Source organism: Pelodiscus sinensis, unplaced genomic scaffold (genome assembly GCF_049634645.1).
Source record: "Pelodiscus sinensis isolate JC-2024 unplaced genomic scaffold, ASM4963464v1 ctg124, whole genome shotgun sequence".
NCBI classification, from domain to species: Eukaryota; Metazoa; Chordata; order Testudines; family Trionychidae; genus Pelodiscus; species Pelodiscus sinensis.
In genome coordinates, this window is record NW_027466050.1 from 226,774 (window position 1) to 292,223 (window position 65,450).

General features: G+C 72.3%; 4 protein-coding genes across 5 annotated transcripts in view; all 4 read left to right on the top strand.

Annotated features, from left to right (window-relative positions):
- Nucleotides 1–4,888: 4,888 nt before the first annotated feature.
- FAM193B (family with sequence similarity 193 member B) lies at nt 4,889–17,437 on the top strand. 2 transcript variants are annotated; one of them, XM_075918705.1, is made up of 10 exons: nt 4,889–5,068; nt 10,853–11,077; nt 11,254–11,476; nt 11,592–11,819; nt 13,110–13,371; nt 13,688–13,883; nt 14,027–14,263; nt 14,557–15,487; nt 15,572–15,647; nt 17,057–17,437. In XM_075918705.1, exons 1-10 carry the CDS (start codon nt 4,904–4,906, stop codon nt 17,151–17,153), a joined length of 2,640 nt encoding a protein of 879 aa, XP_075774820.1. In that variant the 5' UTR covers nt 4,889–4,903; the 3' UTR covers nt 17,154–17,437. The 2 variants fall into 2 exon arrangements, with proteins under 2 accessions (XP_075774820.1, XP_075774821.1); XM_075918706.1 differs by lacking the exon at nt 11,592–11,819.
- Nucleotides 17,438–20,700: 3,263 nt separating this feature from the next.
- On the top strand, nt 20,701–33,970 carry DDX41 (DEAD-box helicase 41). Its single transcript, XM_075918728.1, has 17 exons — nt 20,701–20,853; nt 20,930–21,043; nt 22,729–22,888; nt 22,966–23,040; nt 23,360–23,420; nt 24,707–24,843; nt 25,051–25,123; nt 25,237–25,390; nt 25,466–25,602; nt 28,080–28,242; nt 28,647–28,778; nt 28,889–28,960; nt 29,037–29,133; nt 32,296–32,445; nt 32,514–32,585; nt 33,304–33,414; nt 33,508–33,970. Exons 1-17 carry the CDS (start codon nt 20,830–20,832, stop codon nt 33,642–33,644), a joined length of 1,869 nt encoding a protein of 622 aa, XP_075774843.1. The 5' UTR covers nt 20,701–20,829; the 3' UTR covers nt 33,645–33,970.
- DOK3 (docking protein 3) lies at nt 33,926–43,948 on the top strand. Its single transcript, XM_075918729.1, has 5 exons — nt 33,926–34,059; nt 38,700–38,993; nt 39,239–39,332; nt 41,971–42,143; nt 42,223–43,948. The coding sequence occupies exons 1-5, from the start codon at nt 34,003–34,005 to the stop codon at nt 43,009–43,011; spliced, it is 1,407 nt and encodes a 468-aa protein (XP_075774844.1). The 5' UTR covers nt 33,926–34,002; the 3' UTR covers nt 43,012–43,948.
- A 14,964-nt stretch (nt 43,949–58,912) lies between these two features.
- PDLIM7 (PDZ and LIM domain 7) overlaps nt 58,913–65,450 on the top strand; it is a gene marked incomplete at its 3' end in the record, with an annotated part of 8,698 nt that continues 2,160 nt past the window's right edge. Inside the window, exons 1-2 of the mRNA XM_075918708.1 lie at nt 58,913–59,037; nt 59,236–59,342. Of these exons, the coding sequence (XP_075774823.1) occupies nt 59,034–59,037; nt 59,236–59,342 (111 nt within the window). The remainder of the gene's footprint in view (nt 59,038–59,235; nt 59,343–65,450) is intronic.

The window sequence follows — 65,450 nt, forward strand, 5'->3', positions numbered from 1 at the left end:
GGTGCAGGGCCCACTCTGCCTCAGTTTCCCCAAGGTTCACAGGGTCACTCCGCATCCCTGGCGGGGTGGATGGGGCTGGCTGTGGGTGCACCTGCCACGCTGAGGTGAAAGAGCCCTGAGAAAGCGACCTGTGTGCTTGGGGTAGTGAGGGCTAGTGGTCAGCCACCCTGCTCTGGGATGCGTCCCTTAAGGCCTGGGTCTCGTGCAGAGGGTGCAGACCAAGGGAGACGGGCCTGGAGGGTCACTGAGATGGGGGGGAGGGAGCCCAGCCCTGGGAGCAGCAGCTGGCAGGGTGGCTAGGAGCAAGCGTGTCACATGGCCACACGTGGCTGCTGGGTGCCGCAGTGACACGCCCCCGGGGCCACGCAGCAAGTGTGCGCCGGGCCAGAGGCAAACCCAGGGGGGTCTGAGGAGCCCAGCACCCTGCGGTGAGCCGGCCCCCGGGAAGGGGCAGCGCTCCCCCAGGCGGAGCTCCCCTTGGACCGACCGGGCAGCAAGAGCGCCCCGGGGGCCTGGAGAAGGGGGGCAGAGCCCTGGAGAGTGGGGGGTCAAGCCCCCGGCAGCTCTTCCCTTTGCCCCAGAGCCGGCCCTGCCCTCGGGAATGCCCCCGGCTGCCCAGCCGCCCACGTGGCCTGGCAGCTCACGGGGCTGCCCAAAGCCCCACCTCTCTCCGGCCCCTCTGCTGCCAGGAGCAGCCGTGCCCCAGGCCCTGGGGACACCCCCAGCTCGGCTCTGCCCCTCGTCCTTCCCCTGGCACTGGGGCTCCCACCCGCCGGGCCCCAGGCCCAAGACTAGGCTCCGCCTCCCCGGGCCTTGCTCGGCACCGTTCTGGTCTAGAGAAGGGGAGCCCCAGTCTCTGCCAGCCCCCCCCGGGGGGAAGAGGGGTCCTGGGGTCTTGGCCAAACCCCCCCCGGAGCAGGGGGGGTTCCAGGGTCTCTGCCACCATCCCGGGGCAAGTAGGGTCCCGGGGTCTCTGCCACCCCCCCGGGGTAGGGGGAGTCCCGCGCTCTCTGCTCTCACCTTGGGCCAGCACAGCCACACTCTGACGCGGCGGGCAGCATGGCGAGAGCGCGGCGGACCCGACTCAGCCGCCCGCTCCCACGGGGTGGTGCCTGCCCGGAACAGCGCGATCCCCTCTGCCCGCCCCACGCAGCCGGGCCACAACCTCCCGCTCTGACCACTAGCCCCTCCTGCCCCACGGCCAGCGCTAGCAACCTGCGCTGCCTGTAACCACTAGCCCCGCTGGCCCAGCTGCTTCCGGAGCGCACCAGGCAGGTACCAGCATGTGCCCACCTGCCAAGGCACTGAGCCAGGGGTGGGCCGTGGGGCTGGGAGCGGGACACGGGGACCCCTTCCCGGGCCCATGCTGTGCCTGGGGAGCTGGAGACGGGGGTGGGACAGGCTCCCCAACGCCCTGAGGCACAGGCTGCCTCTTTTGGGTGCAGGAGCAAGCGGGTGGCTCCAAGCTGCCGTCCGTCCATTGGCAGCTGTGCCCGCAGCCCGCCATGTGCTGCCTCGCCCTTCCTCCGGCTCCGGCAGGGTCTCCCCGGGGCTGTGAGTGGGACCATGGGGCAGGGCTGGGTGCTGCAATGGGCTGGCTGCGGCCCAGGCTCCTGTGGTTTGCTGAGGTGTGGCAGGACCTGGTGAAGCACTTTGGGCCGCGCCGAGTCAGGCTGCCCAGCCGGTGGCTCCGGGAGCCATGCAAGGTGCAGAGCCGCAGAGTCCGGCACGCGGGGGGCAGGGGCTCGCCCGGGAGTCCAGTGTCAGAGCTGGGCAGGACTGGGCCCTGCAGACCCCTCCATGCAGCCCGGGGCAGGGGAGAACATGAGACCGGAAGCCCAGGAGCCTGCCAGTGCCAGGGGCAGCAGGCAGCACGGGCATAGGCCACGTGGGCAGGAGCTGTGGGGGCGGTGGCAGGACCCGCCTCCCTGCCAGCCTGGCTGAGGGGCCTGTCCCCACATCTCCTTTCGGCCTTCGCAGCCCCCTGCGGGGAGCGCCACGGGCTGCCTGGCTGTGGGCGAGGGGCAGCCCCTGCGTTTCCTTAGGGGACCCGGGGGACAGCACTGCCCTGGTCCCGCGTTTGGAGCCCCACTCCGGCTGGACAGGCCCGTCTGCTTGACCTCTCCTGGGCCTCGGACCCCAGCTGCTCCACCCCCAAGCATTCCTGTGGCCCCCCTGGGCCGCCTCCCCTGCACGCCAGGAAGCGCCGGCTTGCCAGAGCCGGTTAGCGCCCGGGGGAGACTGAGGCAGGGACTGCGCTGAAGCTTATGGGGAGGAAGGGCTGTGGGCATGAGCCCCAGGGTGCCCAAGGGGAGAGGAGAGAGGGGGCAGGGCTGGGGGGACCCAATGGGCCTGGCAGGTGTAGTCCTGAGGGCAGCCTTGTGTGCTTGCTGAGGGGCCCAGGGGAGGCCAGCAAATAGACCCCTCGACTGTCAGGACACTGGAGCTGGGAGGGACCTCGGGTCCAGTCCCCTGCCCTCCCGGCCGGGCCGAGCCCCGTCTAGACCAGCCCTGACGGGGGTGTCCAGCCGGCTCTAGGAGGTAGCTGCAGGGACTGATGAGCCCTAGGACCTGCCACGCCAGGGAGACGGGGCCCTTGGCTCCGCGTCAGCCCCATCTGCTGCTCCAGAGCAAGGGGAAGCCCTTTTGCCTGTGGGGCTTCCTGAGCTAAGGGGGCCTGGCCCCTACTAGTCTGTGGCAGATGTTCCTCAGAAGGGCCCGGCACAGCCCTTTGCCTGGCCGTAAGTTGTGGCAGGGCCCCCACCCGTGCCAAGGCTGGGAGGGCCCACGCAGCGGGGCAGGAGCGTGGATCCCCACTGCCCAGACGGACCAGAGGGGTCAGGACCAAAGCAGCCCCCTCGGGAGCGGGGCTGGAGACTCCTCCGGCCTCCCCCGGGCTCCCTCCCTCCTCTGGGAATGCTGCCAAGTGGGCATGCCCCGTGGCCAGCCGCCACGCCAGCCCCGGGGCAGTGGAGCTAGACAGTGGCAGGAGCTTGGGCTGGTGCCTGAGCAGCCCTGGCCCTCTCTGGTCCCTCTCGGCTGGGCCCCGGCCTTCGCTGGCACTTCCCGGCAGGCTCTGCCCATTCCGCTGCCGCCCGGGCCACACTCCCGCAAGCCTGCAGGACGGGCCGGGGGGCCCTTGCTTGTGTCTCCCGTGGCCTGGCAGGACTGGGCGAGGGAGGGGGCCCTTCCCCGCGGGACCCGCCGCCGGTCAGCGCAGGCCCCTGGGAGAAAGCTCTACGGTGTCGCCAGCGCCCGGCTCCGTCAGTCGGCCTCTGCCTGGCCCGGGGGCAGCGGGGGCGCTGGGCCGTGTCTCCTGCCCCCAGCACAGGAGCCTGGTGCCGGGGTGGAAACAGAGACGTGCAAAGGCCCAGCGGGCGCTGCCCCCGGCTGGCACCACAGCGCCCCTGCCCTGGGAAGTTCCTGCCCGTGGGACCGAGAGCCGCCCAGCCGGCCCCTCCCGGCAGCAGTCTGTGGGCAGGGGGTGGGTAGGGCAAAGTGTGGGGGCAGCTGGGCCTCTCAACGGGGCCCTGCCCACATCCCCCCCGGATCCCCCCACTGGCCTGCAAGCTCTCCTCCTGCCCCCAGCTCCCTCCTGCCCCCCAACCTCCTTCCTCCCTCCTGCCCCCAGCTTCCTCCTGCCCCCAACCTCCTTCCTCCCTCCTGCCCCCAACCTCCTTCCTCCCTCCTGCCCCCAGCTCCCTCCTGCCCCCCAACCTCCTTCCTCCCTCCTGCCCCCAGCTTCCTCCTGCCCCCAACCTCCTTCCTCCCTCCTGCCCCCCAGCTTCCTCCTGCCCCCAACCTCCTTCCTCCCTCCTGCCCCCAGCTTCCTCCTGCCCCCCAACCTCCTTCCTCCCTCCTGCCCCCAGCTTCCTCCTGCCCCCAACCTCCTTCCTCCCTCCTGCCCCCAGCTTCCTCCTGCCCCCCAACCTCCTTCCTCCCTCCTGCCCCCCAGCTCCCTCCTGCCCCCAACCTCCTTTCTCCCTCCTGCCCCCAGCTTCCTCCTGCCCCCCAACCTCCTTCCTCCCTCCTGCCCCCAGCTTCCTCCTGCCCCCCAACCTCCTTCCTCCCTCCTGCCCCCAGCTTCCTCCTGCCCCCAACCTCCTTCCTCCCTCCTGCCCCAGCTTCCTCCTGCCCCCCAACCTCCTTCCTCCCTCCTGCCCCCCAGCTTCCTCCTGCCCCCCAACCTCCTTCCTCCCTCCTGCCCCCAACCTCCTTCCTCCCTCCTGCCCCCAGCTCCCTCCTGCCCCCCAACCTCCTTCCTCCCTCCTGCCCCCAGCTTCCTCCTGCCCCCAACCTCCTTCCTCCCTCCTGCCCCCAGCTTCCTCCTGCCCCCCAACCTCCTTCCTCCCTCCTGCCCCCAGCTTCCTCCTGCCCCCAACCTCCTTCCTCCCTCCTGCCCCCAGCTTCCTCCTGCCCCCCAACCTCCTTCCTCCCTCCTGCCCCCAGCTTCCTCCTGCCCCCAACCTCCTTCCTCCCTCCTGCCCCCAGCTTCCTCCTGCCCCCCAACCTCCTTCCTCCCTCCTGCCCCCCAGCTTCCTCCTGCCCCCCAACCTCCTTCCTCCCTCCTGCCCCCCAGCTCCCTCCTGCCCCCAACCTCCTTCCTCCCTGCTGCCCCCAGCTTCCTCCTGCCCCCAACCTCCTTCCTCCCTCCTGCCCCCAGCTTCCTCCTGCCCCCCAACCTCCTTCCTCCCTCCTGCCCCCCAGCTTCCTCCTGCCCCCAACCTCCTTCCTCCCTCCTGCCCCCCAGCTTCCTCCTGCCCCCCAACCTCCTTCCTCCCTCCTGGCACCCCGACCCCCCCGCGCTGCCCCCGCCGCCCGCGGGGGGCGCTGTGGGGCAGCGCGGGCCCGGGGGGGCGCCGCCATATTGCCCGTTGTGCGGAGCGGCGCGGCCGGGCCGGGCATGACTCGCAGGCGGAACAAGGCGGCGGCCGCGGCCGGGGCGCGTCGGGAGCGGGCGGGGGGAGCCGCCCCCCCCGGGCCGCCCGCGCCCCCCCCGGGGCCCGGCCCCGCCCCGCCCCCCGAGGCGCCTCCGGGGAGCAGCGCGGAGCCGGGCAGAGCCCCCCAGGTACCGCCCCCTGCCCCCCGCTCCCACCTTGCACCCCAATTCCTGCCCCCCGCCCCCCGCTCCCACCTTGCACCCCGAGTCCTGCCCCCCGCCCCCTGCCCCCCGCTCCCACCTTGCATCCCGAGTCCTGCCCCCCGCCCCCTGCCCCCCGCTCCCACCTTGCACCCCGAGTCCTGCCCCCACCTTGCACCCCGCTCCCACCTTGCACCCCGAGTCCTGCCCCCCGCCCCCTGCCCCCCGCTCCCACCTTGCACCCCGAGTCCTGCCCCCACCCTGCACCCCGCTCCCACCTTGCACCCCAATTCCTGCCCCCCGCCCCCTGCCCCCCGCTCCCACCTTGCACCCCGAGTCCTGCCCCCACCCTGCACCCCGCTCCCACCTTGCACCCCGAGTCCTGCCCCCACCCTGCACCCCGCTCCCACCTTGCACCCCGAGTCCTGCCCCCACCCTGCCCCCCGCTCCCACCTTGCACCCCGAGTCCTGCCCCCACCCTGCACCCCGCTCCCACCTTGCACCCCGAGTCCTGCCCCCACCCTGCCCCCCGCTCCCACCTTGCACCCCGAGTCCTGCCCCCACCCTGCACCCCGCTCCCACCTTGCACCCCGAGTCCTGCCCCCACCCTGCACCCCGCTCCCACCTTGCACCCCGAGTCCTGCCCCCCGCCCCCTGCCCCCCGCTCCCACCTTGCATCCCGAGTCCTGCCCCCACCCTGCACCCCGCTCCCACCTTGCACCCCAATTCCTGCCCCCTGCCCCCCGCTTCCTGCCCCCCGCTCCCACCTTGCACCCCGCTCCCTGCCCCCCGCTTCCTGCCCCCGCTCCCATCTTGCACCGCAGCACCCCGAGTCCTGCCCCCGCCCTGCACCCCGCTTCCTGCCCCCCGCTCCCACCTTGCACCGCAGCACCCCGGGTCCTGCCCCTGCCCAGCACCCACCTGCCCCCGCCGCCCCTGGCGCCCCAATTCCTGCCCCCCGCTCCCACCTTGCACCCCAAGTCCTGCCCCTGCCCTGCCCCCCGCTCCCACCTTGCACCCCAAGTCCTGCCCCTGCCCTGCACCCCGCTTCCGGCCCCCCGCTCCCACCTTGCACCGCAGCACCCCAATTCCTGCCCCCGCCCTGCACCCCGCTTCCGGCCCCCCGCTCCCACCTTGCACCGCAGCACCCCAATTCCTGCCCCCGCCCTGCTCCTACCTGCCCCCGCCTTGCACCCTGCTTCCTGCACCCCGCTCCCACCTTGCACCGCAGCACCCCAATTCCTGCCCCCGCCCTGCTCCTATCTGCCCCCGCCTTGCACCCCGCTCCCACCTTGCACCGCAGCACCCCAATTCCTGCTCCCACCTTGCACCTCGCTCCCACCTTGCACCCCAATTCCTGCTCCCACCTTGCACCCCGCTCCCACCTTGCACCCCAATTCCTGCTCCCAGCTTGCACCCTGCTCCCACCTTGCACCCCAATTCCTGCTCCCACCTTGCACCGCGCTCCCACCTTGCACCCCAATTCCTGCCCCCGCACCCTCTGCACCCGCCCTGATCCCCTGGCTGCATCCCCCATCACCTGCCCCATTGCTGTGCCCTGATGTCTCAGCCCCCCACCCCTGCACCCTCCACATTGCCGCATCCTGTTCCCCTGCACTGCCCCAGCCCCTCCACTTCCCCCCATCCCCCGATCCATTCCACCTGGGCACAGTGCCCACCCCAGCTCCCTCTGCACCTCCTGTGCCCACCCGCGGCCCTCCCTGCCTGCAGTCCCAGCCAGCCCCGTCCCAGTCCTGCCCGGCACTTGGCTGTGCCTGGGGTCCCCCAGCTGGGGAGGGAGCAGCCAGCACCCCGGTGAAGCCCAGAACGCTGGTCGGCTGCAGGCTCTTCCCATCCCAGCCCTGCAGCACCCCCCGCGGGGGGGCAGGGTAGCCAGTCGCCTCCGGAGCCGGGCAGGACGGTCGGCTCCTCCCCCCTTGCCCCACGCCCCGTGAACGGCCATTACCCGCCAGCGTTTGCTGCTGCCTGGGGCTGCGGAGACCCGGGAGCTGGAGGGGCGCGGTGCCCGAATCCCCGCGGAAGGCAGCAGGCCCAGAGACAGGCTTGGCCCTCTAGCAGCTCCCCCGCCTCTCTGTGCATGGGCCCTGCCCGTGCCCAGGGCTCCCCGTACGCCGAGCCAGCGCCCCACCCCCGGCCTCTCGCCTCCTAGACGTCTGCACGTGGCTGGGACCTCAACCCCGCTCTGGCTGCAGAGCCACGCGCCGCAGGCCTGCCTCCGGGACCCGGCCTGCCTGCCAGCCTGGCCATGCCCCTCGCCGTGGGCGGACACCCCACAGGGCCTCAGGCCCTGGCCCTCGCGGCTCTGGGAGGCAGCTGGGGGCAGTGGGTTGGCTCCACTCCGAGCAGAGGCAGCTTTGGGGGTCAAAGGCCATTGCACCCCTTGCTGGGGGGCCTCCCTGGGCCTGGTGCAGGGTGCGGTCGGCGGGCGAGGAAGCTCTTCCCTCCACACTCAGCCCGGCCGGGTCGGTCGGGAGCTGGGTGGGGGCTTCACAGGGCTGGCCAAGCCTGCTGCCTTCCGCGGGGATTCGGGCACCGCGGGGCCGAGGGAGCCTTTCCCGGGTCTCCGCAGCCCCAGGCCGAAGCAAACGCGCTGGCGGGTAATGGCCGTTCACAGGGCGTGGGGCAAGGGGGGGGAGCCGACCGACCAGCCTGGCCTCGGCGCTCGCTGCCCGGCTCCGGAGGCGACTGGCCAACTCCCCTTTGTCCTGCCTCTGCCCCCAAGGGAGGGCTGGCGGGGTGCCCTGGCGCTGTCCTGGGGTGCCAGGAGAGGCGAGCGCAGGGTCATTGGGCTGCTGTAAGGGAGCGGGGTGGGGTGGGCGCTCAGGCCGGCTTGTGTGGGGAGCAGGGAGCAGGGAGCAGGTGGGCGGTGGAGCCCGGGAGGAGAGGCCCGTTACACTTGGACGGGGGGCGACCCGCCGCGTGAGTGGGGCTCCCGGGCACTGCCAGGGTGGGTGCTGCTGGCCTCGTGCATCTCCTGGCTGGCTCTGCGCCAGGCCACGGCTGCTTGTGAGCCAGCAGCAGCGCTAGCTGCCTGCGCCTTGCCTGGCTGGTGCTTCGCCGTGTGGGATTGTTACCCCGTCACCGCGGGGGCGCTGGGCTGGAGCCGCCCTGGGCGGTTAAGTGTCCAGCTCCGTGCCCGTCCCTCGGGGGCGCCGCGGCTCGGGTTCTGGCGTGCGAAGGCGACGGGGCCGCGCGCCGTCCCCAGCGTGCGAAGGCGACGGGGCCACGCGCCGTCCCCGGGGGACCAAGGCTCGGGTTCCGGCGTGCGAAGGCGACGGGGCCACGCGCCGTCCCCGGGGGACCAAGGCTCAGGTTCCGGCCTGCGAAGGCGACGGGGCCGCGCGCCGTCCCCGGGGGACCAAGGCTCGGGTTCCGGCCTGCGAAGGCGGCGGGGCCACGTGCCGTCCCCGGTGTGCGAAGGCGACGGGGCCACGCGCCGTCCCCGGGGGACCAAGGCTCGGGTTCCGGCGTGCGAAGGCGACGGGGCCGCGCGCCGTCCCCGGGGGACCAAGGCTCGGGTTCCGGCCTGCGAAGGCGGCGGGGCCACGTGCCGTCCCCGGTGTGCGAAGGCGACGGGGCCACGCGCCGTCCCCGGGGGACCAAGGCTCGGGTTCCGGCGTGCGAAGGCGACGGGGCCGCGCGCCGTCCCCGGGGGACCAAGGCTTGGGTTCCGGCGTGCGAAGGCGACGGGGCCACGCGCTATCCCCGGGGGACCAAGGCTCGGGTTCCGGCGTGTGAAGGCGGCGGGGCCGCGTGCTGTCCCCGGGGGACCAGGGCTTGGGTTCCGGCGTGCGAAGGCGACGGGGCCGCGCGCCGTCCCCGGGGGACCAGGGCTTGGGTTCCGGCGTGCGAAGGCGACGGGGCCGCGCGCCGTCCCCGGGGGACCAAGGCTCGGGTTCCGGCGTGCGAAGGCGACGGGGCCACGCGCCGTCCCCGGGGGACCAGGGCTCGGGTTCCGGCGTGCGAAGGCGACGGGGCCACGTGCCGTCCCCGGGGGACCAAGGCTCGGGTTCCGGCGTGCGAAGGCGACGGGGCTGCGTGCTGTCCCCGGGGGACCAAGGCTCGGGTTCCGGCGTGCGAAGGCGACGGGGCCGCGCGCCGTCCCCGGGGGACCAAGGCTCGGGTTCCGGCGTGCGAAGGCGACGGGGCCACGCGCCGTCCCCGGGGGACCAGGGCTCGGGTTCCGGCGTGCGAAGGCGACGGGGCCACGTGCCGTCCCCGGGGGACCAAGGCTCGGGTTCCGGCGTGCGAAGGCGACGGGGCCGCGCGCCGTCCCCGGGGGACCAAGGCTCGGGTTCCGGCGTGCGAAGGCGACGGGGCCACGCGCCGTCCCCGGGGGACCAAGGCTCGGGTTCCGGCGTGCGAAGGCGACGGGGCCACGTGCCGTCCCCGGGGGACCAAGGCTCGGGTTCCGGCGTGCGAAGGCGACGGGGCCACGCGCCGTCCCCGGGGGACCAGGGCTCGGGTTCCGGCGTGCGAAGGCGACGGGACCAGGGCTCGGGTTCCGGCGTGCGAAGGCGGCGGGGCCGCGCGCCGTCCCCGCCGCCGGGGGACCAAGGCTCAGCTGGCGCCCAGGTCACAGCTGCTCAGGGTGGATTCTAGCTGCTGACTTGGCAGGAGCAACCCCCGGGTGGGCAGGCGGGGCCCCGCCCTGGCCGCGAGCACCGGCTTGGGAGGTGGGCGCTCCCGGCGCTGCCTTGGGGCTAGCTGGAGGAGATCAGCCTCCGAAACGTCCCCCGAGCTCTCCCTGGCCCCTTGCCGTGCAGGCTGGCCACGCCGCTCTCCCACGCCAGTCGCCTGCTCGGGGGCGCCGCGCCGCCACCCTCCCCGCTCCCAATCCGAGAGCCTGGCGCTGGCTGAGGCTGCTCCCGTTGCGGGTCGCGAGGCCTGGGCCTCGTGCTCAGCGTTTGCCCAGGCGTGCGGCAGTGATCCGGGGAGCCTGCCCCATTGCGCAGACCGGGACCTGAGGCACAGAGAGCCCAGGCCTGGGCCACACGCCACCCCCAGCCCCTACGGCTCGCTGGCAGGCTGCGAGTCCCACTGCCCCTCGCGACCGCCGTCCTGCCCAGAGGCGCCCCTGGGCCCGGAGGCCTGTCTGCCCCTTGGTCCCCTCGCCCCCCCCCGGCCCTTTGTCCCCTCGCCCCCCCCCAGTCCTTTGTCCCCTCGCCCCCCCCAGTCCTTTGTCCCCTCGCCCCCCCCCCGGCCCTTGGTCCCCTCGCCCCCCCCCCCCAGCCCTTTGTCCTGCGGCCCTTTGTCCCTTCACCCTCCCTGGGCCTCTGTCCCCTCGCCCCCCCGGCCCTTTGTCCCTTTGTCCCCTCGTTCCCCCCCCCCGGCCCTTTGTCCCTTTGTCCCCTCGTCCCCCCCCCCCGGCCCTTTGTCCCCTCGTCCCCCCCCCGGCCCTTTGTCCCCTGGCCCTTTGTCCCCTCTTCCCCCCCGGCCCCTTGTCCCCTCACCCCCCCAGCCCTTTGTCCCTGCGCCCCACTGCTTCACCTTGAGCCGCCGGCACCAGCAGGGTGCAGCAGCCGTTCAGTGCGTGGCCCTGCTGCAGCAAGACGAGGGACCCGGCGCAGCAAGAGCCTCCCTCTGCACCCGGCCGAGGCCCGTGGGGCCAGGGCATCCAGAAAGCAGGGTGCTGGTCTCCTCTCCCTGCCCCGCCGGCCTGGCACCAGCGTTTCCTGGGAGCCCAAGGCGGGTGGGACGGTCGTTGGCACTGCCGGCCCTCGCAGTGACTCTGCCCCTGTCCTGGTGCAGGTGCTGCCCACTGCCAGCCAGGCCGTGCAGACGTGCTGCCTGCTGTGCCACCGCGAGCGCAAGGACTGGGGAGGGCCCTCTCCCGACGGGCTGGTCTCCCCGGGCGAGCGGCTGCCCGCGCTGGTGCAGAACCTGCTGGGAGAGATGCCGCTGTGGATCTGCCAGAGCTGCCGGAGGAGCGTGGAGGAGGAGGAGCGGCGGGCGGTGCAGGAGCAGGCCTTGGCGGTAGGGGCGGTGCTGGGGGCCCCTCCTTGGCTTGGTGGCCCAGCTCCCTGTAGGATTGGCCACTCGCGTGCCCTCCCGTGGCAGCGGCCCGACGCCAGCCCCTTGCCCCCAGCTGCGGGCGGGCACGTGGGCGCTGGGGGCTCGCCGCCTCGCTCATGCTGCGGCTTCCTTCCCAGGTCTCCTTGGCGCACACGTCCTGCAAGGCGCAGTCCTGCGGGGGCGGCTCCCACTCCTCCTCCTCCTCCTCCTCCTCGTCCTCCTCCTCGTGCCACGGGACCTCGGGGGACTGGGATCCCAGCTCCTTCCTGTCGGCCCACAAGCTGTCGGGCCTGTGGAACTCCCCGCACGCCGGCGGAGCCGCACAGGGCAGCCCCGGGGGGGGCCCCACTGCTGCTCTAGGTGAGTCCAGGCCGGGCGAGGGCCACGCGGCTACGCGGGGGGCTGGCTTCCCCTGCTGCGCCCCGGGGGAGCCCGCACGGGCCCGGGAGACGCCGCAGCACTGCCTCCCTTGCAGGTGACAAGCCCCCTGGCCTCCCGCTGGCCCCGGAGTGCGCCGGCCAGGCTCCTGCTGCGGCGCCCGGGCTGCAGGCCTGTCCCTACAGCCACGCAGCCCCCCCGGCTTCCAGTGGGGCCGCCCCCGGCTCGCCTCTGCCTCTGCCTCTGCCTCTGCCTACCTCACTCGACTTCTGCAAGACGCTGCCCAAGCAGCTGAAGAGCATGTGCCACAGGCCCACCCCGCCAGGTGCGTACGCGCGGCCCCGGCGCTGCTCCTGCCTCCCGGCCGGCGGCTCAGCCCTTCTCCCGGGGCGCGCTGTGCAGACGCAGCCCTGGACCGGCTCCCCGGCGGGGGGCAGAGGCTGGGCAGCGGAGCCGGCGCAGGAGGACCTGGGCTCTAGGGCAGTTTGTCACAGCACCCCTCTTCCGAACAAGAACATACAAGGGCCCCGGCCCCCCCGCTCGCGCCCAGTCCCCACCCCCGGAGCCAGGGCCCCCCCCCCCCGCTCTCGCCCAATCCCCTCCCCCACCCCCGGAGCCAGGCCCCCCCCCCACTCTCGCCCAATCCCCTCCCCCACCCCTGGAGCCAGGCCCCCCCCCGCTCTCGCCCAATCCCCTCCCCCACCCCCCGGAGCCAGGCCCCCCCCCCGCTCTCGCCCAATCCCCTCCCCCACCCCCCGGAGCCAGGCCCCCCCCCGCTCTCGCCCAATCCCCTCCCCCACCCCCGGAGCCAGGCCCCCCCCCGCTCTCGCCCAATCCCCTCCCCCACCCCCGGAGCCAGGCCCCCCCCCCCCGCTCTCGCCCAATCCCCTCCCCCACCCCCGGAGCCAGGCCCCCACCGCCCCCCGCTCTCGCCCAATCCCCTCCCCCACCCCCGGAGCCAGGCCCCCCCCCCCCGCTCTCGCCCAATCCCCTCCCCCACCTCTGGAGCCAGGCCCCCCCCCCCCCCGCTCTCGCCCAATCCCCTCCCCCACCTCTGGAGCCAGGCCCCCCCCCCCCGCCCAGTCCTCTCCCCCATAGCCCGGCACTGGCTGTATGGTAACCCTGTCTCTGAAGTGCCCTAACCCTAACCCGGCCCTGCCTCGGTGGCTTGTCTGCCGGGAGCAAGCGGGCCAGCGCCGGGCTCCCGTGTGGGGCTGGGCGCTCCCTGCCCGGTGCCCCCGCGCGGCCCCACTGACGCGGGGGCCCTTGGAGCACAGCAAGCAGCTCCTGGGGACGGGGCGATGGGATGGTCGGACGAGCTGCTGGCGGGGTGGGGGGATGGGCGTCTCCGGGGTCACCCCCCAGAGCACCCTGGGGAGGCTGCCGGAGGGGAACCCAACTCGGAGGGGCGGCCGGGGAAGTGATTGTTTTTCTCCCGCCCCCCAGTTTGGACCTGCCCCGGGTCTCACCGGAGCCACCAGCGCTGGGCGCGCGCCCCGCCCCTTCCATCCCCTTTGTTTTGCCAAATGTGGCTTCGGTGCCGCCCCGCTGGGTCCCAGGGGCTCCGCCTCCACGCTGGGCTGGCCAGGCGCCTGACTCCTCTGCCCCTCTCCAGGCGAGGCCTTCCACTCCTCGGACCATCACCCGGCCCTTGCTGCTCCTCCCAACAGCCCCACAGGACTCCCCTCGCCGCAGCCAGCGCCCGGCCCTGCAGCCCTTGGCCAGGCCGCCTGCAAGAGCCCTCACCTGCCCCCCGCCAACGTGCCGCTTCTGAAGATGCCGCCTCCGCTCTCGGGCTGTGCCCACCCTTGCAACGGGCACTGCAGCGGGTCCCTGGTGCCACCTGCTGCCCCGCACCAGCTGCCCAGCACTAACCGGTGAGAGGGGCTCTGCCTGCCTGGGCCTGGCGCTGGGGCAGCCCTTTGCCAAGGGCAGCCCTCGGGGGTAGCAGGGCTCTGCTCCTCGCCCCGGCGACGGTCTGACCCTCCTGCGGCCTGGGCCTGGCTCCCGGCAGGGGGAGCAGCACAGAGAGGTGGAACGGGGTCCCTGGTGGGCGGGGTGGGGTTTCCTGGCACGTCTGGGGAGCCTTTGGGGACCAGGCCGCTCGGTGTCAGGAGACCGCCCGGGGCTGCCTGCCCGGGGCCTTCCCCCGCAGCGCCCGGCCCCAGCGCCTCGCCTTCCTCCTTCCCCCAGGGAGCCAGCGTGTAAAGGACACAAGTTCCCCAACGGGGCCAGCTGCCACGCGCCGCAGCCCTGCGAGGCGGACGAGGGGCTTGGGGAGGACGAGGACAGCAGCTCCGAGCGCAGCTCCTGCACCTCCTCCTCCACCACCCAGAAGGACGGGAAATTCTGTGACTGCTGCTACTGTGAGTTCTTCGGGCACAACGCGGTAAGTGAGCCTGCCCTGCCGGAAGCAGCTGGGCCGTGGCTTCGCCCTCGGCTGCTCCCTGCCCCCAGGGCCCTGCGGCCACGGGAGGGGCTGGGGCGTGTGCCGTGCCCTCAGGCCAGTACCAGCCCCGGCTCTCTCTGCAGCCCCCGGCGGCCCCCACGAGCCGAAACTACGCCGAGATCCGGGAGAAGCTGCGCTCCCGGCTCACCAAGCGCAAGGAGGAGCTCCCGCAGAAGCTGGGCCACAGCAGCACCTCGGGGGAGCCAGCCGTGGACCACCGGGACGTGGACGAGCTCCTGGACTACATCAACAGCTCGGAGGCCAAGCCCCTGAACAGCGCCAAGGCTGCTAAGCGGGCCCGGCACAAGCAGAAGAAGAAGGTGAGGCTGGCGGAGGGGCTCAGAGCCGTTTCCCTGGGCCCCAGGCCGGAGCCCGGAAAGGCCCAGCGCCCGAACGGAGAGGCCAAAGCAGGTTGCCCCGCGCCCTTCTGCCTCCCCCAGGCGCTGTCGCTCCGCCGGGCCTGGCCCTTCTCCCGGGCGGTCTCCCCAGCTGCTTGTGGGTCCTGGGGCAGGCCAGGGCGCCCCGCTCCGGGAAGGGCATGGTGGTCTCCTCTGGCCAGGGCAGCGTGGGGGTGGGGAGGGTGCTAGGCCTGACGCTGGCCTGCCTGTTCCAGGAGAAGGAGAAAGCCCAGCTGGAGGCGGAGGCCCAGAAGCGGGTGGCCCACGGGGACAGGGACCTCCTGGAGTGGCCCCAGCTGGAGCTGGAGCGGGTGAACAGCTTCCTGAGCAGCCGGCTGCAGGAGATCAAGAACACCATCAAGGACTCCATCCGCGCCAGCTTCAGCGTCTACGACCTCAACCTGGACGGGGCCGACTTCCCCAAGAAGGCGGCTGTGCTGGAGCAGAAGACGCTGCTGTCCCACCTCAACGGCTCCTCGGGGCGCCAGGAGATCGACCTGGACCTCTCCCCGCTGAGCCTGGGGCCCCCCAAGAGCCACGTGCTGCTGCGGAGCGAGCTGGGGCCCCGCTGGCGCGAGGGCCTGGAGGAGGGGCCGCTGCCGGCCGCCGAGAACGGGGTGGTGAAGCGCCTGAGCGCGGTGCCCAACCTCTCGCGCATGATCTGGGTCCAGCCCCCGCAGCCGACAGACTCTGCCCCACAGGGGGGGCCAGCCCAGGAGCAGGCGCCGGCGGGGGCCAGGCAGAGGAGGAACAAGCGGCAGAGCTGCCAGGTGAAGAAGGGGGAGGCTCCCCCGGTGCCCAGCGCCCTGGCTGGGCGGGAGAGTCCCAGCACAAAGGGGCTGGTGCTGGGAGCCAAGCCGCCTTTGAAGCCAGGCGCGGCGCCTGCGCCGCAGAGGGAGCCCCCGGAGAGCACCAGGGGGCAGGGCGGGGGCTGCGGCAGCTCCAGGCCCGAGAAGGAGAGGAGCAGCGAGGGGAAAGGCCGGAGGGGCGAGGGCAAAGCAGAGCAGCCGGCACTGGTACAGACGCTGCCCCCGGCCGAGGGGGACCGGCAGCCCCCCTTCCCCGCTGGCCTGGGCAGCTCGCCCCAGCCCAAGGGCAGGAGCAGGAAGAGCAGGAGCAGGATGGAGAAGTCGAGCACGTCCATCGGTGAGTCCCGGCTCCGGGCTCAGCCTGGCCCCCTGCCCTGGGCCCTGCGGAGCCCTTGCTGACCATGCGCCTCTGCTTTGCCAGATGACGTGTTCCTGCCCAAAGACACGGACGGGGTAGAGATGGACGAGACGGACCGAGAGGTCGAGTACTTCAAGCGGTGAGCCGGCCGGGGTGGGGCTGTCGGCCCTGGGGGGAGGGACGTGGGCCGGACCCGGCTGTCTCAGGGCGGGCTGCAGGCTCCCAACGCCCCGTGGGCCCGGCTCCTTCCTACGGTGACATGGAGAACAACCAGCCCCACCCGCCTTGGAACAGCCGCTCTGGGACGGGGAGCCGGGGCCAGGCTGCGCGGCAGCTTTCTCGGCCTGACCGCCGACATTCTCTCCCCCTTCCTCTCCCACTGGGCGGCGTTTCCCCCTCTCCTCTCCTCCGGGGCGCGCGGTGGGGAGGCGGGTCGGTGGCCGGGGGAGCCGGGCAGGGCGGGTGGGCGGTGGGGAGGCGGGTCGGTGGCCGGGGGAGCCGGGCAGGGCGGGTGGGCGGTGGGGAGGCGGGGTCGGTGGCCGGGCAGGGTGGTGGGGAGGCGGGTCGGTGGCCGGGCAGCGCGGGGCGGGCGGTGGGGAGGCGGGTCGGTGGCCGGGCAGGGCGGGCAGGTCGGTGGCCGGGGGAGCCGGGCAGGGCGGTGGGGAGGCGGGTCGGTGGCCGGGCAGGGCGGGCGGGCGGGCGGTGGGGAGGCGGGTCGGTGGCCGGGGGAGCCGGGCAGGGCGGGCGGGTCGGTGGCCGGGTGGTGGGTCGGTGGCCGGGTGGGGAGGCCGGTCAGCGGCCGGGGGAGCTGGGCAGGGCGGTGGGGAGGCGGGTCGGTGGCCGGGGGAGCCGGGCAGGGCGGGCGGGTCGGTGCCGGGTGGTGGGTCGGTGGCCGGGTGGAGAGGCCGGTCGGCGGCCGGGGGAGCTGGGCAGGGCGGTGGGGAGGCGGGTCGGTGGCCGGGCAGGCAGGGCGGCTGGGGCGGGCGGTGGGGAGGCGGGTCGGTGGCCGGGGGAGCTGGGCAGGGCGGTGGGGGAGGCGGGTCGGTGGCCGGGCAGGGCGGTGGGGAGGCGGGTCGGTGGCCAGGGGAGCCAGGCAGGGCGGGCGGGTCGGTGGCCGGGTGGTGGGTCGGTGGCCGGGTGGGGAGGCCGGTCGGCGGCCGGGGGAGCTGGGCAGGGCGGTGGGGAGGCGGGTCGGTGGCCGGGCAGGGCGGTGGGGAGGCGGGTCGGTGGCCAGGGGAGCCAGGCAGGGCGGGCGGGTCGGTGGCCGGGTGGTGGGTCGGTGGCCGGGTGGGGAGGCCGGTCGGCGGCCGGGGGAGCTGGGCAGGGCGGTGGGGAGGCGGGTCGGTGGCCGGGCAGGGCGGGCGGGCGGTGGCCGGGGGAGCCGGGCAGGGCGGGCGGGTCGGTGGCCGGGTGGTGGGTCGGTGGCCGGGTGGGGAGGCCGGTCAGCGGCCGGGGGAGCCGGGCAGGGCGGGCGGGTCGGCGGGCGGGTCGGGTGCCCCAGGGGAGGAGCAGTAAAAGCTTGTTGCTCTCCCCTGCTTCTCTGCCCAGGTTCTGTCTGGATTCGGCAAAGCAGACGCGGCAGAAAGTGGCCGTGAACTGGACCAACTTCACCCTGAAGAAAAGCGCCTCGAGTGCCGCTCAGTGACGGGCCCGTGCGCGTGAGGCCCGGGCCCACCAGCTCCGACAGACACTCGCCTCACTGTGCCCGCCCCGCCGGGGCCCTTTGTTTTCTCGGCGGGTTCCGCGCCCGTGACTGTGGAAGTGCCAGGCCTGCGGCCCCGCCAGTCGCAGCCCTGGGGACCCCGCTTAGGCAGCTCCCCGCCTGGCCCCTCCCCGGCACTCCGGCCGGGGGTGCAGGGAGCTGCCATCGCACCCAGCCGGGCAGGCAGCCGGGAAGGACCATGCTGGACCCAATAAAGAACTTTTTAATTTTTTATTTTATTTAAAAAACCCAACTTTTCCGTTGTTTGTTCCTGGCTGCCTGGGCCCCCTTCAGTGCCCCGTTCCAGCAGCCCTCTGAGCAGGGGGAGTTTCCACGCGCCTAGGGGCTGCGTTCCCGCCTGGCCCTGCAACCTCCGGTCTGCCCAGCCGCAGGGCCCTGAGTACCGTGGGCCAGGCACTATTAGCCTGGCGGCGTCTGCGCCAGGGCCGTGGCCTGCAGGTGCTGGCTCCATCTCCCAAGAACTGCTCCCCCGGCTGCAGCCCAGCAGGGAGCCAGGGCAACGGCTGTGGTACCAGCGAGGCCGGGCCTGGCTGAGTGGGCCTGTGCATGGCAGGCTGCTCAGGACAAGGCCAGTGTCCCCAGAGTGCCTGATGGGCACGTCCCCCAGCCCCGCCCTGCTTTGGATTCCCCCTACCTGATGGAGCCTGGACAAGGAGCAGCAGGTCCGCTCCCCCTCCCCTGCCAGCTGGGGCCAGGCTGCAGCAGGGGACAGAGGACGCCAGACCGCCCCTGGGGTAGAACGCTGCCTGCTGCAGGATCTCCCTGGCTTGTGTGGTCAGTGCCCGGCTGCCCTCCCCCTTGGGTCTTTCCCCGGGTCCCAGGGAATCCCTGACCCCAGTGCATGGACTGACCTGGTGGCCCAAGCACCAGGCCTTGGCCACTGCAGCAGTGCCCCCAGCCTGGCCTGAGCACACGTGCGCTGCTGGAGGAGACACAGCCGGGCTGCGGGCCCCTGCTCGGCTCGGGGGGGCCTGCTGCCCTCACGCCCACGCTGTGTTCCCCGCACCCTGGCACTGAGCTGCGATGGGAGCAAACGGCCGATTCCTGGTGCTACCCTGGCCTGGCCACGTGGGCCGTGCTGGCTTTTCATGATTTCCTTTTGATACTGCGAACATCTTTCATGCTGAAAGATAAAATGCTGTTTGGACTCAGAGAGGGCGTGTGTGTGTGTGTGCTTGGCAGGGGTGGGCAGGCCCCAAGCCAGCCCTGTGGCCCTCTCTGTGCCCGGTCCAGCTGGGGCCGGCCACTCACTACCTGCCCAGGGCAGCCCCTGGCCTCCCAGCCCCTCCCCCTGCACAGGGTTGTACCCGGCTGCCCTGTGCCCACCTCTGTCCTCTGTGGCCGTGTGGGGAGCGGGCTGGCGCGCTGAGCCCTGCCTCTCCGGCCCCACAGCTCAGCAGGGCCAGCTCTAGGGCCAGGCAGTGGTGCGGAGGGTGGCAAGGGCTCATGGGCCGGCCCATCGCAGCTTCTCCCATGGCCATTGGGAGACAGCCCGGGGCCCTTTCCAGGGCCCACTCAGCACTGCCTCGCCTGACTTGCTGGCAGGGCATCAGGCTGGGCTGTGCTGCTGACAGGGCAGGGTGCCTCTCGCCCGGAGCCCCAGGGACCCTGGGCTTCAGAGGGAGGCTCCTTTGCACTGCCTTAGTGCTGGCCAGGACTAGGTGGGACCTGCTCTCGTGTAGCACCTGAGGTCTTGGGCCGGAGAGCTGCCGGAGGTGCCCAGTGCTGGGGCAGGAAGGCTGCGCTCAGCTCTCCTAACCCCCGCCAGGCTGGCAAGGAGACAGGAAAGCCGTGGGAACCCCCTGCCACGGGATGGGCGTGAGGCTAAGAATCCAGCAAGAGCTCAGGTATTTCCATGCCGAAGGAGCCAGGGCCCCAGACAGGAGGAGGAACCTGCCTCCAGCCCGAGCTAGGGTCAGCTCGTGCCAATGCAGGAAGGCCCCAGGTGCAGGAGCCGGCAGGAGCCAGAAGCGAGCGGAGCCGTGCTCCAGCCGGGGGAGGATGGCCAGGGAGCCAGAGGGCACTGCAAGAGGCACCGGGCTGCGATCTCCGCCGCGGGGCATGGAGGGATGCACTGGGGATAGCCTGGAGCCCCCGCCCCGAGGCACTCCCCAGGCCCGGGAGCAGGGGCCGCAAATGACCCGTTGCTTGCCAAAGCCAGGGCGCCGCTTGGGCCCGGCCGTTCCCTGGGCCCGCGCTGCCGGTCTGCAGGGTGCCCGCCTTTGGAGGGCGGCCAGCCAGGGACCCCTCTCGCTAGTGCCCGGCAGCCTTGTGCCGGTGGGGCAGTTCCCGCGGCCGGCCCCGCACCACACTTCGGGAAAGGCCCCGTGCTCGGCCGGGCGCTCGGTGCAGGCCGGGACCCCTTTGCTCGGTGCTTCTCCACTGGGGGGCGGGTTCCCGGGGCCGGGGCCACGCAGCGAGGCGCTGGCCCGGCTGGGAGGGGCTCCCACGGGCCTGCCCCCTGCGCGTGCTCGGCGCGGACACGCGGCTGCCAGATCCGCTCTCAGCGCCGCAGAGCGACCGGGCCCCGTGGGCGCAAGTCGGCCGAGGAGCTGAAACGGGGGCGCACCAGCCTCCTGCTGGCGTCCGGGGAGGTGGAGCGTCTGGGACCGCCCCCGCCTATGCCCCGCCCCCTGCATCGCCCCGCCCCCCGCCTATGCCCCGCCCCCTGCATCGGTGCGCCCGCCTCCATCCCCCCGCCCCCCGCCTATGCCCCGCCCCCTGCATCGGTGCGCCCGCCAGCATCGCCCCGCCTATGCCCCGCCCCCTGTATCGGTGCGCCCGCCTCCATCGCCCTGCCCCCGCCTATGCCCCGCCCCCTGCATCGGTGCGCCCGCCTCCATCGCCCCGCCCCCCGCCTATGCCCCGCCCCCTGCATCGGTGCGCCCGCCTCCATCGCCCCGCCCCCCGCCTATGCCCCGCCCCCTGCATCGGTGCGCCCGCCTCCATCGCCCCGCCCCCCGCCTATGCCCCGCCCCCAGTATCGGTGCGCCCGCCTCCATCGCCCCGCCCCCCGCCTATGCCCCGCCCCCAGTATCGGTGCGCCCGCCAGCATCGCCCCGCCCCCCGCCTATGCCCCGCCCCCTGTATCGGTGCGCCCGCCTCCATCGCCCCGCCCCCAGCCTATGCCCCGCCCCCTGCATCGGTGCGCCCGCCTCCATCGCCCCGCCCCCCGCCTATGCCCCGCCCCCTGTATCGGTGCGCCCGCCTCCATCGCCCCGCCCCCAGCCTATGCCCCGCCCCCTGTATCGGTGCGCCCGCCACCATCGCCCCGCCCCCTGCATCGGTGCGCCCGCCACCATCGCCCCGCCTCCAGCCTATGCCCCGCCCACTCCCTTTATCGGTGCGCCCCGCCCCCCACAGCGCTCCGTCCGCGCAAGGCTAAGGCCCGCCCCTGCTGCCCGGGGCGGGGCCCAAACCGCCCCACGCGGGCGCCGCAGCGAGTCCCTAGGTTTGTCCTTCGGCGCAGCCCGTCCGGCGCGTTGCGCCACGTGACGTAGCTGTGCGCGGTTGCTTAGCGACAGAGCCCGCCCCCAGGCCCAGTTCCTGCGCGGCGAGGCGAGGCGAGGCGGGAGCGGGGCGCGCGCGAGGCCGAGCCATGGAGCCCGGGAGCGACCGGAAGGTGCGAGCCCCCCCCGGCCCTCGGGCCCCGCCCCGCCCCCCCGCGCGGCGGCCCCTGACCACGTGTCTTCCCGCAGAGGCAGCGCGAGGCGGAGGCGGAGGCGGAGGCGTCGGGCCCGTCGGGGGACGAGGCGGCGGAGGACGCGGACTACGAGCCCTACGTGCCCGTCAAGCAGCGCAAGCAGCAGATGGTGACGCGGCAGGGAGGGGGCGGGGTCTGCCCGGGGAAGGGGGCGGGGTCTGCCCGGGGAAGGGGGCGGGGTCTGCCCGGGGAAGGGAGGGGCTTGGCTGGATGGGGCGGGGTCTGCCCGGGGAAGGGGGCGGGGTCTGCCCGGGGAAGGGAGGGGCTTGGCTGGATGGGGCGGGGTCTGCCCGGGGAAGGGGGCGGGGTCTGCCCGGGGAAGGGAGGGGCTTGGCTGGATGGGGCGGGGTCTGCCCGGGGAAGGGGGCGGGGTCTGGCCGGTGAAGGGAGGGGCTTGGCTGGAAGGGGTGGGGTCTGCCTGGCAAGGGGGCGAGGTCTGGCCGGCGAAGGGAGGGGCTTGGCTGGATGGGGCGTGGTCTGCCTGGGAACGGGGCGAGGTCTGGCCGGTGAAGGGAGGGGCTTGGCTGGAAGGGGCGGGGTCTGCCTGGCAAGGGGGCGGGGTCTGGCCGGCGAAGGGAGGGGCTTGGCTGGAAGGGCGGGGTCTGCCTGGCGAAGGGAGGGGCTTGGCTGGAAGGGGCGGGGTCTGCCCGGGGAAGGGGGCGAGGTCTGGCCGGCGAAGGGAGGGGCTTGGCTGGAAGGGGCGGGGTCTGCCCGGGGAAGGGGGCGAGGTCTGGCCGGCGAAGGGAGGGGCTTGGCTGGAAGGGGCGGGGTCTGCCTGGCAAGGGGGCGGGGTCTGGCCGGCGAAGGGAGGGGCTTGGCTGGAAGGGGCGGGGTCTGCCTGGGAACGGGGCGAGGTCTGGCCGGTGAAGGGAGGGGCTTGGCTGGAAGGGGCGGGGTCTGCCTGGCAAGGGGGCGGGGTCTGGCCGGCGAAGGGAGGGGCTTGGCTGGAAGGGCGGGGTCTGCCTGGCGAAGGGAGGGGCTTGGCTGGATGGGGCGGGGTCTGCCTGGGAAGGGGGCGGGGTCTGGCCGGTGAAGGGAGGGGCTTGGCTGGAAGGGGTGGGGTCTGCCTGGCAAGGGGGCGAGGTCTGGCCGGCGAAGGGAGGGGCTTGGCTGGATGGGGCGGGGTCTGCCTGGGAACGGGGCGAGGTCTGGCCGGTGAAGGGAGGGGCTTGGCTGGAAGGGGCGGGGTCTGCCTGGCAAGGGGGCGGGGTCTGGCCGGCGAAGGGAGGGGCTTGGCTGGAAGGGGCGGGGTCTGCCTGGCAAGGGGGCGGGGTCTGGCCGGTGAAGGGAGGGGCTTGGCTGGAAGGGGCGGGGTCTGCCTGGGAACGGGGCGAGGTCTGGCCGGTGAAGGGAGGGGCTTGGCTGGAAGGGGCGGGGTCTGCCTGGCAAGGGGGCGGGGTCTGGCCGGCGAAGGGAGGGGCTTGGCTGGAAGGGCGGGGTCTGCCTGGCGAAGGGAGGGGCTTGGCTGGATGGGGCGGGGTCTGTCTGGGAAGGGGGCGGGGTCTGGCCGGTGAAGGGAGGGGCTTGGCTGGAAGGGGTGGGGTCTGCCTGGCAAGGGAGCGGGGTCTGGTGGTCATGGGGAGGGGTCTGCTCTGGAGGTGGAGGGGTTGTGGGTGCCCCTTAGTTGCTGTGGTGCTCTAGCCTCAGCCCTGGTCTGAGTGCTCTGGGCAGGACACAGGGTGATGCCCGTGGGGGCGGGCGGGTAGGTTCAATCCCCTGCCCCAGTTCAGAGTCCCCTGCAGTCCTGGATGGGGCGTGTGGCACTGGGTGCCCCTGACTATTGTGTCTCTGCAGCTGCAGAAGCTGCTGCAGATGCGCAGGAAGGGGGTGCTGGAGGAGGAGCAGAGAGACAGCAGCAGTGAGCACAGGGGCGATGAAGACGATATTCCTTTGGGACCCCAGTCCAACGTCAGCCTCCTGGACCAGCACCAGCACCTCAAAGAGAAGGCGGAAGGTAGGGGGAGGAGGGGCACTTGTGGCCAGGGCCCAATCTGTGGGCAGTGCCTGACTCACCTTTCCATGGCTCCACAGCGCGCAAGGAGTCGGCCAAGGAGAAGCAGCTGAAGGAGGAGGAGAAGATCCTGGAGAGCGTGGCTGAGGGCCGAGGTGGGTCGGGCTGGGGGAGCGGAGTTGGCTGAGGTGACATTCTCTCCCCTTCCCTTCCTGGCGCTGGTGAAGGGACAAGGACAAGGCAGTGGTGCTTGCACTGTCCCCATGCGGAAGCCTGGCCAGCTGGTGCCAAGCCGCCTGGTGCCCACCTCTCCCGGGTGAGAGCCAGAGCCATTCTGTTGGGTGTTGCTGACCCAGTGGGCCCTTTCCTGTCACTCTGTGTGCGCTCCCCCGACAACCCCACTGCCGGTTCCCTTGTCCAAGCCGCATGGGCCTAGCTCCGGGAGCTGTGCCGATCCCGTCTGTTCTTCTGCAGCTCTGATGTCTGTGAAGGAGATGGCGAAGGGCATCACCTACGACGATCCAATTAAAACCAGGTGAGCCCCAGGGCCCTGTCGCGCTAGGCTTTGCCCTTTTGTGACCAGCTTGCAGCTGCTCTTTGCTCCTCAGCATCCTCCCCTGGGGAGCTGTCCCCGGATGCAGTGCGCTGCTCCCGCAGAGCAGCAGGGCTGGGCGCTCCAGGTGGGGAATGGGCAGCAGCCTGGCGAGCGGGGCTACGGCTTCTCCCAGGGTCCAGCAAGGGAACAACAGGAACCCAGCCCGTGGAAATACTGCTCCCTAACTTGTACCGCAGCGGGTGCACTGACCCCGAGCCTGGCTGGGACGGATGGAAATTCCATGGCCACAAAGAAACCAGCCTTTGCCAGGAAATTAGGGTTGATGCTACAGAATGTGGCAGTTGATCCCAGCGTGCCACAGCGCACGGGAGCTCAGCCGCAGCTCCCACACCTGGCCACTCTGCTCTGGGGGCAGTTCAGCTCCTGCTCCCACACCTGGCCACCCTGCTCTGTGCCCAGTTCGGCTCCTCTGCTCCCACACCTGGCCACCCTGCTCTGGGCCCAGTTCGGCTCCTCTGCTCCCACACCTGGCCACCCTGCTCTGGGCCCAGTTCGGCTCCTCTGCTCCCACACCTGGCCACCCTGCTCTGGGCGCCCTTCGGCTCCTCTGCTCCCACACCTGGCCACCCTGCTCTGGGCGCCCTTCGGCTCCTCTGCTCCCACACCTGGCCACCCTGCTCTGGGCGCCCTTCGGCTCCTCTGCTCCCACACCTGGCCACCCTGCTCTGGGCCCAGTTCTGCTCCTCTGCTCCCACACCTGGCCACCCTGCTCTGGGCGCCCTTCGGCTCCTCTGCTCCCACACCTGGCCACCCTGCTCTGGGCCCAGTTCGGCTCCTCTGCTCCCACACCTGGCCACCCTGCTCTGGGCCCAGTTCGGCTCCTCTGCTCCCACACCTGGCCACCCTGCTCTGGGCGCAGTTCGGCTCCTCTGCTCCCACACCTGGCCACCCTGCTCTGGGCGCCCTTCGGCTCCTCTGCTCCCACACCTGGCCACCCTGCTCTGGGCCCAGTTCGGCTCCTGTGCTTTGGAAGTGGGTTGTACATGCAGCTGCTGAGGGACGCAAGCTTAGGGCTGTGTTCTCTCCTCGTGGGTCGCCCCAGCTCTTGCATTTGTGCCATTGGCACCTGAAATCCTGGGCGTCCGGGATCAAGTACACAGCTTGGCCAGTTCGCCTGCTGCCTTCCCATGCGAAGGTGGCAAGTGCAGCTCAGGTCAGCCTGGCATTCCCCACCCTTCCTGAGCTCTCCCTTGCCCCTTTCTCAGCTGGAAGGCCCCACGGTACATCCTGGGCATGTCAGAGGCACGGCACAATCGCGTGCGCAGGAAGTACCACATCCTGGTGGAGGGCGAGGGCATCCCACCGCCCATCAAGAGCTTCAAGGAGATGAAGTTCCCAGCAGGTGATGTGGGGGTGGGGGAGTTGTCTGTGGGGCGCCGGTGGGGGGGGTCACATCGCTGGGCAGTGGGGAAGCGACTCAGCCACGGCAATAGAGCCCTGCGCAGGTATCCACGGATCGCCGGAGCCAGAGCCGCAGCTGTGGGAAGCAGGGCTCTAGCTGCCAGCCACTCGTGCGCTGCTGACACGCCCCGTCACCTTCTGTCCGCAGCTATCCTGAGGGGCCTCAAGAAAAAGGGAATCCAGCAGCCGACTCCCATCCAGATCCAGGGAATCCCCACCATGTGAGTGCTGCCTTCCTCAGCTCCGTGGCCCCTGGCCCCACTGCCGCGTCCTCCACCCCCGCAGCCTGGGCACGGGGCTTCTCGGTGCTCACCCGCTGCCCATGTCTCTGCAGCCTGTCTGGCAGGGACATGATCGGCATCGCGTTCACCGGCTCGGGGAAGACGCTCGTGTTCACGCTGCCCGTCATCATGTTCTGCCTGGAGCAGGAGAAACGGCTGCCCTTCAGCAAGAGAGAGGGGCCCTACGGGCTCATCATCTGCCCCTCTGTGAGTGGCTCGGCTCCCGGTGGGATCTGGGCGGGGGTCGGAGGGGTGCCGGGCTGACGGCCTCCTCCCCTGCAGAGGGAGCTGGCCCGGCAGACCCATGGCATCCTGGAGTACTACTGCCGCCTGCTGCAGGAAGACAGCCTGCCCGTGCTGCGCTGCGCCCTCTGCATCGGGGGCATGTCTGTCAAGGAGCAGATGGAAACCATCAAACAGTAAGCCCCGCCCTTGGGAAGGCCCCGCCTCCCGGCCGCCTTCCCGCCCTTCTTCCTGCCCCGCCTCCTGGCCTTCTTCCTGCCCCGCCTCCTGGCCTTCTTCCCGCCCTGCATCCTGCCCCACCTCCCCGGCCTTCCTGCCCCGCCTCCCGGCCTTCCTGCCGGCCTCCTTCCTGCCCCACCTCCCGGCCTCCTTCCTGCCCCGCCTCCCGGCCTCCTTCCCGCCCTGCATCCCGCCCCGCCTCCCGGCCTTCTTCCCGCCCTGCATCCTGCCCCGCCTCCCCGGCCTTCTTCCCGCCCTGCATCCTGCCCCGCCTCCCCGGCCTTCTTCCCGCCCCACCTCCCCGCCCCACCTCCCCGGCCTTCTTCCCGCCCCGCCTCCCGGCCTTCTTCCCGCCCCGCCTCCCGGCCTTCTTCCCGCCCCACCTCCCCGGCCTTCTTCCCGCCCCGCCTCCCCGGCCTTCTTCCCGCCCCGCCTCCCGGCCTTCTTCCCGCCCCACCTCCCCGGCCTTCTTCCCGCCCTGCATCCTGCCCCGCCTCCCGGCCTTCTTCCCGCCCCACCTCCCCGCCCCACCTCCCCGGCCTTCTTCCTGCCCCGCCTCCCGGCCTTCTTCCTGCCCCGCCTCCCGGCCTTCTTCCCGGCCTCCTTCCTGCCCCACCTCCCGGCCTCCTTCCTGCCCCGCCTCCCGGCCTTCCTGCCCCGCCTCCCGGCCTCCTTCCCGCCCTGCATCCTGCCCCGCTTCCCGGCCTTCTTCCCGCCCTGCATCCTGCCCCGCCTCCTGGCCTTCTTCCCGCCCTGCATCCTGCCCCGCTTCCCGGCCTTCTTCCCGCCCCACCTCCCCGGCCTTCTTCCCGCCCTGCATCCTGCCCCGCCTCCTGGCCTTCTTCCCGCCCCACCTCCCCGGCCTTCTTCCCGCCCCACCTCCCCGGCCTTCTTCCCGCCCCACCTCCCCGGCCTTCTTCCCGCCCTGCATCCTGCCCCGCCTCCTGGCCTTCTTCCCGCCCCACCTCCCCGGCCTTCTTCCCGCCCCGCCTCCCCGGCCTTCTTCCCGGCCTTCTTCCTGCCCCGCCTCCCGGCCTTCTTCCCGCCCTGCATCCTGCCCCGCCTCCCCGGCCTTCTTCCCGCCCCGCCTCCCCGGCCTTCTTCCCGGCCTTCTTCCTGCCCCGCCTCCCGGCCTTCTTCCTGCCCCGCCTCCCGGCCTTCTTCCTGCCCCGCCTCCCGGCCTTCTTCCTGCCCCACCTCCCGGCCTTCTTCCTGCCCTGCCTCCCGGCCTTCTTCCTGCCCTGCATCCTGCCCCGCCTCCCGGCCTTCTTCCCGCCCTGCATCCTGCCCCGCCTCCCGGCCTTCTTCCCGCCCTGCATCCTGCCCCGCCTCCCGGCCTTCTTCCTGCCCCACCTCCCGCCCCACCTTCCCGCCCTGCATCCTGCCCCGCCTCCCGGCCTTCTTCCTGCCCCGCCTCCCGGCCTTCTTCCTGCCCCACCTCCCGGCCTTCTTCCTGCCCTGCCTCCCGGCCTTCTTCCTGCCCTGCATCCTGCCCCGCCTCCCGGCCTTCTTCCCGCCCTGCATCCTGCCCCGCCTCCCGGCCTTCTTCCCGCCCTGCATCCTGCCCCGCCTCCCGGCCTTCTTCCTGCCCCACCTCCCGCCCCACCTTCCCGCCCTGCATCCTGCCCCGCCTCCCGGCCTTCTTCCTGCCCCGCCTCCCGGCCTTCTTCCTGCCCCGCCTCCCGGCCTTCTTCCCGCCCTGCATCCTGCCCTGCCTCCCGGCCTTCTTCCCGCCCCACCTCCCCGGCCTTCTTCCTGCCCCGCATCCTGCCCTGCCTCCCGGCCTTCTTCCTGCCCCACCTCCCCGGCCTTCCTGCCCCGCCTCCCGGCCTTCTTCCCGCCCCACCTCCCCGGCCTTCTTCCTGCCCCGCATCCTGCCCTGCCTCCCGGCCTTCTTCCTGCCCCACCTCCCCGGCCTTCCTGCCCTGCCTCCCGGCCTTCTTCCCGCCCCACCTCCCCGGCCTTCTTCCCTTCCCGCCCCGCCTCCCGGCCTTCTTCCCGCCCCGCCTCCCGGCCTTCTTCCCGCCCCGCTTCCCGCCCTGCATCCCGCCCCACCTCCTGGCCTTCTTCCCGCCCCGCTTCCTGCCCCGCCTCCCGGCTTTCTTCCCGCCCCACCTTCCCGGCCTTCTTCCCGCCCTTCTTGCCCCACCTCCCAGCCCCCTTCTGACCTCGCTCCCAACCCTCGCCCTGCCTCCTGCCCTGTGTAGGGACTCTGGTGCCAGGCCTCTTCCCGCCCCGCCCATGAGCAGCAGCCCATCTCGCTGGGTGCCCCAAGGGCAGGGTTCTGAGACTGCTGAGCGGGCCAGCCTGAGTGTGATGTGCTGTTGTGGGGCCTGCCCACAGCAAGGGGGTCGGGCGTGGGGAGCAGCTCGGGGGCCCCTCACCCCTGCATCCAGAGTGCACAGGACCCTGAGGCTGCCCACCTGCTCTGCAGCGGCGTGCACATGATGGTGGCTACCCCCGGCCGCCTCATGGACCTGCTGCAGAAGAAGATGGTGAGCCTGGACATTTGTCGCTACCTGGCCCTGGACGAGGCCGACAGGATGATCGACATGGGCTTCGAGGGAGACATCCGCACCATCTTCTCCTACTTCAAGGTAGCTAGCGGGCAGGGGAGGCTGGGGGCCGGGCAGGGTTAAATCCTTTAGTCACAGTCCCTGGCCTCGCCCACTCAGGAGCTTGGGGGCGCGGTGCCGGCTCGGCTCTCTACCCCGGGGCCTCGCTGGCTGGCATGGAGCACAGGTCCTGCCTGGCTGGGCTAACGGTTTCCCTGTTGGAGCCCAGTGGCCCCTGCCCTTGGCACCGTGTCTCTGGCCGCCCTGGCGAGCCGAGCCCAGTCTCCTGCCGTGCTGCCCGGCCTGCTGGCGTAAAGCTGGGCTCCAAGGGCCCCTGTGTGGGGACTAGCAGGGCTGCCCAGCCCCGGCTGGCCAGTGCAGAGACCAGCACCCCATTGGTTGTGCTGGCTGATGGACCACACTAACTCCCCCGGGCCTGGGCGCAGGGCCAGAGGCAGACCCTTCTCTTCAGTGCCACCATGCCCAAGAAGATCCAGAACTTTGCCAAAAGCGCCCTGGTGAAGCCCATCACCATCAACGTGGGACGAGCTGGAGCGGCCAGCCTGGACGTCATACAGGTGAGCTGCCAGCAGGGGGCGCTCCCACACGGCCTGCGCTGGCTGCCAGCATCCGCTGTCCAGGGCCCTGAGCTCCGGGGCCCTGAGCCGCGCGCTGTGCTTGTGCCCAGGAAGTGGAGTACGTGAAGGAGGAAGCCAAGATGGTGTACCTGCTGGAGTGCCTGCAGAAGACCCCGCCGCCGGTGAGTCCTGCACACGGGGAGGGGGCAGACAGGCCCTGGGCCCAGAGCAGGTCTCAGTGCTGCCGCCCTGTGGCAGGTGCTGATCTTTGCGGAGAAGAAGGCCGACGTTGACGCCATCCACGAGTACCTGCTGCTGAAGGGCGTGGAAGCGGTGGCCATACATGGAGGCAAAGGTCAGTGAGGGCACAGGCACCGTCCCCACAGAGCAGCAGCCAGTCCCAGCATGCACTGCTTCCGGGGCGCCTCAGAAGGGTTGGCGGCCTGGCCCCACGCACTGGGCCGTGGGCGCAGAAACGACGGGAGGTGGCGGAGCTGGGCCTGCACCGCTTGTCGCCCGGCTCCCTGCGCTGGGCCTTCCCCATGGAACGCCCTGGCGGGCTCCAGAGCCTTGCAGGCCGCAGCCTCAGAGCGAGCTTGGGAGGCCAGTCCCAGCTGGGAATTCTGGGGCTGAGGGGCTCTGCTTGGGTCGTGCCTGACTCCGGCCGGGGGAAGTTCCCTGCCTGCAGGGCCTCCCTCCCTGACCCCCCCCTTGCTTCCCTGGGCCCCCTTCTGCACCCAGCCTCCCTCCCTGACCCCCCCCTTGCTTCCCTGGGCCCCCTTGTGCACCCAGCCTCCCTCCCTGACCCCCCCTTCGCTGCCCTGGGCCCCCTTCTGCACCCAGCCTCCCTCCCTGACCCCCCCCTTCGCTGCCCTGAGCCCCCTTGTGCACCCAGCCTCCCTCCCTACCCCCCCCTCGCTGCCCTGAGCCCCCTTGTGCACCCAGCCTCCCTCCCTACCCCCCCCTCGCTGCCCTGGGACCCCTTCTGCACCCAGCCTCCCTCCCTGACCCCGCCCTTGCTTCCCTGGGACCCCTTCTGCACCCAGCCTCCCTCCCTACCCCCCCCTCGCTGCCCTGAGCCCCCTTCTGCACCCAGCCTCCCTCCCTGACCCCGCCCTCGCTGCCCTGAGCCCCCTTCTGCACCCAGCCTCCCTCCCTACCCCCCCTCGCTGCCCTGAGCCCCCTTCTGCACCCAGCCTCCCTCCCTGACCCCGCCCTCGCTGCCCTGAGCCCCCTTCTGCACCCAGCCTCCCTCCCTGACCCCCCCTTCGCTGCCCTGAGCCCCCTTCTGCACCCAGCCTCCCTCCCTGACCCCCCCTTCGCTGCCCTGAGCCCCCTTGTGCACCCAGCCTCCCTCCCTACCCCCCCCTCGCTGCCCTGAGCCCCCTTGTGCACCCAGCCTCCCTCCCTACCCCCCCTCGCTGCCCTGAGCCCCCTTCTGCACCCAGCCTCCCTCCCTGACCCCGCCCTCGCTGCCCTGAGCCCCCTTCTGCACCCAGCCTCCCTCCCTGACCCCGCCCTCGCTGCCCTGAGCCCCCTTCTGCACCCAGCCTCCCTCCCTGACCCCCCCCTCGCTGCCCTGAGCCCCCTTGTGCACCCAGCCTCCCTCCCTGACCCCCCCCTCGCTGCCCTGAGCCCCCTTGTGCACCCAGCCTCCCTCCCTACCCCCCCTCGCTGCCCTGAGCCCCCTTCTGCACCCAGCCTCCCTCCCTGACCCCGCCCTCGCTGCCCTGAGCCCCCTTCTGCACCCAGCCTCCCTCCCTGACCCCGCCCTCGCTGCCCTGAGCCCCCTTGTGCACCCAGCCTCCCTCCCTACCCCCCCCTCGCTGCCCTGAGCCCCCTTCTGCACCCAGCCTCCCTCCCTGACCCCGCCCTCGCTGCCCTGAGCCCCCTTGTGCACCCAGCCTCCCTCCCTGACCCCCCCCTTGCTTCCCTGGGCCCCCTTCTGCACCCAGCCTCCCTCCCTGACCCCCCCCTTCGCTGCCCTGAGCCCCCTTGTGCACCCAGCCTCCCTCCCTACCCCCCCCTCGCTGCCCTGAGCCCCCTTCTGCACCCAGCCTCCCTCCCTGACCCCGCCCTCGCTGCCCTGAGCCCCCTTCTGCACCCAGCCTCCCTCCCTGACCCCCCCCTCGCTGCCCTGGGCCCCCTTCTGCACCCAGCCTCCCTCCCTGACCCCCCCTTCGCTGCCCTGAGCCCCCTTGTGCACCCAGCCTCCCTCCCTGACCCCCCCTTCGCTGCCCTGAGCCCCCTTGTGCACCCAGCCTCCCTCCCTGACCCCCCCCTCGCTGCCCTGGGCCCCCTTCTGCACCCAGCCTCCCTCCCTGACCCCCCCTTCGCTGCCCTGGGCCCCCTTGTGCACCCAGCCTCCCTCCCTGACCCCCCCTTCGCTGCCCTGGGCCCCCTTCTGCACCCAGCCTCCCTCCCTGACCCCCCCTCGCTGCCCTGGGCCCCCTTCGGCACCCAGCCTCCCTCCCTGGCCCCCCCCCTCGCTGCCCTGGGCCCCCTTCTGCACCCAGCCTCCCTCCCTGACCCCCCCCTCGCTGCCCTGAGCCCCCTTCTGCACCCAGCCTCCCTCCCTGACCCCGCCCTCGCTGCCCTGAGCCCCCTTCTGCACCCAGCCTCCCTCCTAGACACCCCCCCTTCGCTGCCCTGAGCCCCCTTGTGCACCCAGCCTCCCTCCCTGACCCCCCCCCCGCTGCCCTGAGCCCCCTTCTGCACCCAGCCTCCCTCCCTGACCCCGCCCTTGCTGCCCTGAGCCCCTTTCTGCACCCAGCCTCCCTCCTAGACACCCCCCCTCGCTGCCCTGAGCCCCCTTCTGCACCCAGCCTCCCTCCCTGACCCCCCCTTCGCTGCCCTGGGCCCCCTTCGGCACCCAGCCTCCCTCCCTGACCCCCCCCCTCGCTGCCCTGGGCCCCCTTCTGCACCCAGCCTCCCTCCCTGACCCCCCCCCTCGCTGCCCTGAGCCCCCTTCTGCACCCAGCCTCCCTCCTAGACACCCCCCCCTCGCTGCCCTGGGCCCCCTTCGGCACCCAGCCTCCCTCCCTGACCCCCCCTCGCTGCCCTGGGCCCCCTTGTGCACCCAGCCTCCCTCCCAAACCCCCCCATCACTACCCTGCAGCCTTGGCTCTTGGTCGGGCGCCCTGCCCGCTGGGCCCCCGCCGGGAGCGTGTCAGGGAAGCAGGAGGCAGCCAGCAGGTAGACCTGGGCAGGGCAGGGCATGGGAGGGAGGGGGTGGATACCCCTTGCACAGAGCAGGTGGCCCCTGCGTGCATCCGCTGCCATGGCCACAGCGCTACGGGAGCCCCGTGGTGTCCCTGGGGTGCTTGAGGGAATGCCGTGGGGCAGGGTGCAGAGTCCGGACCGGGCAGCTCCCAGGCCTCTGCCGGTGACAAGCGGCCGCCCCATGGGAGGGTCTGGCTAGGGCTTGCCCCTCGCTCTGGCTACGGTGGTGGGGGTGGGGGCGGGCTCCTGGCTGGAGGAGCTGCCCCTCACCAGCCCTCTGTCCTGGGGCCCGCAGACCAGGAGGAGCGGACGAAGGCCATCGAGGCCTTCCGGGAGGGGAAGAAGGACGTCCTGGTTGCTACCGACGTTGCCTCCAAGGGCTTGGATTTCCCGGCCATCCAGCACGTCATCAACTACGACATGCCGGAGGAGATCGAGAACTACGGTAGGGCGGGCCGGGGCCGGGAGGGGGGCGCCTGCTCGTGGCCAGGGCCTGACTCTCTCTCCCCGCAGTTCACAGAATTGGGCGCACGGGCCGCTCGGGGAACACCGGCGTTGCCACCACCTTCATCAACAAGGCCTGTGGTGAGAGGCGCGGGGCGTGGCAGCCGGCTGTGGGAGTGGGCATGGCTGGGTGGGCCTGTGGTGAGAGGCGCGGGGCGTGGCAGCCGGCTGTGGGAGTGGGCATGGCTGGGTGGGCCTGTGGTGAGAGGCGCGGGCGTGGCAGCCGGCTGTGGGAGTGGGCATGGCTGGGTGGGCCTGGGGTGAGAGGCGCGGGGGTGGCAGCCGGCTGTGGGAGTGGGCATGGCCGGGTGGGCCTGTGGTGAGAGGCGCGGGCGTGGCAGCCGGCTGTGGGAGTGGGCATGGCCGGGTGGGCCTGTGGTGAGAGGCGCGGGCGTGGCAGCCGGCTGTGGGAGTGGGCATGGCCGGGTGGGCCTGTGGTGAGAGGCGCGGGCGTGGCAGCCGGCTGTGGGAGTGGGCATGGCCGGGTGGGCCTGTGGTGAGAGGCGCGGGCGTGGCAGCTGGCTGTGGGAGTGGGCATGGCTGGGTGGGCCTGTGGTGAGAGGCGCGGGGGTGGCAGCCGGCTGTGGGAGTGGGCATGGCCGGGTGGGCCTGTGGTGAGAGGCGCGGGCGTGGCAGCTGGCTGTGGGAGTGGGCATGGCTGGGTGGGCCTGTGGAGCGGGGCGGGTGTCGCTGTCCCCAGCGTGGCTGGTTCCGGCCCCTGCAGCCTCGGCTGGGTGGGCATGGCCCTCTGTCCCGCTGTGCCCAGGCCGGCACGGTTCTCAGCTTCCTCTCTGCCCAGATGAGTCCGTGCTCATGGACCTGAAGGCGCTGCTGCTGGAGGCCAAGCAGAAGGTGCCGCCGGTGCTGCAGGTGCTGCACTGCGGGGACGAGACCATGCTGGATATTGGAGGTGAGGGGCTGGGCGGGGCGCTCGGCTCCACCCCCTGCTCTGCCACTGCTGGGCTGCTCCCCTGGCCTGCCTCTGACCCCTCCCTCCTTGCAGGCGAGAGGGGCTGTGCCTTCTGTGGGGGCCTGGGCCACCGCATCACGGAGTGCCCCAAGCTGGAAGCCATGCAGACCAAGCAAGTCAGCAACATCGGCCGCAAGGACTACCTGGCGCACAGCTCCATGGACTTCTAGGCCGGGCGCGTGGCCCGGGCGTCGCTCCCGGGAGAGGAAGCCTCTGCTCTGCTGCAACGGCCCATTGCATCAGCCTGCCAGCACGGGGCCACCCAGCCGCAGCCTCCCGGCCTGGCCCAGGGGCGCCCTGCCCTGTCCCGGGGCCCCGGCCGGGGGGCTGAGGGGTGGTTGTGCTGGCCTAGGCAGTCAGGCGCCCTGGCTGCGGAGGGCTGGGCAGAGGGGCCGCGTCTGGCTGCTGGCCCTGCCCCTGCCGCCCCGCCTGCCGCAAAGGGGAAGTTAGCGAGAAGGGAAGTCTCCTGCGCGCTCGCTCCACCACAGCAGCCAGCGGCTCCTTCCCGGCACCGCGGCCGGCCGGGCCATGGAGACCCCCGTGAAGGCCGGGCCCCTCTATGTCCAGCACTTCAGATTTGGAAAGGTAAAGGGGGCTGCGGGCCCCAGCTCGTGGGGGCTAGGAAAGGGCGAGGGGCTGAGCCGAAGGAGGGGCAGCAGGGGCTGTCACCACCCCAGGACTGACCATGGTGGCACACGGGGATACGTGGGGGGCCTGCCAGCGGGGCCCCAGCTCCAGCCTGTGTTGTGTGACTTGCGCTGAAGTGTTAATAAACAGATTTGGAAGAGCGTGCGGGGCTGGGGACGTGCGCTGGGAGCCCCGCTGTGGCGAGATGCGGGGGGCGTGGCGGGCGCCTGGGCCGTGGGCGCTGCAGGGGAGCGGGAGGTAACAGCCGTGGGGGTTCCTGCGTTCCGGCCGTGCGGAGCCCTGCCTGGCCCGGGGAGAGGGGCAGCGTGCAGCCCTCGCGCTCCACTGAGCTGTCAGAGGTTGGGGTTCCCGTGGGCTACGGGAGAGCCGCTGGCGTCTGCAGGAGGAGCGGGGCTGGGGCTCTCCCGGGAAGGCCCGTCCCATGGAGCAGCTTTGGCACCGTGCGCTTCGGGGCTTCGTCCTGGCCCTCAGCCGCCTCTGCAGCCCGGGGCCTGGCCAGCCAGCGCCTCGCAGGCAGGCTCGGCCCGCGCCCAAGTGCTCGCTGGTGGCCAACACGCAGGCAGGCTCGGCCCGCGCCCAAGTGCTCGCTGCTGGCCAACACGCAGGCAGGCTCGGCCCGCGCCCAAGTGCTCGCTGCTGGCCAACACGCAGGCAGGCTCGGCCCGCGCCCAAGTGCTCGCTGCTGGCCAACACGCAGGCAGGCTCGGCCCGCGCCCAAGTGCTCGCTGGTGGCCAACACGCAGGCAGGCTCGGCCCGCGCCCAAGTGCTCGCTGCTGGCCAACACGCAGGCAGGCTCGGCCCGCGCCCAAGTGCTCGCTGGTGGCCAACACGCAGGCAGGCTCGGCCCGCGCCCAAGTGCTCGCTGCTGGCCAACACGCAGGCAGGCTCGGCCCGCGCCCAAGTGCTCGCTGCTGGCCAACACGCAGGCAGGCTCGGCCCGCGCCCAAGTGCTCGCTGCTGGCCAACACGCAGGCAGGCTCGGCCCGCGCCCAAGTGCTCGCTGGTGGCCAACACGCAGGCAGGCTCGGCCCGCGCCCAAGTGCTCGCTGGTGGCCAACACGCAGGCAGGCTCGGCCCGCGCCCAAGTGCTCCCTGCTGGCCAACACGCAGGCAGGCTCGGCCCGCGCCCAAGTGCTCGCTGGTGGCCAACACGCAGGCAGGCTCGGCCCGCGCCCAAGTGCTCGCTGGTGGCCAACACGCAGGCAGGCTCGGCCCGCGCCCAAGTGCTCGCTGGTGGCCAACACGCAGGCAGGCTCGGCCCGCGCCCAAGTGCTCGCTGCTGGCCAACACGCAGGCAGGCTCGGCCCGCGCCCAAGTGCTCGCTGGTGGCCAACACGCAGGCAGGCTCGGCCCGCGCCCAAGTGCTCGCTGGTGGCCAACACGCAGGCAGGCTCGGCCCGCGCCCAAGTGCTCGCTGCTGGCCAACACGCAGGCAGGCTCGGCCCGCGCCCAAGTGCTCGCTGCTGGCCAACACGCAGGCAGGCTCGGCCCGCGCCCAAGTGCTCGCTGCTGGCCAACACGCAGGCAGGCTCGGCCCGCGCCCAAGTGCTCGCTGCTGGCCAACACGCAGGCAGGCACAGAGGAAAGCGGGGAACCCCGGGGCGCCCCGGCGCGGTTCCCCTGTGTGCCCGAAAGCAGCGCTGCTGCCCTGGGAGCCGCCCCTCGTGTTACCAGCACACGCAGCTCTGCCCGTCGGCCGCACGCTCCTCTGCCCTGCCCCCTCCCGGGCGCTGCCCGTCGGTCGCACGCTCCTCTGCCCTGCCCCCTCCCGGGCGCTGCCCGTCGGTCGCACGCTCCTCTGCCCTGCCCCCTCCCGGGCGCTGCCGGTCGGTCGCACGCTCCTCTGCCCTGCCCCCTCCCGGGCGCTGCCGGTCGGTCGCACGCTCCTCTGCCCTGCCCCCTCCCGGGCGCTGCCCGTCGGTCGCACGCTCCTCTGCCCTGCCCCCTCCCGGGCGCTGCCGGTCGGTCGCACGCTCCTCTGCCCTGCCCCCTCCCGGGCGCTGCCGGTCGGTCGCACGCTCCTCTGCCCTGCCCCCTCCCGGGCGCTGCCCGTCGGTCGCACGCTCCTCTGCCCTGCCCCCTCCCCGGGCGCTGCCCGTCGGTCGCACGCTCCTCTGCCCTGCCCCCTCCCGGGCGCTGCCCGTCGGTCGCACGCTCCTCTGCCCTGCCCCCTCCCGGGCGCTGCCCGTCGGTCGCACGCTCCTCTGCCCTGCCCCCTCCCGGGCGCTGCCCGTCGGTCGCACGCTCCTCTGCCCTGCCCCCTCCCCGGGCGCTGCCCGTCGGTCGCACGCTCCTCTGCCCTGCCCCCTCCCCGGCGCTGCCCGTCGGTCGCACGCTCCTCTGCCCTGCCCCCTCCCAGGCACTTCAGCCAGGTGCTGGCTGACAGACCCTCCCCAGGGAGGATGTGGCTGCTGCTGGCTGCAGGGCCTGGCCCAGGCAGCAGGTGTGGGGCTGCTCTGAGAACAAATGGCTCAAAATGGCTTCATTTGCATCAAGCTAGCGGCTAAAAACAACACCAGAGCCAAGGGCACAGGCCCAGCGCAGGCCGGGGCAGCTAACGGGAGCGGCTGGGACCCGCCCAGGGCTGAGTACAGCGTGCTGCCCCGGGGGCCCTGGACTGGCCGGGGCAGCTAACGGGAGCGGCTGGGACCCGCCCAGGGCTGAGTACAGCGTGCTGCCCCAGGGGCCCTGGACTGGCCGGGGCAGCTAACGGGAGCGGCTGGGACCCGCCCAGGGCTGAGTACAGCGTGCTGCCCCGGGGGCCCTGGACTGGCCGGGGCAGCTAACGGGAGCGGCTGGGACCCGCCCAGGGCTGAGTACAGCGTGCTGCCCCGGGGGCCCTGGACTGGCCGGGGCAGCTAATGGGAGCGGCTGGGACCCGCTGAGGGCTGAGTACAGCGTGCTGCCCCGGGGGCCCTGGACTGGCCGGGGCAGCTAACGGGAGCGGCTGGGACCCGCCCAGGGCTGAGTACAGCGTGCTGCCCCGGGGGCCCTGGACTGGCCGGGGCAGCTAACGGGAGCGGCTGGGACCCGCCCAGGGCTGAGTACAGCGTGCTGCCCCGGGGGCCCTGGACTGGCCGGGGCAGCTAACGGGAGCGGCTGGGACCCGCCCAGGGCTGAGTACAGCGTGCTGCCCCGGGGGCCCTGGACTGGCCGGGGCAGCTAACGGGTGCGGCTGGGACCCGCTGAGGGCTGAGTACAGCGTGCTGCCCCGGGGGCCCTGGACTGGCCGGGGCAGCTAACGGGAGCGGCTGGGCCCCCCCCAGGGCTGAGTACAGCGTGCTGCCCCGGGGGCCCTGGACTGGCCGGGGCAGCTAACGGGTGCGGCAGGGACTCGCTGAGGGCTGAGTACAGCGTGCTGCCCCGGGGGCCCTGGACTGGCCGGGGCAGCTAACGGGTGCGGCTGGGACCCGCCCAGGGCTGAGTACAGCGTGCTGCCCCGGGGGCCCTGGACTGGCCGGGGCAGCTAACGGGAGCGGCTGGGACCCGCCCAGGGCTGAGTACAGCGTGCTGCCCCGGGGGCCCTGGACTGGCCGGGGCAGCTAACGGGAGCGGCTGGGACCCGCCCAGGGCTGAGTACAGCGTGCTGCCCCGGGGGCCCTGGACTGGCCGGGGCAGCTAACGGGTGCGGCAGGGACTCGCTGAGGGCTGAGTACAGCGTGCTGCCCCGGGGGCCCTGGACTGGCCGGGGCAGCTAACGGGAGCGGCTGGGACCCGCCCAGGGCTGAGTACAGCGTGCTGCCCCGGGGGCCCTGGACTGGCCGGGGCAGCTAACGGGTGCGGCAGGGACTCGCTCTCGGGGGCTTGCTGGCTGCGTGGCCGGGGGACTCAACACCTGCCTGGGTGGGGAAAGCCAGCCGAGCAGTGGCGGGGGTTGGGCCCTGGGGTGTAGCTGCCAGCTGCCTAGAAGCTCTATGGAATTGCCTCTCCCCATAGGGCTCCTCCGTGCTCCAGGCACATGCACAAGGAGCTGATGCTCCCAATGCAGAGTAAGATCCAGGCCTCTGCAAGCCCAGGGGCCTAGGAAGGGGTCAGCCGTCAGCCTGGCCAGCAGCCAGCGTGCCCCCCACCCTCCAGGCTTTCTCGCTAGAGCCAAGTGCAGCCGCTCTCCTTAGGGAGGACCAGTCCAGCGCGGCTGCAGGGGTGCTAAGGGCGGCGGTAACGCTGCAAAAGGGCTGAAGAAGACGGAGGAATTGGAGCAAGACCAGAGGCCACCCAGTGACAAAGCTGCTGGAAGGACAAGAACAGTGGCCACTGGGGGGGGAAGAACCAGGGTTCAGGCCTGGCTCTCAGCGCATGAGCCATACCGGTGTGGTGTGGCAGTGAGAGGCTGTCCCCACGCTGGGGGGTGGGCAGGCGCGTCTGGCCAACGGACACCACACGCTGGAGTCAGGCTGTCCGAACAATCCCTGCCAGGGGTCCGGGTGTACTTGGGGTCAGCCCCAGTGCAGAGGCTAGGCTGCACCGTTCCTGCAGGCCTGTCCAGCCCCCATCTGCAGGTCTGTGGGCCCCCTGTCTCCTGGTCCCGGCCTCTGAGCCGGGAGCCACTCTGGCGACTCTCGTCCTGCCCCCCCAGAAGTGCTGGCGGAAGGTGGGGGCCCAGCTCTTCGCCACCAGCCCCTGTGGCATTGCCCGGCTGGAGACGTCCGACGCCCGGGACGACGGCTCCGTGCCGGAGAAGGCCTCTCTGCGGAAGTCTGAGCGCCGGGTCATCCGGCTGGCAGACTGCGTCTCCGTGGGGCTGGCGGACGCCCCCAGCTGCCCGAAGGACACGGCTGCCTTCTGCCTGAACACCGTGGAGAAGAGCTACGTGCTGGCAGCCGAGCGGCGGGACGAGTGGGTGTGCCAGCTCTGCCAGCTGGCCTTCCAGGTAGTGCCCAGCCAGCGCCACCCCGCTCAGCCACAGCCGCACTCCCCTCACATCCCCCGGGCACTGGTGCAGCCCCTCCTGCCCCGGGCAATGGCATGGCCCCGTCACCCGGCCCCTGGAGTGCTGGCAAGGCCCTTGCCCTGGGTGCCTCTGAGCTGGCGGCACCTTACTGCCCACATTTGGGTGCCGGGGGGCGGTACCTGATGTGACGGGCAGCGCAGCTGACGGGGGGACTCTGCTTTCAGTGCACTAAGGAGCCAGCGCCTGGCAGCGCCTGGGAACCCCCTGGGTCCGATCTCCACGTGCAAGAAAACGCCCTCTACTCATCCTGGCAGGACCGTACGTACAGCCGGGGCAAAGCGTGGGTCGGACACGGACCCCAGCAGCAGAGAGGGAGGGGGCTGGGACCAGAGACTTAGGGGTTGGAGGGAGGCTGGGGGGGGGCGGGGCTGCATTGGGTGACCAGATACACCAATTTTATAGAGAAAGTCCTGACAGTTGAGGCTTTGCCTTGTGTGGGCATCGATCTCTCTCCGTACCCCTCCCAAACTTTAACACTCGCTTTCTGGTCACCCTAGGGGCTCAGGGACCAGGAATGGCTGGAGATGGGGCAGGAGGCTGGGGGGATGCAGTGGGGCTGGGCAGTGACCCTGGCAGGACACAGTGGGGCTGGGATGTGACTGGCTGGCAGGATGCTGTGTGGCTTGGTGGTGAGGGAGGAATGCTGTGGGGCCAGGCAGTGACTCGCTGGCAGGATGCAGTGGGGCCAGGCAGTGATGAGCTGGTGGTATGTAGTGGGCCGTGGCAGTCAGGGGAGCACAATGGGGCTGGCAGTGCGGGGGGGGGAATGCAGTGGAACCAGGCAGTGAGTCTAGCAGTGGGGTTGGGCTGTGAGGGGGGATGCAGTAGAGCTGGGCAGTAGGGGGGAATGCAGTGGAGCCGAGAACTGCTGGGGTGCAATGGAGCCGGGCAGTGAAGCTGAGCGGTGAGGAGTATATGCAGTGGATGACTGCAATGGGGGGATGCAGTGGGGCTGGGCAGTGACTGTGGCAGTGGAGCACAACAATGGGGGGTTGCAGTGGAGCCGGGCAGTGAGGGGGGATGTAGTGGAGCCGGGTAGTGAAGCTGAGCGGTGAGGGGGGATGCAGTGGGGCCGGGCAGTGAGGGGGGATGCAGTGGAGCCAGGTAGTGAAGCTGAGCGGTGAGGGGGGATGCAGTGGAGCCGGGCAGTGAGGGGGATGCAGTGGGGCTGGGCACTGAGGCACGGCAGTGGGGCCGGGCAGTGAGGGGGGATGCAGTGGGGCCGGGCAGTGAGCAGACAGTGATGGGAGATGCAGTGGGGCCAGGTAGTGCGGCCAGGCAGTGACTGTGGCAGTGGGGCCGGGCAGTGAGGGGGGATGCAGTGGGGCAGTGGGGCCGGGCAGCGAGCAGACAGTGACGGGGGATGCAGTGGGGCCGGGCAGTGCGGCCAGGCAGTGACTGTGGCAGTGAAGCCGGGCAGTGAGGGGGGGATGCAGTGGGACTGGGCAGTGCGGCCAGGCAGTGACTGTGGCAGTGGAGCCGGGCAGTGGGGCCGGGCACTGAGGGGGGATGCAGTGGGGCCGGGCAGTGCAGCCAGGCAGTGACTGTGGCAGTGGAGCCAGGCAGTGAGGGGGGATGCAGTGGGGCCGGGCAGTGACTGGGGCAGTGGGGCAGTGGGGCCGGGCAGCGAGCAGACAGTGACGGGGGATGCAGTGGGGCCGGGCAGTGCGGCCAGGCAGTGACTGTGGCAGTGGGGCCGGGCAGCGAGGGGGGATGCGGCGGGGCCGGGCAGCGAGGGGGGATGCGGCGGGGCCGGGCAGCGAGGACGGGCAGTGAGGGGGGATGCGGGGGGGCCGGGCAGCGAGGGGGATGCGGCGGGGCCGGGCAGCGAGGGGGGATGCAGCGGGGCAGCGGGGCCAGGCAGTGAGGGGGGATGCAGTGGGGCCGGGCAGCGAGGGGGGATGCAGCGGGGCAGCGGGGCCGGGCAGCGAGGGGGGATGCGGCGGGGCCGGGCAGCGAGGGGGGATGCAGTGGGGCAGCGGGGCTGGGCAGTGAGGGGGGATGCGGCGGGGCCGGGCAGCGAGGGGGGATGCAGTGGGGCAGCGGGGCCGGGCAGTGAGGGGGGATGCGGCGGGGCCGGGCAGCGAGGGGGGATGCAGTGGGGCAGCGGGGCCGGACAGTGAGGGGGGATGCGGCGGGGCCGGGCAGCGAGGGGGATGCAGCGGGGCCGGGCAGCGAGGGGGGATGCGGCGGGGCCGGGCAGCGAGGGGGGATGCAGTGGGGCAGCGGGGCTGGGCAGTGAGGGGGGATGCGGCGGGGCCGGGCAGCGAGGGGGGATGCAGTGGGGCAGCGGGGCCGGGCAGTGAGGGGGGATGCGGCGGGGCCGGGCAGCGAGGGGGGATGCAGTGGGGCAGCGGGGCCGGACAGTGAGGGGGGATGCGGCGGGGCCGGGCAGCGAGGGGGATGCAGCGGGGCCGGGCAGCGAGGGGGGATGCGGCGGGGCTGGGCAGCGAGGGGGATGCAGCGGGGCCGGGCAGCGAGGGGGATGCAGCGGGGCCGGGCAGCGAGGGGGGATGCGGCGGGGCCGGGCAGCGAGGGGGGATGCAGTGGGGCAGCGGGGCTGGGCAGTGAGGGGGGATGCGGCGGGGCCGGGCAGCGAGGGGGGATGCAGTGGGGCAGCGGGGCCGGGCAGTGAGGGGGGATGCGGCGGGGCCGGGCAGCGAGGGGGGATGCAGTGGGGCAGCGGGGCCGGACAGTGAGGGGGGATGCGGCGGGGCCGGGCAGTGAGGGGGATGCAGCGGGGCCGGGCAGCGAGGGGGGATGCAGCGGGGCAGCGGGGCCGGGCAGCGAGGGGGGATGCAGGGGGGCCGGGCAGCGAGGGGGGATGCGGCGGGGCTGGGCAGCGAGGGGGATGCAGCGGGGCCGGGCAGCGACTGGTGTGTTGGTTTTCCCGCAGTGAGCGAGTTCCAGGTGCTGGTGCACAGGACAGACGCCTCCGCCAGGTGCGGCCTGAGCGGACGCTACCTGCTGGCCGCCTTGCCCGAGGGGCTCGTGCTGAAGGCCCCCGAGTCCCGCCAGCTCCTCCTGGCCTGGCCCTACCACTTCCTGCGCAAGTTTGGCCATGACAAGGTACCGAGGCGCCGCCGCCCGCGGAGCCAGGCCCCCCCGCCGGGGCACTGCCCCTAACGCTGCCCTGTGCTCCCCGCAGGCCACGTTCTCCTTCGAGGCCGGCCGCCGCTGCGACTCGGGCGAGGGCGTCTTCACCATGGGCACCGGCCGGGCGCCGGAGCTGTGCAGCCTGGTCTCCGCAGCCATTGCCCGCCAGAGCGGCAGCCGGGCCCAGGCTCCGGAGGCGCCGCGCTCCACGCCGGGCACGGGCCCCCAGCTGCGCAGCGCCCTGAGCCTGGAGGAAGCGCCGCCCCCCTGGGCCCTGGAGAGGCCAGCTCTGCCGGCGGGGCACTGCCCGGAGCGCGGCCAGGCCCTGCCCTGCGCCCTGGAGCCTGGGGGCCACGCAGGGGCCGGAGCTGAGCCCCCCCTTGTCTACGCCTCCATCCGCAGGGGCCTGCAGCCCCCGCTGCTCATGCCCTGGGGCGAAGCCGAGGACGAGCCGCGGGGGGAGGGGGCGTCCTGGGGGGAGCGGCCCCCAGTCTCTGAACACCTCTACGAGAACCTCTGCGCCCTGGAGGGGGAGGGGCCCTCGGGCCTGGACTCCAGGGGGTCCCCGGAAGGGAGCAGCATCGCCTCGGCCCCCATCTATGACAACAGCTGCATGGTGGCCAAGCGCTGGAGCAGCCCCTCCCTGGAGGCCCAGTACAGGCGGCTGCTGGAGCTGGACGGGCAGGGGGGCGGGGAGGAGGAGGGCGAGGGGCAGGCCCTCGTCAGCGCCCTCCCCAAGGGCAGAGCTAGCAGTGGCCTCAAGAAACTCGTCACCCTCCTGAGCCGCGAGGCAGCCCCCAAGGCGCCTGGCACGTCCCCCAGCGGCCTGGACAGGGCCTAGCCCCCGGCCCTCCCCTCCAGCAGTCACTAGTCGCCTGCAGCACCTGTTGGCGCAGGGCCATTCAGCCACGGCCCATTGGGGGCCCCTCCCCTGCCCTTAGCCTCCTTCCCGGGCCTGCAGCCGACGCTTGGCTCTGCAGAGGACGGGCCCAGGCCTCGGCTGCCAGGATCCAGCCCCAGCTGTTGCCTGGGTCCAGGTGGCCCACGAGGGTGTCTGCAGCAATCACACCCCTTGTCCCACCACCTAGATACTGGGCAGCTCAGGGAAACTGAGGCACTCTGGTCCCCCACAACATTCCGAAAAGCTCCCTTAGGGCCCGGGTGAGGCCGGAATAGGGCAGGATGGAGCCCAGCATGTGCTGCGCCAACCCCTGGCAGATTGGATCCCCACCCTGTGGGTCCCATCTCCTGGAGGCTTCACTCTGCCCAGTGCAGCACTGGGCAACTGAACCTGGTGTGCCTGGGCATCCGGCTCCTGCTGCTGGCTCTGAGCTGGCACCTGCCAGCAGCCCCTCCTACATGGGCGGGTGTGCAGAGCCTGCAGCCGGAGCCGGGCCCACCGCAGGCTCTGTGCCCCTGGCTGCTGGAGCCCTGGTGGGGAAGGGGCCTGGCCAGAGGGCGAAGACGCAGCCCCGCAGACAGCGCTGGCTCAGGCCCTGGGCCGTGCTCCCTGGCGGGGATTGGGGAGAAGCAGACTGATCAGTAGCTGTGCATAAAGGGCCCCTCCGCGTCGGGCCCAGCGGCTTTGGCCAGCGGGGGCTGGGACGCGCGTTCCGAGTGGTTCTGACTCGCTCCCTTGTGACCGGCCCCGGGGATCCCGGCGATGTTGCGCACGGAAACGTTTTGCCTGCGGACGGGGGCTGGAAACGGGAAGGGCCGTGTTCCGAGAGATTTGCCTTCGTCTGCTTTTGAAAAAATGAAAATTCCTGTTTGGCAAACTGGTGCTGCCTTTGCGGGTGCTTGCTCAGGCGGGTTCAGCTCAGGCGCGCCGGCAGGAAGCCAGGTTCCCTGCCCCGCACCCCGGCACGAGGCCCTGGCTGCGACCCTGCCGCCCCACGGCCCCTCCTTCCCTGGCGCCAGTGATGCCCGTGGGACTGCGGCTCTACAAGCGCCGGGCTCCCTCGTGCTCCCGGCGTCACCAGGAGTTCGCAGGACCAGGGCTTCAACCCTGCAGGTCTTGCCTCGGGCGTGGCACCGAGTGACCCCCACGACTCGCGTCTGGTGCCTGGGGCAGCCACCACTGACAAGCGCTCGCCCCGAAAGGAGCCTGGAGCCACAGGCCGCGTGAGCCGGCGCGTCGGGCCCCGTCCGCAGCCAGAGGCGACTCCGCCGCCAGTCGAGTGGAAGGTTTCTCGGGTCTCCAACACGGGGCAGCGCAGGCTCCACGTTAACACCGGAGCCGGGGCAGAGCCTTAGTCCTCCTGGGGGGGCTCACAGGCCCCTGAGCCCCCCCGTCCTGCTCCCTTCATGCTTCCCCCAGCCAAGCCTGCCCCAGCTCCCAGACCCTGCCCCCACCTCCCTTCCTTTGTGTGTCTGTGGCGAGGAGCCCCTGGCCGCAGCAAGAGGAGACTCTGCCAGCCAGCAGGACAGGCGGGACGTGGTCACAGGAGTCGGGGCCAGGCAGCCTCAGGCCCTGGACCCCAGCACTCGGCTTAGTCTCCTCCTCATGTCATCCCAGCCCCCTGGCCCTGCCCCCAGCCAGGTGCCCCCCTCCGCCCCCCTCCCTTTGTCTCTCCCTGGGAAGAGCCTTGTTACCTGCTCAGGCCGGGCCTGGGTGCCTGGGCCGATCCCCACGTGGGTGAGTCCGTGGGAACCGCGCAGCAGCACAGCCAGGTGGGGACACGGAGTTCCAGAGCACACCGCCCCCTGCTGCATCACACCATGGCTCAGCCGCAGGGTCCGGCAGCGTGGCCCCTTCGGTCCAGGGCTGGCGCCGAAGAAGGGACCCTCATGGCACCAGTGCTCCCCAAGGCCTCCACCCAGTGCCCCTCCCAGTCCCTGGCGTGGCTCCAAGGCAGCCAAGCCCTCTCGGCCTCCCCAAGGGGCGAGCCATGGGCGATGGGTCCGGTCCTACGCCAGCCGCCTTCGAGAAGGACAGGGGCCTCACCCAGGAACAGGGCCTGTCTCCTGCCAGCCTCCCAGGGAAGCCGGTCACCTTGGGCCCTCCAGTTCCAGCCCCAGTGCGGTCACAGGGAAAACCGCCCATCTGACTCCCGGCACCATGCCCACAGCTGGTCCCGTGGGCGGGCCCTGCTCACGCTCTGCCCGTCCTCGGGATCGGCACCGGGGGTTCTGCCTCGCTGGCGGCACGGGGCCCGCTGCTCCCGGCTCAGCACCGCTCCTTGGGGTCAGGGACTTAGCCCAGCACCAGCCCTTGGAGCGGCACCGCTCTTCAGCCGCCTCCAGCCACCATCTGGACACGGTGTGCAGGCCTGCTCCGGTACTGGCCTTCGCTTGGTATTCGCGGGTCCGCTTGCCCCCCCCGACGGCGACGTGGGTCGGGGTCCCGCTCGCCCCCCCCGACAGCAACATGGGGCTGGGTCCCGCTCGCCCCCCCCGACGGCAACATGGGGCTGGGTCCCGCTCGCCCCCCCCGACGGCAACATGGGGCTGGGTCCCGCTCGCCACCCCCCCCGACGGCAACATGGGGCTGGGTCCCGCTCGCCCCCCCCGACGGCAACATGGGGCTGGGTCCCGCTCGCCCCCCCCGACAGCAACATGGGGCTGGGTCCCGCTCGCCTCCCCCGACAGCAACATGGGGCTGGGTCCCGCTCGCCCCCCCCGACGGCGACGTGGGTCGGGGTCCCGCTCGCCCCCCCCGACGGCGACGTGGGGCTGGGTCCCGCTCGCCCCCCCCGACAGCAACATGGGGCTGGGTCCCGCTCGCCTCCCCCGACAGCAACATGGGGCTGGGTCCCGCTCGCCCCCCCCGACAGCAACATGGGGCTGGGTCCCGCTCGCCCCCCCCGACAGCAACATGGGGCTGGGTCCCGCTCGCCACCCCCCCCGACGGCGACGTGGGTCGGGGTCCCGCTCGCCCCCCCCGACAGCAACATGGGGCTGGGTCCCGCTCGCCCCCCCCGACAGCAACATGGGGCTGGGTCCCGCTCGCCACCCCCCCCGACGGCGACGTGGGTCGGGGTCCCGCTTGCCCCCCCCGACGGCAACATGGGGCTGGGTCCCGCTTGCCCCCCCCGACGGCAACATGGGGCTGGGTCCCGCTCGCCCCCCCCCCCGACGGCAACATGGGGCTGGGTCCCGCTCGCCACCCCCCCCCGACGGCGACGTGGGGCTGGGTCCCGCTCGCCTCCCCCCCCCCGACGGCAACATGGGGCTGGGTCCCGCTCGCCACCCCCCCCCCGACGGCAACATGGGGCTGGGTCCCGCTCGCCACCCCCCCCCCGACGGCAACATGGGGCTGGGTCCCGCTCGCCACCCCCCCCGACGGCGACGTGGGGCTGGGTCCCGCTCGCCACCCCCCCCGACGGCGACGTGGGTCGGGGTCCCGCTCGCCTCCCCCCCCCCGACGGCAACATGGGGCTGGGTCCCGCTCGCCACCCCCCCCCGACGGCAACATGGGGCTGGGTCCCGCTCGCCACCCCCCCCCGACGGCAACATGGGGCTGGGTCCCGCTCGCCACCCCCCCCCGACGGCGACGTGGGGCTGGGTCCCGCTCGCCACCCCCCCCGACGGCGACGTGGGGCTGGGTCCCGCTCGCCTCCCCCCCCCCGACGGCAACATGGGGCTGGGTCCCGCTCGCCACCCCCCCCCGACGGCAACATGGGGCTGGGTCCCGCTCGCCACCCCCCCCCGACGGCAACATGGGGCTGGGTCCCGCTCGCCACCCCCCCCGACGGCGACGTGGGGCTGGGTCCCGCTCGCCTCCCCCGACGGCGACGTGGGGCTGGGTCCCGCTCGCCTCCCCCCGACGGCAACATGGGGCTTGGTCCCGCTCGCCCCCCCCGACGGCAACATGGGGCTGGGTCCCGCTCGCCACCCCCCCCGACGGCGACATGGGGCTGGGTCCCGCTCGCCCCCCCCGACGGCAACATGGGGCTGGGTCCCGCTCGCCACCCCCCCCGACGGCAACATGGGGCTGGGTCCCGCTCGCCCCCCCCGACGGCAACATGGGGCTGGGTCCCGCTCGCCACCCCCCCCGACGGCGACGTGGGTCGGGGTCCCGCTCGCCCCCCCCGACGGCAACATGGGGCTGGGTCCCGCTCGCCCCCCCCCGACGGCGACGTGGGTCGGGGTCCCGCTCGCCTCCCCCGACGGCGACGTGGGGCTGGGTCCCGCTCGCCTCCCCCGACGGCAACATGGGGCTGGGTCCCGCTCGCCCCCCCCGACAGCAACATGGGGCTGGGTCCCGCTCGCCCCCCCCGACGGCAACATGGGGCTGGGTCCCGCTCGCCCCCCCCCCCGACGGCGACGTGGGTCGGGGTCCCGCTCGCCCCCCCCGACGGCGACGTGGGGCTGGGTCCCGCTCGCCACCCCCCCCGACGGCGACGTGGGTCGGGGTCCCGCTCGCCTCCCCCGACGGCAACGTGGGGCTGGATCCCGCTCGCCTCCCCCCCCGACGGCGACGTGGGTCGGGGTCCCGCTCGCCTCCCCCCGACGGCGACGTGGGGCTGGATCCCGCTCGCCCCCCCCCGACGGCAACATGGGGCTGGGTCCCGCTCGCCACCCCCCCCGACGGTGACGTGGGTCGGGGTCCCGCTCGCCTCCCCCGACGGCGACGTGGGTCTGGATCCCGCTCGCCCCCCCCGACGGCGCCGTGGGCCTGGATCCCGCTCGCCCCCCCCGACGGCGCCGTGGGCCTGGGTCCCACTTGCCCCCCCCCCCAGCGACATGGGCCTGGGTCCCGCTCGCTGCCTGTAACGGTGCGTTGGGGTTTTCCCGTCTCCTGCACCCCCATAATGGCATGAAGAGACTCCACCAGCCAGTAGAACAGAGGGTCTGTCTACACTACCCCGCTAGTTCGAACTAGGAGGGTAATGTAGGCATACCGCACTTGCAAATGAAGCCTGGGATTTGAATTTCCTGGGCTTCATTTGCATAAGCCGGCCAGCGCCATTTTTAAATGCCGGCTAGTTCGAACCCCGTGCCGCGCGGCTACACGCAGCACGGGCTAGATAGTGCGGAATGGTTTGCTAGTTCGAACTATGTAGCCCGTGCTGCGTGTAGCCGCGTGGCACGGGGCTCGAACTAGCCGGCATTTAAAAATGGCGCCGGCCGGCTTATGCAAATGAAGCCTGGGAAATTCAAATCCCGGGCTCCATTAGCAAGTGCGGTTGCCTCCATTACCCCGCTAGTTCGAACTAGGCTGCTGGTGTAGACAGACCCTGAGGGAGTTTATTGCCTCTCCAGGATACAGCGCAGCACAGATGCAGTCTGGTTCCAGGGCAGGCCTAGGATGCCTCAGGCCCCCTTGAGATGGGGGGAGACTGGGCCCCTAAACTCCAGCCCCTTTCCCTAGGCTGTCTCCTCCATGCTCCCAGACAGAAACTAACCAACTCTCTTCCAGCCCTGCCCCCCAGCCAGGACAGCATCCCCCTTCCTTTGTTCCTCTCCATGGGGGTGTCTGGTCAGACAGGTTTGGAGCCCCCTTTGCATAATGACTCACCCCCTGCCCTGCTGGATCTTGCTGCCGCCAGCAGAGGTCGCCCACAGCCCACTGCCCAGCATAGCAGCCAGCAAGGTACCCCCCCACGTCACTGTTCTCCCCCCGCCGAGAGTGAACTGAGCAGGGTCACTCCGCTCGTGACCTGGGGAAGTTCGGGCCCCCCCACGGGACAGCGCGTCGGCGATGACGTTGGCCTCCCCTTGCCGTGGGTCACTTCCATGTCGTAGTCCTGCAGGAGCAGGCTCCACCGCAGCAGCTTGGCGTTCGTCCCTTTCATCTGGTGCAGCCAGGTCAGGGGGCAGTGGTCGGTGAACACCGTGAAACGCCGGCCAAACAGGTACGGCTGCAGCTTTTGCAGGGCCCACACCATGGCCAGGCACTCCCTCTCTACGGTCGCGTAGCTCCGCTCCCGGGGCAGCAGCTTCCTGCTCAGGTACACGATGGAGTGTCGCTCCCCCTTCTCGTCCGCCTGCATCAGCACCGCCCCCAGCCCGGTGTCCGAGGCGTCCGTAAACACAATAAAGGGCTTGTCGAAGTCTGGGTTTACCAGCACTGGGGCCTTGGCCAGGGCTCCCTTCAGTGCACAGAGAGCCCTCTGGCACTGCTCCGTCCAGACCACCCTGTCGGGCCTCCCCTTCCTGCACAGCTCTGTAATCGGAGCAGCAATGGAGCTGAAGTTGGGCACAAACCTCCGGTAGTACCCCGCCATCCCAATGGAAGCCTGGACCTGCTTCTTGGTCTGGGGCACAGGCCAGTCCCGGATGGCCTCCACCTTGGCCGGCTCTGGCTTCAAGCAGCCGCTCCCCACCTTATGGCCCAGGTAGGACACTTCGGCCATTCCAACCTTGCACTTCCCAGCCTTTACGGTCAGCCCAGCCTCCCTCAGCCGATCCAGTACCTGGCTGACCTGGGCCACGTGGTCCTCCCAGGACTGGCTGAAGACGCAGATGTCATCGATGTACGCTAGGGCACAGTTCTCCATTCCCCGCAGCAGCTGGTCCACCAGGCGCTGGAAGGTGGCCGGCGCCCCTTTGAGGCCGAAGGGCAGGACCAGGAACTCATAGAGCCCCAGTGGCGTGATGAAAGCCGACTTCAGTCTGGCCTCCTGGTCTAGCAGCACCTGCCAGTAGCCCTTGGTGAGGTCCAGGGTGGTGAGATAGCGAGCTCCCCCGAGCTTGTCCAGGAGCTCGTCGGGCCTTGGCATCGGGTAGGCGTCGGACACCGTGATGGCGTTGAGCTTCCGGTAGTCCACGCAGAACCGGATCGACCCGTCCTTCTTGGGAACCAGCACCACGGGAGAGGCCCAGGGGCTGGAGGACGGCTGGATCACCCCCAGGGCCAACATGTCCTGGACTTCTCTCTCCAGGTCCTGGGCTGTTTTCCCTGTGACTCTGAATGGGGAGCAGCACACCGGGGGGGTGAGTGCCCGTCTGCACCCAGTGGACAGCCAGGCTGGTGAGACCAGGCTTGTCGGAGAACAGCTGCTGGCGGGAGCGCAGCACCTCCCGGATCTCGGCCTGCTGGGCCGGGGTGAGCTGGTCCGAGAGGGAAATTGACTCCAGCGAAGAGTCCTCTCCGGTCCCAGGGAACAGGCCCACCAGGGGATCCTCCCCCTGCTCCTCCCAGGGCTTACACACGGCCAGCACCAAGTTCTCCCTGTCCCAGTACGGCTTCATCATGTTAACATGATATACCCGCTGGCCGCGCGTCCGGCCCGTCAGCTCCACCACGTAGTCACCTCGTTCAGCTGCTTAACCACCTTGAAGGGGCCGTCCCAGGCGGCTTGCAGCTTGTTCTTCTGCACAGGGATCAGGTCCCCAGTAGTGTAGGCACGGGCCCGGGCATTGCGGTCGTACCAGACCTTCTGCTTCCTCTGGGCCCTGCTCAGGTTCTCCGCTCTGCCATGGCCAACTCATGCTGTCTCTGCCTCTCTCGGTCCTGGCGGTCCCTCTCTCGGTCCTCTACTTCCAATTCCTTCATCTGCAGCTGGATCGCCAGCCACCGCAGTTCTGCTGGGCTGGCCCCTGCCCTAGATGGGCTACAGCTTGCAGGTCTCCCGGGGGAAGCTGTCACGTCTCTCCGGCAGGCTCCAGTGCTCCGCCCCCTTTCAGAGCCTAACACACTCTCAGGGGTGGTCTGGCTGCTCCCCCTGGGGACAAGATCCTGGCCCCATGGCTGGTCATTCTCTTCCAGCCGGGCAATCAGCTGGGCCTTGGCTGCTTTCCGCACAGGCAAGCCCCTCTCTCTGCACAGCCCCACCAGCTCTGCCTTCAAGAGTCGGGCGTAGGCCATCTGCCCGCTGGGCCCCTCGGTGCAGACTCACCAGTCTAGTGCTGCAGCGCCCCACGATTCCCAGGAACCGCTTCGCTCTGTCTCCAGCACGCCTGGCTCCAGGGCTCTTGCTTCTACTGCGCCTTGTCGCTCGCCGCTGGAAGCTCCATCCACGGGGTGCAGTGCATCCCACTTCTGACACCAGTGTGACGGCGTGTTGGGGGTTTTCCCCTCTCCTGCACCCCCGTAATGGCACGGACAGACTCCACCAGCCAGTAGAACAGAGGGAGTTTATTGCCTCTCCAGGATACAGCACAGCACAGATGGAATCTGGTTCCAGGGCAGGCCTAGGATGCCTCAGCCCCCCTTGAGATGGGGGAGTCTTGGCTCCTAAATCCCAGCCTGGTGCCTAGGCTGCTTCCTCCATGCTCCCAGACAGAGACTAAGGAACTCTCCTTCAGCCCTGCCCCCAGCCAGGGCAGCATCCCCCTTCCTTTGCCCCTCTCCCTGGGGGTAGCTGGTCAGACAAGTTGAGAGACCCCTTTGCATAGTGACTCATCCCCTGCCCTGCTGGGCCGTGCTGCAGACAGCAGGGGTCGCCCACAGCCCACTGCCCAGCACAGCAACCAGCAAGGTGCCCCCCCACTACGTCACACTGCCCCCCCCCGACGGCGACGTGGGTCTGGGTCCCGCTCGCCCCCCCCCCGACGGCGACGTGGGTCTGGGTCCCGCTCGCCCCCCCCGACAGCGACGTGGGTCTGGGTTATGCTCCCCCCCCCCGACGGCGACGTGGGTCTGGGTTATGCTCCCCCCCCCCGACGGCGACGTGGGTCTGGGTTATGCTCCCCCCCCCCGACGGCGACGTGGGTCTGGGTCCCGCTCGCCCCCCCCCGACGGCGACGTGGGTCTGGTCCCGCTCGCCCCCCCCCGACGGCAACGTGGGTCTGGGTCCCGCTCGCCCCCCCCGACGGCGACGTGGGTCTGGGTCCCGCTCGCCCCTCCCCCGACGGCGACGTGGGTCTGGGTCCCGCTCGCCCCCCCCCGACGGCGACGTGGGTCTGGGTCCCGCTCGCCCCCCCCCGACGGCGACGTGGGTCTGGGTCCCGCTCGCCCCCCCCCGACGGCGACGTGGGTCTGGGTCCCGCTCGCCCCCCCCCGACGGCGACGTGGGTCTGGGTCCCGCTCGCCCCCCCCCGACGGCGACGTGGGTCTGGTCCCGCTCGCCCCCCCCCGACGGCGACGTGGGTCTGGTCCCGCTCGCCCCCCCCCGACGGCGACGTGGGTCTGGGTCCCGCTCGCCCCCCCCGACGGCGACGTGGGTCTGGGTCCCGCTTGCCCCTCCCCCGACGGCGACGTGGGTCTGGGTCCCGCTCGCCTCCCCCGACGGCGACGTGGGTCTGGGTCCCGCTCGCCCCCCCCCGACGGCGACGTGGGTCTGGGTCCCGCTCGCCCCCCCCCGACGGCGACGTGGGTCTGGGTCCCGCTCGCCCCCCCCCGACGGCGACGTGGGTCTGGGTCCCGCTCGCCCCCCCCCGACGGCGACGTGGGGCTGGGTCCCGCTCGCCCCCCCCCGACGGCGACGTGGGTCTGGGTCCCGCTTGCCCCCCCCCGACGGCGACGTGGGTCTGGGTCCCGCTTGCCCCCCCCCCCCGACGGCGACGTGGGTCTGGGTCCCGCTTGCCCCCCCCCCGACGGCGACGTGGGTCTGGGTCCCGCTCGCCCCCCCCCGACGGCGACGTGGGTCGGGGTCCCGCTCGCCCCCCCCGACGGCGACGTGGGTCTGGGTCCCGCTCGCCCCCCCCCCGACGGCAACGTGGGTCTGGGTCCCGCTCGCCCCCCCCGACGGCGACGTGGGTCTGGGTCCTGCTCGCCCCCCCCCCGACGGCGACGTGGGTCTGGGTCCCGCTCGCCCCCCCCGACGGCGACGTGGGTCTGGGTCCTGCTTGCTCCTCCCCCGACGGCAACGTGGGTCTGTGTCCCGCTTGCCCCCCCCGACGGCGACGTGGGTCTGGGTCCCGCTTGCCCCCCCCGACGGCGACGTGGGGCTGGGTCCCGCTCGCCTCCCCCCCCCCGACGGCGACGTGGGGCTGGGTCCCGCTCGCCTCCCCCCCCCCGACGGCGACGTGGGTCTGGGTCCCGCTTGCCCCCCCCGACGGCGACGTGGGTCTGGGTCCCGCTTGCCCCCCCCCCGACGGCGACGTGGGGCTGGGTCCCGCTTGCCCCCCCCCGACGGCGACGTGGGTCTGGGTCCCGCTTGCCCCCCCCCGACGGCGACGTGGGGCTGGGTCCCGCTCGCCCCCCCCCGACGGCGACGTGGGGCTGGGTCCCGCTCGCCCCCCCCCGACGGCGACGTGGGGCTGGGTCCTGCTCGCCCCCCCCCGACGGCGACGTGGGGCTGGGTGCCGCTCGCCCCCCCCCGACGGCGACGTGGGGCTGGGTCCCGCTCGCCCCCCCCGACGGCGACGTGGGTCTGGGTCCCGCTCGCCCCCCCCCGACGGCGACGTGGGTCTGGGTCCCGCTCGCCCCCCCCGACGGCAACGTGGGGCTGGGTCCCGCTTGCCCCCCCGACGGCGACGTGGGTCTGGGTCCCGCTCGCCTCCCCCGACGGCGACGTGGGTCTGGGTCCCGCTCGCCCCCCCCCGACGGCGACGTGGGTCTGGGTCCTGCTTGCCCCCCCCCCGACGGCGACGTGGGTCTGGGTCCTGCTCGCCCCCCCCCCCGACGGCGACGTGGGTCTGGGTCCTGCTCGCCCCCCCCCGACGGCGACGTGGGGCTGGGTGCCGCTCGCCCCCCCCGACGGCGACGTGGGTCTGGGTCCCGCTTGCCCCCCCCCCCGACGGCGACGTGGGTCTGGGTCCCGCTCGCCCCCCCCGACGGCGACGTGGGTCTGGGTCCCGCTCGCCTCCCCCGACGGCGACGTGGGTCTGGGTCCTGCTCGCCGCGCCCGTCCTGATGGGTCTCAGCTCAGTCCACTGTCCGGACGCAGCCAGCATGGATTGTGGTCCTGCCCCGTCTTCCTCATGTCTCCTGGCACCCTCTGTCCAGACTGGCCTGGCCCCACCTTGGCCTCCGTTTGGCTCCTGCGCCTTCCCTCCCTGAGCTCCGGACAGCGCCGCTCCCCAGCCCTGTGTCTGAGCTCGCTCTGTTCCGCAGGGGCTCAGGTCACCCGCCGCGCACTCGCTCCCGACGGGCTGGTCCGGCCGCACTGCCCCCCGTTTGCCAGAAGTGCTGGCTTCGCCCTCGCGGCCCGAGCTCACGGGAAATGATGCGATTCTGCTCGCTCGGGGGCTCAGGGTCTCTGGCCGACATGCTCCGGAACCCCTGCTGGACCGGCCTGCTCCGCGCCCGCCCCCCATTCCCACGGCCCACGAGGTACTCCTTGGGGAACAGTATCCAGATAGCCCCGGCCTGAGCACAGCTACACGGGTCCCCAGCCCTCCTGGCGCTCTCGGTACCACTGCCCGTTCCACGCCCTCTGCTCTTGCACCGCGTCACACCTCCGCTTCCCGGACCCGCATCTCCCGCGGGGCTGAACCCCGGAGCCGGTCCATCAGGCCCTTCCCAACAGGCTAAGTGAGCGTGCCCCTCTCGTCAGCCTGTCCCTCCAGGACCGGAATCCCAGGGTCCCTGCAGGCCTGTGAACTGCACCAGACCCCCCCAACAGACCGGCTCCAACAGCTCCCGCCTTCCTGGATCAGGAGGCCCGACAGGGTGGTCTGGACGGAGCAGTGCCGGGGGCTCTCTGTGCACTGAAGGGAGCCCTGGCCAAGGCCCCAGTGCTGGTAAACCCAGACTTCGACAAGCCCTTTATCGTGTTTACGGACGCCTCGGACACCGGGCTGGGGGCGGTGCTGATGCAGGCGGACGAGAAGGGGGAGCGTCACCCCATCGTGTACCTGAGCAGGAAGCTGCTGCCCCGGGAGCGGAGCTACGCGGCCGTGGAGAGGGAATGCCTGGCCATGGTGTGGGCCCTGCAAAAGCTGCAGCCGTACCTGTCTGGCCGGCGTTTCACGGTGTGACCGACCCCTGCCCCCTGACCTGGCTGCACCAGATGAAAGGGACGAACGCCAAGCTGCTGCGGTGGAGCCTGCTCCTGCAGGACTGCGACATGGAAGTGACCCACGGCAAGGGGAGGCCAACGTCATCGCCGACGCGCTGTCCCGTGGGGGGGCCCGAACTTCCCCAGGTCACGAGCGGAGTGACCCTGCTCAGTTCACTCTCGGAGGGGGGAGAGAGGTGATGCAGTGTCCGTACCTTGCAGGTCGCTGTGCTTGGGCTGTGGGCGACCCCTACTGGCCTCTGGCTGTGAGCACGGCCCAGCGGGGGGGGGGGGGGGGGGGGAGGCGCCTGGAGGGCCCCCATGGCAGTGACCGAACCGGTCCTACCGGCTAAGGGAAGGGAGGGAACAAAGGAAGGGAGTGTGGGGGAGGGGCAGTTTAGGGGCTGGGATCATGACGGAGACAGACTAAGGAGGGGGCTGGGAGTCGGGCCCAGGGACCCATCTCCAGGGGGCTGAGGCATCCTGGCCCTGCCTCCTGTAGCCACGTCCCGTCTGTGCTGGGCTGTCTCCAGGAGCAGCACTAAACCCCCCGGTTCTACCGGCTGGTGGGGTCTGTTCTGGCTGCTCTGGGGCTGCAGGGTCGGGGGACCCCAAATCGCCGTCTCCCCTGCTTGGCGGCTAGTTCGGCTTTCCCTGCGGGGCCTGCCGGTCTCTGTTTTCATGAGCCCTGCAAGGGCATGGACAGGCTCCACGCGCTGGTCCCGCTCCCAGCCCCTGCTTGGGATTGCAGCCAGGGTCCCCCCTTTGAGTCCGTGGCCACGTTCACTGCTTTACCTCTCCTTGTCCCTGCCTCCGCCAGACAGGGCTGAGCTCCCTGCCCCAGCGCGCCTTCCACCAGGACAAGGCCTCTGCCTTCCACGCTGGCCAGGGCCTTTTCCTCCCGTCTTCTCCGTGAAGCCTCGGCAGCGCTCCCGGGAGCAACAGCTGCATTCGCTTGAGGTCCTTTGGCGCAGCCTCGTGCTGCTGGTGGCGGTGGCGGGGGCCGGCCGGATGAAGGCTGCCCGTCTCGTCGCTGGGCCTCTGCACGTGTCAGGGCCTCGCTGAGCTCTCCGCCACCTCACCCGGGTTCTGGCCCCCGTTCCTCTCCAGGAATCCCTCAGGGCTGCGCCGTGGCCTCGGTCCACGCCTCCCCGTCGCACTGCGCTGCTGCGCCGCGGTGCGTGTCAGCTACACGACTCCCCCGCACCGGGCAGGGCTGGTGCATCCCCTCAACTGGGAAACCCGCGCAGAGGAAAACCTGATGCCTCAGGACCTGCTCTTCTTGGGGAGGTGCTGCTCATGTCCAGCCCACACGCACCCCCCAGGCCGGAGCTGCCAGCAAGGGGGCACCGAGGGGCGGTGGGGTCGGCAGGCTCAGATACAGTGCGCCACACCAGCACTGCTCCGGGGGCTCCGCAGCCGCCCCACCGGGTAGCAGGGAGGGTACTGACTGCCAGTAGCCGTGCCCGCGGCGCACACTGAGTAGGGAGAGACACACCCGGGGCCGCGGTGGCAATGGAGTAGCTGCTTTGTCATGGCCTGTTCCCACAGCGAGTGCCTTATTTGCAACCCCCCCACCTCTGCTAATGCGAGAGGGCAAGGCAGGGGTGGGCACAGAGTGCGCGCGGGTGAGGGGCAGAGTGGGCACACCACGGGGAGGGCACCCGTCTGGGCGCAAAGCTGAGTCCTATACTGGCTGTGGGAAAAGGGGGTGAATTGCTAAGGATGGTCACAGCAGTCAGTGGAGCTGGGCCTGCTGCCAGCACACAGGGCTGGTTGGTGTGTGTGGGGCACTGCCCAGCCTGTGTGCCCCACAGCAGCAGGGGGAAGGGGCGAGCTGAGAACTGCCTGTTTTTGGGCCACCTGCCGCTACCGGGGTGTGAACACAATGTGTAAATGAATGGAGATGCCTGTCTCCTAGGACTGGAAGGGACCTCGAGAGGTCATCGAGTCCAGTCCCCTGCCCTCACAGCAGGACCAAAAACCATCCCTGACAGAGTTTTGCCCCAAATGGCCCCCTCGAGGATTGAACTGGCAACCCTGGGCTCGTCTACACTGGCCCCTTTTCCGGAAGGGGCATGGTAATTTTTGAAATCGCAATAGGGAAATGCGCGGGGAATGGAAATATCCCCCGCGGCATGTCAATAAAAATGTCCGCGCTTTTAGAAAGGCCAGAGAAGAGCGTCCACGTGGCCCCGATCCTCCGGAAAAGCGCCCTTTGCCAGAGGGTCTTATTCCGGCTGTGAAGTAGGATATTTCCATCCCCCGCGCATTTCCCTACTGCCATTTCAGAAATTACCATGCCCCTCCGGAAAAGGGGCCAGTGTAGACGGGCCCCTGGGTTTAGCAGACCCAGGCTCAAACCACTGAGCTATCCCCCCTATGTGGGCGGGGTTTGTTGGCCGCGCAGACCCCTCCCCCCGCGGAGCCTGCAGTGCCCCGGTCTAGGCAGTAGGCGAAGCCCCGCAGCGGGAGGACGAGGAGGACTGCGCAGGCGCACCAGGCCGAGCTGGTCTTGGTGAGGCTGCGCTGATTGGCTGAGCGGGCGCGATGGCCCCGCCCCGAGGCTATAGAAGAGACTGGCGGGACGGGGCCGGCTCAGAGCGTGAGTCTGCCCCGCCCGGAGCCGGCGGCGCGTGCAGGTAACGGGGGGGGGGGGGTCTGGCTCCAGCATCCGCGCCCCCCCCCCCCCCCCGCGGGCGGCTCCGGCCCGCTCGCCCCACGTGTGCTGCCCCCCCGTGCAGGGCAGGGCCCCCCCCCCGCCTCGTGCTCCTGGCCCGGGGGGGTTGAGCCCCCGCGCCCCGACCTGCCCAGGTGCGCGGCTGCCTGGAGGAAGTGGGCCCTGGAGTGGGGGGCAGGCGGGACCGGGGGGGGGAGAGGCGGGAGCGAGCGGGGGAGGGCAGGGCTGCATTGTCGGGGGGGGGGCAGGGCTGCATTGTCGGGGGGGGGCAGGGCTGCATTGTCGGGGGGGGCCAGGGCTACATTGTCGGGGGGCGCAGGCGGGACCGGGGGGGGCCAAGGCTGCATTGTCGGGGGGGGGCCAAGGCTGCATTGTCGGGGGGGGCAGGCGGGACCGGGGGGGGGGCAGGGCTACATTGTCGGGGGGCGCAGGCGGGACCGAGTGGGGGGGGCAGGTCTGCATTGTCGGGGGGGGGCCAGGGCTACATTGTCGGGGGGGGCCAGGGCTACATTGTCGGGGGGGGCCAGGGCTACATTGTCGGGGGGCGCAGGCGGGACCGGGGGGGGGGCAGGGCTGCATTGTCGGGGGGGGGCCAGGGCTACATTGTCGGGGGGCGCAGGCGGGACCGGGGGGGGGGCAGGGCTACATTGTCGGGGGGCGCAGGCGGGACCGAGTGGGGGGGGCAGGTCTGCATTGTCGGGGGGCGCAGGCGGGACCGAGTGGGGGGGGGCAGGGCTGCATTGTCCGGGGGGCGCAGGCGGGACCGAGTGGGGGGGGGCAGGGCTGCATTGTCCGGGGGGCGCAGGCGGGACCGAGTGGGGGGGGCAGGGCTGCATTGTCCGGGGGGCGCAGGCGGGACCGAGTGGGGGGGGCAGGGCTGCATTGTCCGGGGGGCGCAGGCGGGACCGAGTGGGGGGGGCAGGGCTGCATTGTCCGGGGGGCGCAGGCGGGACCGAGTGGGGGGGGCAGGGCTGCATTGTCCGGGGGGCGCAGGCGGGACCGAGTGGGGGGGGCAGGGCTGCATTGTCCGGGGGGCGCAGGCGGGACCGAGTGGGGGGGCAGGGCTGCTCTCAGGCTGGGGGCGGTTTCCATCTGGCTTTCCGGGCCAGCGCAGGGAATGTCTGACGCAGCAGCCCGCCCGCCCGGCCCTCCCCGCCCGGCCAAGAAGCCCAGGAATATGCCAGTGTCGTCTTACACGCCTTATATAGCCTGCAAGCTGCTGGAGAGCGTGGGGGAGGGCAGCCGGGGCGTGGCGCTAGGTTTGGGGGCAGAGTCCCCACTGCCTCCCTGCTGGCCTGGCACCAGTGCCCGTGGGGATGCGGGGCCCTGCCTGCAGCAGTGTGGGGAAGGCTGGCCGGGGGTTGGTCTTGCCAGCCACAGCTGGGTGGAGCCTGTCCCCAGTGTCCAGTGATGGGTGTGGAGCTGCCCTGCTGTCTCGGGGCGTCCCCTGGGGCAGGGGCCCTTGGGCTAAGTGCTGGGGAGGTTCTCCTGTCTGCTGGCTTGAGCTGGCCTGGCCTTGCCCTGGCGGAGTCGCTGGGGGCTCGGGGGATGGCACTGAGCCCTGGAGGCAGCGCCCTGTCCTGCTCCTAACGGCTGGTCTCCTTCCCTGCAGAGAGCAGCGCCATGGACTCCTATAAAGTGCAGCTGGACGGGCCAGCGCCCTGGGGCTTCAGGCTGCAGGGGGGCAAGGACTTCAACATGCCCCTCTCCATCTCCAGGGTAAGAACGGCAGCCACAGCCCCCGACCAGCTGTGCTGAGGCTCCGCCTCCCCTTCGAGCTGCTGGGCCCAGGCCGGATGCCCTGCAGAGCCCTGGCGGGGCAGGGGAAATAGGGGCCCGGGGAAGGCCCTTCTCCCCAGCCTCGTCCTGTCGGCCCGGGGCTGCTGTGGGGCTGGCGGTGACCCTGGAGCCGACCGGCTCGCTTTGGGCGTGAGGGTTGGAGGGTAAAACCCGCCTCGTGGGACGCCCGCCCTGGGCTCCCCCGGAGGCTCTGCCCGAAGAAAGCCCGTCGGCGCCGGGGCCTCTGGCGTTTGCAGGCACGGGCTCAGGTGGCTGCTTCTGACACTTGTCCCCTGCCGGGCTGCCCCAGTCCTGGGGGCAGGGCTTGCGGTAAGCGGCCGGGTCTGTTCCGACCCAGCTTCTTGCTGGGCACCTCCTCAGAGCCCCGCTGCCCCAAGTGCCTGGCTGGTTCTGAAAGGGCCCGGCCTGGGTCTGTCCCCTGCGGCGTTGGGGGCTGGCTCCGAGCTGTGTGCGTGGCTGCTGTGGCTGCACCGATGCCTTGGCTAGTGAGACCCCCAGGGCCGTGGCTCAGCGTGGGGGGCTGTAGCTGGAGGAAGCCTGTCGGGGTCCCTGTGCAGTAGCTGGTGGCCAGGAGCCCTGACCCACCCTGGTCTATTGGCCTGTGCTCCCCTGTGGCCCCTACAGCACCCAGCTCTGGGGGCCCAGGCCCGGGCCCAGGCCCGGGATTGCCTTATAAGCCCTGGAATGTGGCGCCTCTGTGCTGTTGGAGGCGGGAGCAGGCTGGGGTCTCTGCCTCTGGGCTGCCCAGCCCTGCGAGGGGCTAGTGGCACCACTTGCAGAGGCCGTCTCAGGCCAGGGGGGACCCGGGGGAGGAGCCGTGCTGGAGAGTCCGCCCTCTGCGGGGGGCAGCTGCAGGGACCTCCTTGGCCAGCGCCCAGCGGGGGGCAGCAGGAGCCTGGCATTCGGGGCGGTGCCCAGGCCTGGCTCTTGGGCATGGCCGAGGGGGCAGAGGCACACAGCCTGCTGGGCAGGGCAGGTAGAGGAGAGCTGGGGGCTGCAGTGTCTGCTCCCCATGTTCTTGCTGGAGCCCTGGCTGGCTCCCCCTTGCTCAGCTCTGCGCCCGCAGGCCCAGCGCTCCTCAGCTGATGACAGCCGCCCCCGTGCGCGGCGAGGTCCCTGCAGAGGCCTGGGGTGCTGGGGTGCCCCAGGGGCAGGGAAGCTGCAGGCGGGTGCTGATGGCCCAGCATTTGGGGACTGAGCAGTGTGTCCAGGAGGGCTGGAGGGCCAGGACTTGCCTGCAGAGGGGCTCCATGGGGCCTCACCCACAGCAGTGGGGGCTCTGGAGTGGGGCTGCTGCACCACAGTGGCTTGGGGCTTCCAGCTCTGCCTCGGGGGTGGCTGTTGCTCTGAGTGGAAGCTGAGGGCTTTCGGGGCGTCAGTGCCGGGGAGGACGGGGCAGGCCCTCGGCGGGGGTTGGGCTGTGCGGGGGAGGGGGCTGAGGGCTTTTGGGGCGTCGGTGCCGGGGAGGACGGGGCAGGCCCTCGGCGGGGGTTGGGCTGTGCGGGGGAGGGGGGCTGAGGGCTTTCGGGGCGTCGGTGCCGGGGAGGACGGGGCAGGCCCTCGGCGGGGGTTGGGCTGTGCGGGGGAGGGGGCTGAGGGCTTTCGGGGCGTCGGTGCCGGGGAGGACGGGGCAGGCCCTCGGCGGGGGTTGGGCTGTGCAGGGGGAGGGGGCTGAGGGCTTTCGGGGCGTCGGTGCCGGGGAGGACGGGGCAGGCCCTCGGCGGGGGTTGGGCTGTGCAGGGGGAGGGGGCTGAGGGCTTTCGGGGCGTCGGTGCCGGGGAGGACGGGACAGGCCCTCGGCGGGGGTTGGGCTGTGCAGGGGGAGGGGGCTGAGGGCTTTTGGGGCGTCGGTGCCGGGGAGGACGGGGCAGGCCCTCGGCAGGGGTTGGGCTGTGCGGGGGAGGGGGCTGAGGGCTTTCGGGGCGTCGGTGCCGGGGAGGACGGGGCAGGCCCTCGGCGGGGGCTCGGCTGTGCTGGGGGAGGGGGCTGAGGGCTTTCGGGGCGTCGGTGCCGGGGAGGACGGGGCAGGCCCTCGGCGGGGGCTGGGCTGTGCTGGGGGAGGGGGCTGAGGGCTTTCGGGGCGTCGGTGCCGGGGCGGACGGGGCAGGCCCTCGGCGGGTGCTCGGCTGTGCTGGGGGAGGGGGGCTGAGGGCTTTCGGGGCGTCGGTGCCGGGGAGGACGGGGCAGGCCCTCGGCGGGGGCTCGGCTGTGCTGGGGGAGGGGGGCTGAGGGCTTTCGGGGTGCCGGGGAGGACGGGGCAGGCCCTCGGCGGGGGCTGGGCTGTGCGGGGGAGGGGGCTGAGGGCTTTCGGGGCGTCAGTGCCGGGGAGGACGGGGCAGGCCCTCGGCGGGGGTTGGGCTGTGCTGGGGGAGGGGGGCTGAGGGCTTTCGGGGCGTCGGTGCCGGGGAGGACGGGGCAGGCCCTCGGCGGGGGTTGGGCTGTGCAGGGGGAGGGGGCTGAGGGCTTTCGGGGCGTCGGTGCCGGGGAGGACGGGGCAGGCCCTCGGCGGGGGTTGGGCTGTGCGGGGGGAGGGGGGCTGAGGGCTTTCGGGGCGTCGGTGCCGGGGAGAACGGGGCAGGCCCTGGGCGGGGGCTGGGCTGTGCGGGGGAGGGGGGCTGAGGGCTTTCGGGGCGTCGGTGCCGGGGAGGACGGGGCAGGCCCTGGGCGGGGGTTGGGCTGTGCGGGGGAGGGGAGCTGAGGGCTTTTGGGGCGTCAGTGCCGGGGAGGACGGGGCAGGCCCTGGGCGGGGGTTGGGCTGTGCAGGGGGAGGGGGCTGAGGGCTTTCGGGGCGTTGGTGCCGGGGAGGACGGGGCAGGCCCTCGGCGGGGGCTCGGCTGTGCTGGGGGAGGGGGCTGAGGGCTTTCGGGGCGTCGGTGCCGGGGAGGACGGGGCAGGCCCTCGGCGGGGGTTGGGCTGTGCGGGGGAGGGGGCTGAGGGCTTTCGGGGCGTCAGTGCCGGGGAGGACGGGGCAGGCCCTCGGCGGGGGTTGGGCTGTGCTGGGGGAGGGGGGCTGAGGGCTTTCGGGGCGTCGGTGCCGGGGAGGACGGAGCAGGCCCTCGGCGGGGGCTCGGCTGTGCTGGGGGAGGGGGGCTGAGGGCTTTCGGGGCGTCGGTGCCGGGGAGGACGGGGCAGGCCCTCGGCGGGGGCTGGGCTGTGCGGGGGAGGGGGGCTGAGGGCTTTCGGGGCGTCGGTGCCGGGGAGGACGGGGCAGGCCCTCGGCGGGGGCTGGGCTGTGCGGGGGGAGGGGGGCTGAGGGCTTTCGGGTCGTCGGTGCCGGGGAGAACAGGGCAGGCCCTCGGCGGGGGTTGAGCTGTGCGGGGGGAGGGGGCTGAGGGCTTTCGGGGCGTCGGTGCCGGGGAGGACGGGGCAGGCCCTGGGCGGGGGCTGGGCTGTGCGGGGGGAGGGGGCTGAGGGCTTTCGGGGCGTCGGTGCCGGGGAGGACGGGGCAGGCCCTCGGCGGGGGCTGGGCTGTGCGGGGGGAGGGGGGCTGAGGGCTTTCGGGTCGTCGGTGCCGGGGAGAACAGGGCAGGCCCTCGGCGGGGGTTGAGCTGTGCGGGGGGAGGGGGCTGAGGGCTTTCGGGGCGTCGGTGCCGGGGAGGACGGGGCAGGCCCTGGGCGGGGGCTGGGCTGTGCAGGGGGAGGGGGCTGAGGGCTTTCGGGGCGTCGGTGCCGGGGAGGACGGGGCAGGCCCTCGGCGGGGGTTGAGCTGTGCGGGGGGAGGGGGCTGAGGGCTTTCGGGGCGTCGGTGCCGGGGAGGACGGGGCAGGCCCTCGGTGGGGGTTGAGCTGTGCGGGGGGAGGGGGGCTGAGGGCTTTCGGGGCGTCGGTGCCGGGGAGGACGGGGCAGGCCCTCGGCGGGGGCTCGGCTGTGCTGGGGGAGGGGGGCTGAGGGCTTTCGGGGCGTCGGTGCCGGGGAGGACGGGGCAGGCTCTGGGCGGGGGTTGGGCTGTGCTGGGGGAGGGGGGCTGAGGGCTTTCGGGGCGTCGCTGCCAGGGAGGACGGGGCAGGCCCTCGGCGGGGGCTCGGCTGTGCTGGGGGAGGGGGGCTGAGGGCTTTCGGGGTGCCGGGGAGGACGGGGCAGGCCCTCGGCGGGGGTTGGGCTGTGCGGGGGGAGGGGGGTGAGGGCTTTCGGGGCGTCGGTGCCGGGGAGGACGGGGCAGGCCCTGGGCGGGGGCTGGGCTGTGCAGGGGGAGGGGGCTGAGGGCTTTCGGGGCGTCGGTGCCGGGGAAGATGGGGCAGGCTCTGGGCGGGGGTTGGGCTGTGCGGGGGGAGGGGGCTGAGGGCTTTCGGGGCGTCGGTGCCGGGGAAGACGGGGCAGGCTCTGGGCGGGGGTTGGGCTGTGCGGGGGAGGGGGCTGAGGGCTTTCGGGGCGTCGGTGCCGGGGAGGACGGAGCAGGCCCTCGGCGGGGGCTCGGCTGTGCTGGGGGAGGGGGCTGAGGGCTTTCGGGGCGTCAGTGCCGGGGAGGACGGAGCAGGCCCTCGGCGGGGGCTCGGCTGTGCTGGGGGAGGGGGCTGAGGGCTTTCGGGGCGTCAGTGCCGGGGAGGACGGAGCAGGCCCTCGGCGGGGGCTCGGCTGTGCTGGGGGAGGGGGCTGAGGGCTTTCGGGGTGCCGGGGAGGGCATGAGGCCGTTAGGAGCAGGGCTTGGTGGGAGCAGGACCGCGCTGGCCCGAGGCTTGCGGGGTGAGAGACGGGAGCAGGTGGGGCTTGGGCCTGGGAGGCTCGGCTGTTCCTGGCGTCGGTGGGGCCTTGCAGGGGAGCTGCTGAGGTCAGGCCCAGGCAGGATAAAAATACGCCCTTGCTGTCATCAGGGCTGGTGGGCCAGGCTCTGGCGACAGCCCAGGAGGGGTGAGAATCCCTGGGGCCCCCAAGAGGACTGCTCAGTGCCTGCCCCATTGGTGTGGTGGGGGGCAGCCCCGGAGCCCACAGCCGCGCTGGGCATGGTGCCCTTGGCTAGTGCCGGGTGGGGCCTGTGTGTGTGTCTCCATGGGCTGCTGGGCAGTTCCGGCAGGGCTGGGCCGGTGCCTGGCCTAGGCTCCGCGGGGCCGGGGCAGCCCCTGTGGGCCCTGAGGAAGTGTTTGGCTGGGGGGCCGGGCAGGTTTTCTGGCTCTTGGGGTGCCAAGACCCGTGTCTGTGTGGGGCTCAGCTCCAGGCAATGCTTAGCCCTGAGCTGGGGCCGTGCTTGGCTCCAGACCAGCCTCCTGGAGCTGTGATCAGGGCATGCGGGGACACAAGGACAGGGCGAGTGCGGATCCTGGCACTCCGCAGCTGGCAGGCAGGGCGCTGAAAGGCAGCAGGAAGTGGGGGGGGGGTGACTTCCAGGCTTTCCTGCCGCCTGGCCCTGCAAGCCAAGCTCCCACCGTGCCTTTCAGAGAGGCCCGCACATGTGCCCAACTGACCTGGCTTTCTGGGACCCAGGGGCCCACTCAGGCGTGTCCCCCCCGCTCTGTGCTGAGTGCACCGGCTACTGGTTCCGCTTCAGGGCAGGTCTGACCCAGGCCCTTCCTGCAGCTTGGCAGGCTGGGTCCTGACCCGGCTGGGAGCGAGGGAGGTGGTGCTGGGAGTGGGGGATGTGGGGCAGGGTGCTGGGAGCAGGGCAGAATGCTGGGGCAGGGTGCTGGGAGTGGGAGTGTGGGGGGGAGGTGCTGGGAGTGTGGGGGGGAGGTGCTGGGAGTGTGGGGGAGGCGGGGCGGGTGTGGGGGGAGGCGCTGGGGCGGGGTGCTGGGGGTGGGGGGGGCGGGGCGGGTGTGGGGGGAGGCGCTGGGGCGGGGTGCTGGGGGTGGGGTGGGGGGGGCGGGGCGGGTGTGGGGGGAGGCGCTGGGGCGGGGTGCTGGGGGTGGGGTGGGGAGGCGGGGAAGGTGTGGGGGGAGGCGCTGGGGCGGGGTGCTGGGGGTGGGGTGGGGGGGGCGGGGCGGGGTGTGGGGGGAGGCGCTGGGGCGGGGTGCTGGGGGTGGGGTGGGGAGGCGGGGAAGGTGTGGGGGGAGGCGCTGGGGCGGGGTGCTGGGGGTGGGGGAGGCGGGGTGGGTGTGG

Coding starts and splice junctions, on each gene's coding strand:
- FAM193B (XM_075918705.1), top strand. CDS start 4,904: ATGACTCGCAGGCGGAACAAGGCGGCGGCCGCGGCCGGGGCGCGTCGG. Junction 14,264..14,556: donor GGCACAAGCAGAAGAAGAAG/GTGAGGCTGGCG, acceptor TGCCTGTTCCAG/GAGAAGGAGAAAGCCCAGCT. Junction 15,648..17,056: donor GAGGTCGAGTACTTCAAGCG/GTGAGCCGGCCG, acceptor TTCTCTGCCCAG/GTTCTGTCTGGATTCGGCAA.
- DDX41 (XM_075918728.1), top strand. CDS start 20,830: ATGGAGCCCGGGAGCGACCGGAAG. Junction 25,603..28,079: donor CAGATGGAAACCATCAAACA/GTAAGCCCCGCC, acceptor CCTGCTCTGCAG/CGGCGTGCACATGATGGTGG. Junction 28,243..28,646: donor CCATCTTCTCCTACTTCAAG/GTAGCTAGCGGG, acceptor GCCTGGGCGCAG/GGCCAGAGGCAGACCCTTCT.
- DOK3 (XM_075918729.1), top strand. CDS start 34,003: ATGGAGACCCCCGTGAAGGCCGGGCCCCTCTATGTCCAGCACTTCAGA. Junction 34,060..38,699: donor AGCACTTCAGATTTGGAAAG/GTAAAGGGGGCT, acceptor CTGCCCCCCCAG/AAGTGCTGGCGGAAGGTGGG. Junction 39,333..41,970: donor CTACTCATCCTGGCAGGACC/GTACGTACAGCC, acceptor GTTTTCCCGCAG/TGAGCGAGTTCCAGGTGCTG.